Source organism: Stegostoma tigrinum, chromosome 31 (genome assembly GCF_030684315.1).
Source record: "Stegostoma tigrinum isolate sSteTig4 chromosome 31, sSteTig4.hap1, whole genome shotgun sequence".
In the NCBI taxonomy this organism is placed as follows: Eukaryota; Metazoa; Chordata; class Chondrichthyes; order Orectolobiformes; family Stegostomatidae; genus Stegostoma; species Stegostoma tigrinum.
In genome coordinates, this window is record NC_081384.1 from 34,146,026 (window position 1) to 34,218,114 (window position 72,089).

A 72,089-nucleotide genomic window follows, 5' to 3' on the forward strand; every position below is an offset into this window, starting at 1 on the left:
ACTGACACTCCAAACAGCATCTAATGCTGTCGTCCTGCATTTCCCATGGCTAATCCACTTAACCTGCACATCTTTGGACAATGGGAGGAAACCAAAGGAAAGCTACAAAGACATGGGGGAACATGCAAACTCCACAAAGACAGTTGCCTGAGAATGGAATCGAACCTGGGTCCCTGATGCTGTGAGACCGACAGTGCTGAACACTGAGATACCATGCCACTCTGATGCCAACTGTGAATTTGACCATATATCTGTGAAACAGGACATTTCATGCCTTTACACATTTCACTACAATACTGAAGCTGTATAAAATGATATATGCATTTCAAGATATGGTTTTTTTTTTCTGTAGCATATTCAAATGAGGAGAGTTTGTTTAAATAAAATGAAGTCACTACCAATAACTTGTAATTTATTCTGATTTCCAGTATATCTCAAACAATGTCACAGATAACGCTACAGGCCTGGTGAGTAGATAGATTTTTGCCAGAGGATGCAGCGCAAAAATTGATTAGTCAATATACTATTGCATATGAGTAAGTAGTTGTCTGCTGTCTACAGTGGTGCTGGTCAAGAGAACAAGACACTAACTAGTTAAGGTTATGAACTGATTACACCAAAAAAAATCACGAATGCTGTAAATTAGAAATAATTAAAAAAACATGCTGGCAACTCTCAGTAGGCCAAACAGCATCAGCAAAAAGAGAAATCATTGAAGCTTCAGGTCATAACTAGAAAACATTTGAGATGTAATAACTTTTAATCAAACACCAAGATAGGCAAAGTGGTAGGAACAGAACAAAATGAAAGTAGTTTAATGGCAAAAGGGATGATGATGCAAGGCAATTGGAATGATAATGGGTCCAGTAAAGATGGATCTATCAGTGTTGTAAATGTCAATAGCAGAATCATTAACAACACTCGCTGCTGAAAAAAAAAGCAGCAGTTGTTAAGGTCTGAATTTGTTAAAATCTGTGCTGAGTCCAATGGTTGTCAGGTGTATGGTTAAAAGAGATGTTTTATTCCTCAAGCTTCTATCAACAGTGTAGGTTCGGAAGGACACGTAGATCTGATTGTGGGTGGGATGAAAGATTAAAATGACATTTGACTAGAAACTTAGTGTCACAATTTGTAAACTGAATTGAGTTATTAAGTCAATCAATCCCCTAAACTGCATTGGTCTCCCTATTTTACAGAAGGCCGCACTTTAAACAGCAAAGTAATTTAACTTTAAAGCAGAATGTTTCAATTACTGTTTCATCTGAAATGCTTGCTGGGATTCTAAAGCATGGGTCATATGATCAAAAAGCAATGAATCTTTAACCCATCAAGACTACTCTGCCATTCGATAAGATCACAGCTAATCTGATTGTGGCCTTAATTCATTGCCCAACCTTATCTGCAAAACCGTTACTCTCTTGTCAATCAAAAAACAAATCAACTGAGCTTTGAGTGTGCTCAATGACCCAAGTGCCATAGCTCTCCATGAAAGAGAATTCAAAAGACTAGTGGCTCTCTGCAAGAAATTCCTCATCTTTGTCTTGAATGGGGTGAGCCTACTTCTGGATTCCCCTAAGTGAGGAAACATCCTCCAGCACTTACCCTGTTCAGCCCTTTCTATCTTTTCATACACCAATGAGTATATGCCCAATCTACACAACCTTTACCTCAAAATGATTCCTAATTCTGGGAATTAGCCTAATAAACCTTCACTGGACTGCTTCCAAATACAACCATCCTTAAGTCAGAAGATGAGAACAGCACATATTACTGCAGGCGCAATCTCATCAATGCCCAACGCATTCGTAACAAAATTTCCTTTACATTCTATTTACAATAAAAATAAGCATGCCATTTGCCTTCCTAATTATTTGCTGTACCTGCATGCTAATCTTTTGTGACTTGTGTTGAAGGGAACTTAAGTCTCATAGCATTCTGCAAAATCTCTCCACTCAACTATTGTTCTGTTTACTATATTTCCTGCCAAAGGATTGGTCTCAGATTTTACCGCTTTGTACTCCATTTCCAATTGCAGCACTGTGCCCTGCAGCACTACACTCATTACAATTTGCCAATCTGAAAACTACCATTTATTCCAACTCTCTCCTTTCTATTAGTTACCCAATTGACTATTCATCCTAAAAATCACCCACTTTACTGTGAGCTCTTTCCTTGCACAGTAAATATTTATATGGCATTGCATCAATGCCTTTTTGGTATCCAATTGTGCTACAGCTACAGGTTACACTTATACACTCTGCTAGTAACGTTGTCATCCGGGGACTTATTGATATTTAGGGACATTAGTTTTTTTCTGTAGTTTTCCTTGAGTGAGCTTAATTTCAATTTCAAACTCCCCCCTCTCCTTTGTCACTTGATTTGTTTGCTAAAGTGAAGATAAATACAAAATACTTGTTCAAAGGCTCTACAATTTCCGAAGTTACCAACTGCTGCTTTCCTAGTCTCTTCTTGTCAGCAATTAATGCTTAATTTTGCTACTCTCCTACTGTAATATTCGTACAAAATCTTACTGTTGTACTTACATTTTTGTTAGTTTTGTCTCATGCTCTAATTTTTGTTTATAGTTGTGTAGATAACACTGTCTTTGTATGGTTTCAATTGCCTTTATTTAAGTTTAAGGACATTAGTTTCAAAGCCAAATTCCTCACCATCCAACTGAATGAAAAATTCTATCACGTTATGTTAATTCTAACCTTGAAGATTCTTTGTTATGAGGTCATTATTAATCTTGTCTCATTTTACATTGCAGGATAAGAAATAAACTGTTCTGTATATGGTTCTAGAACGTATTGTACTAAGAAACTAAACGAGTACGCTTTTTTACCTCATCTTTTGGAATAGTTTAAGCAATTTCATTTGTCCAGTCTATTTAATGACTAAAACCTCCTTGATTGTTGTAATAGTTTCCTTACAAAGTCCCAATACTTTTTGATTTATGTGGTGTCCTGCAGCGTACCTACTGTCAGGTGGCCAATAACCTATTCTCACTAGTGATTTCTTTGCTTTGCTAACTCTTTGCCTCACCCAAACTGATTCTGCAGTTTCAGAGATAGTAGGAACTGCAGATGCTGGAGAATCTGAGATAACAATGTGTAGAGCTGGATGAAATCAGCAGGCCAAGCAGCTTCATAGGAGCAGGAAAGCTGACGTTTCGAGCCTAGACCCTTCTTCAGAAATGCTTGTGAGTTCAGGTTGTGGATCCTACAAAGAATAAAAAACAGGCGAGGTCTTTTGCAGGCCTGGGACTGGGAGGCTCTGAGCTGGGGTTGGCTTGATTGCGGTGCCTGGAGATGCTGGAGCATTGCTGTGAGTCTGTGTTTCAGGAGTTACAGGGAGAAATGATTCTGAAGGGTCTCAATGTTCTGAATGTAGATTCTGCAGTTTGATTCTTTGACCCCAAGACCATATCTCACTACTTTACAGACCTCATCAATTAAGAACAACCATCTTTTTCCTTTTCCTCATGTCCTCCTGGAAGGACAAATCAGCCTGATGCATTGACACTCCATCCATGACCACTGACTTTCACTCTCTCCACCAATAACACACAGTGGCACCAATGTTTATCATTTACAAGTTGTACTGCAATAATTTGCTGAGGCTCTTTCAACAGTACCTTCCTAACTTGCGATTTCTACCACTTTAAAGAACAGGGCAGCAGATGCATTGAAAGATTCCCACTTGCAAATTCCCTGTCAAGGTCCAAACAATCTGGCCTTGGAACTATATGGTTGTCCTTTCTCTGTTGTGGGTCAAAATCCTGGAATTCTCTTCCTAACAGCAATGCTTGTGAATCTACATGACTTGGCCTGCAATGATTCAGCAAGGTGGCCCCTTAACCTTCTTGAGGTCAATTAGGGCAGGGCATCGAATGTGGCTGACCTAGCCACATTCTGTGACAGAATTTTAAACAGTCATTTTAGAATGTGCAATGGGAAAGGAATAAAGGGAGCTCTATGTTTGGTGATAATTTGCTGCATGCACGGTTGCAAATGGCTGAGGACGTTTATCAAATGTGGAGGTTGCTGGGATGGAAGATGAGAGATTATGATTCTGGGATGGAGGAGAAGGGGTACAGCAGAAGATTGGGAAATGGGGCAGATATAATTAGGGGCCAATCAACTGCAGTGGAAGTGAGTCCTCAGTGAGGGAACAGATGATAAATCCACAAAAATGCAAACTCTAAATTTAATGGACCAGGTTTAACCAAAATTATAGTGATAGGAATGTGAAACACAATTATTTGACTATAACTATCAGCTGTCTCTTCTGAAATAACAATGGTTACTTGCAATATGCACATTGAGTAGGCTTTGATAAATACATATAGTATTACATTTTTTGGATTTGGATTTAAAATAGAGGCAGATGGATTTAGGTCAGTTCTGTGAAGGCTTTTGTTTTAAAAAATAAAGTCAGGAAATCACTCAGACTGTGATCTAAATGTATCAGTTTTAAGAAGTCAGTCAAGTGGTTGGAGAACCGTATGCTGTTGAGTTTATGGAAGATGGAGTAAATATATTAAGGCAATTACCTTGGTTTTAGTTTCAGAACTGAAAATTCAACATCCTGGTACAGGTACAGCTCAGAATGAGATCATTTTTCTCCCAGCAGGAGTGTGAAGTTTTTTAGATTACTCTGGGCAACCAGTCACTGTGACAGTGGTAGGTTTTAGTCTGTGAAATTTCCAAGATGGGAAGGTTTTGTAGAAGTCTTCCAATTCATAGCATCCTTACAGTGCGGAAACCGGCCATTTGGCCCACTAAGTCCACAATGAACTGTCGGAAGATCATTACAACTAGACCCAACCCTCACTCTATCCCTGTAACCCTGCATTTCCAATGACTAATCCACCTAGCCTTCACATTCCTGGACACCATGGGCAATTTAGCATGGCCAGTCCAACTAACCCGCGCACTTTTGGACTGTGGGAAGAAAAGTGGGCACCTGGAGGAAGACCGGACAGACACAGGGAAATGTATAAAATCCACACAGACAAACAGTGCCAGAGGATGGAATTGAACCCAAGTCCCTGGTGCTGTGAGGCAGCAGCGTTAACCATGAGTCACCATGCTGTCATCCTGCTTGTTACAACTGAACCAGATTGAGGCCATTTGAATTGTGAAAGTTTCATCCCAGCAAACTTGGAAAGGAATTGTAAATTGCTTTCCAGAGGAAAGAAGCTGGGAGAAGCCAGTTAAGTGAAAATTTTGAAAAGCTGAGAGAGGTGTAATATTTCTTAGATTGAATCCTTGTAATGGACAGTGTTGGGAAACAGGGTGAAACTTTGTTTTGATGTTTGGATTAAGATCTAACTGCCATAAAGATTTGTTTGTTTTTTCTGTTATTCTTTTGTGCAGTAAACCTATGTTCTGCTGTTAATGAACTTTTACAACCACATATGAACATGTTTCAGTGAATAACGACCATAGAAACGAACAAAAAAAATTAACTATATTACCTACCTAACCAGATTTCATCTGTAATCTATTTACCATCATCTGGGATCATAACAGTGATATCAGTGTGAGATAGGGTTCACAGATTGCATTGTAAAGAAAACAAAGAACTGTGGACACTGGAAATCAGAAACAAAAATAGAAATTGTTGGAAAAACTTAGTAGATCTGGCACATCTGTGGAGAGAAAGCAAAGTTAATGTGGAGTCCAGTGACCCTTCTTTAGAACATCCACTAACTCCAGAGATAGGGTCAACTGAAAGGTGCAGATGGAGCAGTGCAGAGCTTTCAATTTACCCCAGGAGGGTAAGAAGGGGAAAAAAATGCAAAAAGAGGTTGTGTTTCAACAGCTACGGTCATTTTCTGGTTTACAAGTCTTATTTGTTTTTATTTGCACGAGCCGCAACGGCCAACTTTACTTCAGCAAGTAACACAACTTAGTGCCAGTCCACTTCCCACTGTAAGCTGCCTTGCTGTGCACCTTTCACAGTGCCCTGCCCGCACCATACCTCAGTCCCTCCCGGCAGCAATAATCTTTCTGGTCCCTACACTAAAACATTGTGAAGTCAGCTCTGAGTACAACTTATCTTCGGAATAGGACGGGAGAGTTGAAAACTAGTCAAGACTCTCCCTTTATGTTTGTAAAGCAACTCGGGAGCTCTACGTACGTGCTACACATTTTTTGGAAACTGTTAGCAGTCAGACTTTTGCTTTGAGGTGATGTCGTTGCTATTTTTTGCGGGACTTCGCCTTGTGAATTAAATTTCCATAAATAGTATAAAATAGAAATGCTTGGCAGACGAAGTTAGCCCCAAATCGGGCGCAGTTTTAATAATGTTTATTAATGTTAATAATAATGTTAATAATGTTTATCGTCTCATTAAACGCTCGATCTCCCTGACTCATTGAGAAACGGAATAAAACAGTTTAAGGGTCTGCGGATCTGTGCTTTCCCAGCTGTACAGCAGGGAAACCCGGTAGCTCCAGCCAATTTATCCGCGTTCCAAAATCCCAAATGCTGCCTTTTTTTCCTGAGTAGTATTTAGGAGACCAAGGAGCCTCTCGGCGCACTGTATTAGAGTTACCCAACTGTCTCGCACACACTGAACGCTGAATGAATACACAAACGAGATGTAAAACAATTACTTCAGTCTTCACTGACACCCCGAATAACTCTACTGAGTTATTGTAACTATTTACAAGATTTCCAATCAAATCTGCCCAAACCAGGCGGTCGCAAATGACAACATTAACTCTATAATGTGGACTGGGAGATTAAATTATTACAACCCGGCTAGGAAGAGACGTGTTCCCACTCTCATTTCTGTTCGCGGAGTTGGAGGATAATTCCTCACTTTGAGTCAAACCGGTTACAAATGTTCAGATCTAAATGCACTCAAAATGTAAAAGATTTACCGGAAGCAACCCAGTACAATCTGCGCGGTTAGAGGTACATTCTCAACTCCCCGGTCAGGCGCCTGTGGACCAAATGCAGCCGCAAATTCCAGCGCTGTGTCTACCCCAAGGAAACAGAACCTCTCCCCGTGTAACTGGGAGGGCAAGTGGTCCGTCTGGCTTTCAATTCTAGAGGAGATATCCGCGATTAGTTTTATCTACATGCCCTGCCTCGCGTTAGATAGGATTTAATTTGGTCCCCGGGTTCAGCCTCTGTTTCGGACCGTGCTCTCTCTGAGTTTAATTAATACCCTCTCCCTTTAATTTACGATATTCGTGAAAGATTAACGGCTCTCAGTGACTTCCACCCGAGTTCATTTTTGTACAGCCCTCTCGCTGAGTTAGAATTTAAATTTGAACATAAATCTACTCTTGTCAATTCGATATCGATTAGTAGTCTTCAGTTAGCATCACAATCATCGATCATTTCACGTTGAATATATCTTATTCCCGGGGCGCTGATTACAACATATTCAGAAGATAAATTAATGTGTTGAGTTTTTTATTTGATTTTGGTAGTTACATTCCTGAGTTGAATGGGTGATTTGAATTTCTAACGAACGCTACTAAAACAGCGGCGCTTCGGAAATGTGCGCGAAATAACCTGGGTTATTTCGTTACCAACCCCACGCTGGCTTTCAACAAGATGAAAACAAAACAAAGAACTGCGGGTGCGAGAGATCGGAAATTCGACGTTTCCAAAAGATTCTCAGGGATGCGAAAGACGGCGGATTCCGCTCAGACCGGGAGAGGCAGGGTAAACCATTATCTTAAGATAGAACTTTGTACAAGATCCTTGAAAAAAAATCTTGCTTCTCCCCTAAAGAAAAGTCGAATTTGGAGTCATTTACATTTCACGTACTGTTTGAAAACGATCGGTTAAAATTCTCACTTCGGCTCATTCTTTATTTGCTTGTGTAAAGTCTGGGTTGAATGATCGAATTAATTGTGGAAATATGTTTCTAAGGTTCAATTGTTTTGAATTGTTGGAAAGTGCCGCTGTGTGTACAACAGACTGAAGATTATTTTCAAATCCCAGAGGACACTCTGAGAAATGGCATTTTAATTTAATTCTGACACAATTCTATAATCATGTTGTAGGTTTCCGTTAACGTTCCGATCTTTTGTCACAGTACCCAATCGGATGTTGTTTAACCCATTTCGTTAAATAAGTAGATGAGAGAGAGAAAAAAAACAAAAGAAATTGCGCGAAAAGCTCAGCAGGTCTGGCAGCACCTGTGCAGAGAAATCAGAGTTAAAGTTTCAGGTCCCGCGATCCTCCCGCAGAACAGTTCTGATTCTGCTCTGGATTTTTCCCAAGAATTTCTGTTTTTTGTTTCTGATTTCCAGCATCCGCAGTTCTTTCCGCAGTGATTTTTTTACAGAAGACAGTAGCCGTTCTGAACAAGAGTAACTGGACTCGAAAGGTGTCTCCCTCTCTACAGATACTGCCACACGGAGTTTCTGCACCAATTTCTGTTTCAGTTTCAAATCTCCAGCATTTCCAGTTCTCTGTTTCGTTTTAAGGAGAGAGATAGCGATGTATGTGTAACTCGCTGTATTAGTCCAATTTCACTGCGTTGCTCATTTCCCTGTAATGTTGCAATCTATTGTAAAGATTTGTAACCAGGGTCCCTTTATCCTAGGATCTGGGAGTCCAAAATTAGGGGGCTTAGGCGAGAGGGGAGAGATTGAAAAGGAATGTGAGGGACAACTTTTTCATGCAGAGGGTGGTGAGTGTCTGGAATGAGCTGCCAGAGGAAGTGGTGGAGGCTGATACAATTACAACATTTAAAAAGTATCTGTATGGGTATATGAATAGGAAGTGTTTAGAGGGATATGGGCCAAGTGGGACGAGATGAATCTAGGATACCTGGTCGGCATTGACGAGTTGGATTGAAGGGTCTGTTTCCGTGCTCTATATCGGTATAACTCTATTCCAGTTAGTGCCCATGGGATCCATTGGATTTATCGAATCCTCCCAACCTCTGACTGACAGGTTGGTAGATTCATGGCCCACTGGAAGCTATTCGGGCTGAAACTTGAGCGTCTTCCTGGGGCTGATTGGGAGTGAGGGGGTGATGTTATGGGTGGGGGTGAGGGGCTGATGCTAGGTGGGGGTGAGGGGATGGTGTTAGGATGGGGTGATGGGGGTGATGTTTGGGTAGAGGTGAGGGAGTGACGTTAGGGTGGGGCTGACTGGGTGATGTTAGGGTGAGGGGTTGATTCTAGGGTGGGAGTGAGGGGTGATGCTAGGGTGAGGGTGAGGGGTTGGTGTTAGAATGGGGTGAAGGGGTAATGTTCGAGTAGCTGGTGAGAGGGTGACATTAGGGTGGGGATGAGGCGATGATATTAGGGTGTGGTGAGGGGGTGTTGTGGTAGGGTGACAGGGCGATGTTGGGGTGGGGGTGAGGAATTGATGTTTGAGTGGGGGTGAAGGGATGATATTAGGGTGGTGGTGAGGCGGTGATGTTAGGGTGGGGTGTGGGTGTGATGTTTGGGTGAGGGTGAGGGGAAGATATTAGGGTGGGGATCAGGGGGTGATGTTTGGGTGGGGTGAGGGGGTGATGTTAGGGTGGAGCTGAGTGTGTGGTGTTTGGGCGAAAGTGAGGGGCTGACATTAGAGCCGGAGTATTTTGAAGGTAGGTGGCAAGGGATGATGTTTGGGTGGGGTGATGTTAGGGTGTGGGGGGAGTTGGGGTATGGGGTAAGGGGATGATGTTAGGGTGGGGCGATGTTAGGGTCAGAGTAAGGGGGTGATGTTTAGGTGGGGTGATGTTAGGGTGTCGGGTGAGGGGATGATATTAGTGTGGAGTGACGTTAGGGTTGGAGTAAGGGAGTGATGTTAGGGTGTGGAATGAGGGGATGATGTTAGGGTGTGGGGAGATGTTAGGGTAGGGGTGAGGAGTGATGTTATATCCGGCTATCCTACCCTGGGATAAACCTTTAAACCGAGATCCGCGGAGGAGAGTGGACTGTTGTCCTCTTGATATCCGGGTCAACATTCAAACCACAACAAAACCCTGGGATCGTTCCATGCTTTTTGTCAACAGTCCTGTCCACACTCACCCCAAACACAGCGTGGGGAAGTGACAGCGCCGCCGTGAAGCGCCTTTCGACGTTATATTTTTACTTTAAACATTTTTAAAATATTTAGACAGTTATGACTTGGGAAGGGAGTCGAAACGGAAGAGGTGCTCAGGTAGGCAAGAGATTAGAATCGCCCTCGCAGCTCAGTGATACACCTACAGGATCCACCAGTCCCCGTGGTCTAACTAAAAGCTTGTTGCAGTAATGGGACATACAATCAATAAATGTTGAGATTCCTGTTTACAACCGGCCAATTTTTTTTTGCATTTACCTAACAACTTATCGTCAATTCCAAGCGCCTAGGAAACTATTCCTCAGAAGGCGTTGGGTTAAACTCTTTTTTTATGACAATGTGGCTGGGTGCTTGCTTGGTTGAGGAATCAAGAGTTATCGGGGATTAAATGGAAATATAAAGTTCCAAACGCAGAAAAAAATGGTCCTACTAAATGGCATAGCAGTCAGGGGAGAATGGATTGGCTAAGTTACTGGGTGGTACGCTTGGTTTCTCGCTGGGTTACTTTCGGAGTGGGTGGCTATGTTGTAAACACAGGCCTGACATTTATTGGGTCCCAAAGACCTGAGGCAGCAGAGTCAGGTCCAGAGGTTTGTTCTGATATTCCTGGGGGAAAGGTGAGCTCTGAACCTGGATCATCTGACCCAGATACGCGGACATTACCTCTGCATCACAACAGCCCCTGAAAAATAGTCGGAATCTCCAGAACTGCGCTATCATGCAACTCCAGGATAGATGAGATTTGAATCCCGAACTCCTGTTCCAGAGACAGGGATACGACCAATGCAACATAAGATCCTGGTGGAGTTCCAAATTAACCAAGAACTGGCTTTGTGAATGAGTGAGGGCAGGGAGACCGGTCCGACCTGGGTCCGGGCAGCTGGTCAGCTCTGGGGCCAGACACTTGGCAGCTGTATACCCGGGTACCTGACTGCTCTATACCCGGGTATCTGACTGCCCTATACCCGGGTTTCTGACAACCGTGGGACCAGGTATCTGATTGCTCTATACCCGGGTATCTAACTGCTCTATACCCGGGTATCTGACAGCGTTGGGACCAGTTATCTGACTGCTCTATACCCGGGTATCTAACTGCTCCATACCCGGGTATCTGACAGTGCTGGGACCAGGTATCTGACTGCTCTGTACCCGGGTATCTGACTGCTCTGTACCCGGGGATCTGACTGCTCTGTACCCGGGGATCTGACAGTGCTGGGACCAGGTATCTGGCTGCTCGCTACCCGGGTATCTGACTGCTCTATACCCGGGTATCTGACTGCTCTATACCTGGGTATCTGACAGCGCTGGAACCAGGTATCTGGCTGCTCTGTACCCGGGTATCTGACTGCTCTATACCCGGGTATTTGACAGCGCTGGGACCAGCTACACTTTCAGGTGCTCCAGAACCACAGGCACCTGGGCCAGAAATCCCGCCTCCCGACTTCCCTTTGGAGCCAATCAGACGGTTGGGTGGGCAGTAGGCGAGCCAATAGGCTGAGGGCTGGGTACGGTGGCTGGGCTGTACCCGGGGGAGGTGGGGGAACTTTAGCGGAGAGCTCAGGCGAGCGGCTGATCAGAGACAGCTCCGGCAGCGCCGGACGAGATGAGGAGCGGCCGAGAGCGGACAAGATGCGCTGCCGGCTCCCGAGCCCCGGCTGTCTGATCACCCTGCTGACGGCGGCGAGCATCCTACCCCCGGGAGAGCCTTACTTCGGGTCGGTTCCTGACTCTCCTCAATGTAGCATCGACCTTCCCAAAAATTCTTAGCGGGATGAAGCCTACTGTTTAAACCTGGACCAAGTTTTCTCCGGAATAGAAGCTAGGGATAGAAATATTGAAATATTTTACTTTTTCTATAAAAGCTAGTGAACTCAAAGAGAAAACCACAGTTGTTTGTGTAAAGTTGCATGTTATTTCTCTGTGCCCCACTCTATTTGCCCCAGTTTGTCTGGCAGCTAATTCTCCTCACTTCTCCCATCCTCCTTTCCACCCCCGTCTCACTCTTTCCCTTTTTCTTGGAGCAGATTGACCGGGAAGGAGCCGCTCTCCGTGCTTTCGAATCCGGTGCCAGAAGATTCGGGCTCTGGGAAGGTTCACCTGAAACAGTGTGACAGCTTGAAGCTGTTCCGTCGCCAGAAGCGGCTGTGCCGGAGGGAGCCCGGTTTGGCTGAGGGGCTGCGGGACGCGATCCGCCTCAGCGCGCTCGAGTGCCGCTACCAGTTCAGGACGGAGCGCTGGAACTGCAGCCTGGAGGGCAGGGCGAGTCTCCTCAAACGGGGTGAGTGACAGTGGGGCGCAGGGCTGGGGTTTGCGGGGTGGTATCGGTTCTGCAGAGCAACCTCTAAACAGCATCGCTGATAATGAATGATGTTACATGGGGACATCTCTAGTCAGGCGAACAGTCTGCTTCAGCTTCGGGAACTCTCCACTTTCACATGAGCAACAACGTGTAGGAGATGGAGATTTCTACATGAATCTGTGTCTGTGTTTGACTCAATTTGAATCTTTCTCTCTCTGTATATATATATATCTGTGAGTATCTCTGCCTGTTTCTGTGTACGTCTGTGTTTGACTAGACCTCTAGGTCTGTGTCCTGTGTTTGAAAATACCTGGTTGTGTGTCCAGGTGGTTAACTGTATCCTTCTCGCTTTACGCGTCTCTGCCCGCCTCTGTTTATGTTTCTGTGCGTATTTGATTTTTAGTATGTCTGTATGTGCGTCTCACGGTGTGCCTTTCTGTCTTTGACTATATCTGTGTCACCCTGCCTTTGTCTGTTACTATATCTGTGTGTCTCTCTGTCTTTGACCAAATCTGTGTGTGTCTGTATCTCCGCCTGTGTGTGATTTGTGTTTATCTCTGCGCATTTATATCTCCTTAGGTGTCTGTTTTATTTTCCAGTCTAAGGACTGTGCACTTGAATTTCCATCATTATAGATATATTCGAAGTGTCTTTCATTTCAACTTGAGACCGCTGTGACCAAACTCAGTGACTCGCCATCTCCCTCCACAAGAGATGGACGAGTTGAATGCACTTCCCAATTGGTCTAATTCATAAATACTTCTTAAATGAGCCGGGCTGGGATTCTGAAGGGGGTGGGGTCGATACTCGAGCTTAGTGTTTTCAAATCTCGTTCAACAAAACAAATTATTTCCTGGAAATGCACTTACAGGAACAGGGTTTTAAATTAAGATACAAAGTGCTGGAGAATCTCAGTAGGAAATTTGGAGAGAGATAAAAAGTTTAACGTTTCGAGTCCAGTGATTCTTCAGCCTCCGCAATGATTTGAGTTTGAAGAGACAGGCTGTGAGGTGCTGAGGGCAGAGTATGAGTAGGGAAGGCCAGGGAAGGAAGTTAAAAGGAACCCCCGATATCAGTGTGCAGTTTCTGGGACCTTTCTGAGACTGTTTCACTTGGGGGTGGGGAGCTAGATTTTCACTTTCTATCGAGTATCAGGAAAGTGTTCCACGCATGATCTTGCTGTTCAGTGTAGAATACCCAGAAAATATTGCACTGTATCATTGTCTATGTGATATTACCACGTTTTGAAGAATCCCGGTGAATTGCAGGGGACCAATTCACATTACCGCGAGTTACAGAGAACACTGCGTCATATTAAGCGATACAAAATGTCATTCGTTACAGCGTGTGCTCCACGGAACCAACATATCGGAATATATTGAATTTGGGAGAGCATTATTGTATTCGGTACTATTACAGCGGGTGACAGAATATTATAGGTTAGAGTAATATCACAGGGAGGTGAAAGAGGATATCTCACAGTTAGAATATTACAAATAAAATGTGACCTGGAATGCCATTGCAACGCATGAGGTGTTATTTGGAAGTGGGTACAGTGAACAGTTTCGTTACATTCTGCAGCCAGGATATCATTGGGTTGTATGGGGTGTTATTGTAAACAGGATTGAAGAGGGTTGGAACATTGCGGGATCCACCGGTATGTTTTACATGGCTCGAGGCGGATGCACGGTGTTTTGCACCAACGTGGAAACAGCATGTGAAATAATATCGGGTGCAGATTAATGACAGCGAAGCCGGGCTAAAGCAATGTTTCCTGGTCTGACTGCAAGGCGTGGTCCTCCGGCTGAATTCGAGAGTCATACACCTTCCAGGGACTTTCTTTTTGCTGTAGTGAAGGTTCTGCCAAGCAGCCCATCCCGCTTTAAAATAGCACCCCCACCCCAACACAGCAAGCTCCACCTCCCTAAAAACTCGCAGTTGAGTCCCGAAGGGAAATTGCAGGTTTTGTTTCGGACTGAGCTTCGCATTTGTGGCTGGGCGGTCTTTCCGAACCTCGCTCTCTCTACATTAAGCATCACTGCCCAAGAGCCCTTTAACTTGCTCCTTCGAACAGTTTCCTCACCGGGGCTAGAACTCAACCGCTCCCACCTGGCTTGCCCCCTCTCCGGCCTTTCCCAGCCTGTGGGGAGCAATCTGTCTCCACCCCTCCCCCATCACACCCCCTATGTGGCTCTTCAGAGGAGAATCGTGTCCCGTGTCATTCCGAGGCCATTCACCGAGTGAGGCATGGTGCTTACTGTTTCTAGAATTTGCTGAACAAAACTGCTGCTGGTTTTAGAAAGAAATCTGCATGTGAGAGAGAACATTACTTTTCCCTAACCTGGGTGTGGGCAGGTTTAAACTATGGTGTAATGGAGTGTTGTTGGGAGTTTTTTTTCCACAAGCGCCCGTTATTATGTCGTTGTGTATTTCCAAGCACGGCGTTTGAATGCAGTTGTGTACCAGGCAACGCTCGTCCGGAGAGTGCTACAGAACAGCGTGTGAGCACACTGCGCTTGGGAGAACAACTGTATACTTACACGCACATTCACACTGACAGACTCACACTTCCCCCGTCACACCTATTCACACTGACAGACTCACACTTCCCCTTTCACACACATGCACACTGACAGACTCACACTTCCCCCGTCACACCTATTCACACTGACAGACTCACACTTCCCCCGTCACACACATGCACACTGACAGACTCACACTTCCCCCGTCACACCTATTCACACTGACAGACTCACACACTCCCCTTTCACACACATTCACACTGACAGACTCACACTTCCCCCGTCACACCTATTCACACTGACAGACTCACACTCTCCCCTTTCACACACATGCACACTGACAGACTCACACTTCCCCCGTCACACCTATTCACACTGACAGACTCACACTCTCCCCTTTCACACACATGCACACTGACAGACACATTCACACTCATTTGCTCACACACATTCACGAACTCGCAATCTCTCTCTCACATTCTCACTCAGGCCCACAACACTCCTTCTCACACACACATTTTCTCTCACCCACTTAATTACTCATACACACTCTCTGACACTTTCACACTCAGACCTACACACACTCTCCCACACCTCAGGAAGGACATACTAGCCCTGGAGCGTGTCCAGCGGAGATTCACAAGGATGATCCCTGGAATGGTAGGTTTAACGTATGATGAACGGCTAAGGATCCTGGAGTTGTACTCATTAGAGTTTAGAAGGTTGAGGGGAGATCTAATAGAAACTTACAAGATAATGTAAGGTTTGGAAGGGGTGGACGCTAGGAAGTTGCTTCCGTGAGGCGGGAAGACTAGGACCCGTGGGCACAGCCTTAAAATTAGAGGGGGTAAATTTAAAACGGAAATGAGACGACATTTCTTCAGCCAGAGAGTGGTGGGCTTGTGGAATTCATTGCCACAGAGTGCAGTGGAGGCCGGGACGTTGGATGCCTTCAAGGCAGAGATCGACAAATTCTTGATCTCAAAAGGAATCAAGGGCTACGGGGAGAGTGCAGGGAAGTGGTGTTGAAATGCCCATCAGCCATGATTTAAATGGCGGAGTGGACTTGATGGGCCGAATGGCCTTACTTCCACTCCTATGTCTTATGGTCTTTCACAAACAGACTCCCTCACACACATCCATTTACTCCCTCTGCCACGCAGATATTCGCATGCTGTCGCTCACGCATAATTTACTCACACGTACACACACATTTTCTCTCACACAGCAGCTACTGTGACACACGCGCTGAGGCTCGCTGTACTATCAGCAAAGTCACTCCTTCAACATCCAATTGTTAACGATTAACGATTAATCATTAATAAAAAGTCAGCAGGCCAAATCATTCTCGGCAGCATTAGCGACTACACTTCGGCAATGAATGTGTACAAACCAGGCGCTTCCAGTTCAAGGGTTCAGGGGTAAGGGAGTTGCTGAATTGGGTGTGAAGCTCTCGGAGTTATCCAGAGAACCCACTTTCAGTACAAAGTGCTGGCGGCTCCTCCTTTACTTGCTGAGGAGGAAGGGCTGGGGGCGATAAGAGAGAGAGAGAGAGGGCGCCGTTGCTGTGACCGTGAAGGGGCGGGGATGGGAGTTCCTGGTTGTGAGCAAATTTCACATTCAACAACCTGCGGCGAGATTAGCAGTTTCTGACCAGACTGAAATTTCACATTTTACCCCGTGACCCCTAAGGGGCAGATACACGTCGGGGTGACCGAGGGCTGCGTCATTCGTCTTTGGGGGCCTTCAGGTACAGATCAAACTGCTTCATTTGTGCATTCCCGTGATACGCTGTCTTCCATGTCCCTGTCACGGGTTAGTGAGAAGCTGCACGGGATAAACCCGTCTCTCTCTCTCTCTCTCTCCCTCACTACATCGCTCGCTCATCCGCTGGCCATCTCGCTAATTGCTGCGATATTTTTAGATCGGAAAGGCGTTCGTTCGTTCCCAGAGGAAAAGGGCGTTCGGGTGGATGTCAGCTCCGGAACGCAACGAGCGCCTTTCATCTGGGCAACATTTCAGTCAAAATAACACGAACGGGCTGTGGGGCGGGGGCTTGATATCGTTTCAATAACACCATTTCATCACGGGCTTTCACTGAGCCTGGCCTCGGGGACAGCGAGTAAAACCGTTCTTCCGCATAACCAGCACAGTGCTCAGGACCGGTTGCCTGAGCATTTAACTCGTCTCTCAGTGAGACAAGCAGAGAGAGACAGACATACAGACAACAGTGTGTTCGAGAGAGATGGATAGAGACACAGAGAGCCAGACGCGGAGAAAGAGAGAGAGACAGACAGTGATAGAAAGAGACAGAGCAAGACAGATAGACAGACAAATAGAGAGACAGACAGGAATCAACATAGTGACAGACGGAGAGAGGGAGACAGACAGAGGGGGAGACAGACAGAGAGAGAAAGAAACAGATCAAGACAGAATGACAGAGATAGATGGACAGAGAGATCGACAAAGAGGCAGAGAGACACAAATAGAGACAGAGAGAAGGAAAGAAATACACACAAAGAGAGAGATAGAGAGAGCCAGACAGACAGAGAGAGAGGGAGACAGAGAGAAAGAAAGAGAGAGAAAGAGATAGACAGACAGAGAGAGGCTGAGAGACAAACACAGAGAGAGGGAAACTGACAGAGATAGATCAAGAGAAAGACAGAGAGAGATGGACAGAGAGAGACAGATAGAAAGAGAGAGAGAGAGAGAGAGAGAGAGAAACAGAAAAAGAGACAGACAAAGAAAGAGAGCAACAGCCAGAAACAGGGAGAGTGTGACACAGAGAGAGACAGAAATAGTGAGATGGACAGAGAGACAGTGAGACAGATAGAGAAAGACAAATAGAGAGGCAGGCAGTGAAACATATAGAAACGCAGGCAGACAGACAGACAGAGAGAGAGAGAGACATAAAGAGAGACAGACACAGAGACAGAGAGATAGAGAAAACAATAGACAAACAGAGATAATGGGAACTGCAGATGCTGGAGAATCCAAGATAACAAAGTGTGAAGCTGGATGAACACAGCAGGCCAAGCAGCATCTCAGGAGCACAAAAGCTGACGTTTCAGGCCTAGACCCTTCATCAGAGAGGGGGATGGGGAGAGGGTTCTGGAATTAATAGGGAGAGAGGGGGAGGCGGACCGAAGATGGAGAGAAAAGAAGATAGGTGGAGAGGAGAGTATAGGTGGGGAGGTAGGGAGGGGATAGGTCAGCCCAGGGAAGATGGACAGGTCAAGGAGGTGGGATGAGGTTAGTAGGTGGGAAATGGAGGAGCGGCTTGAGGTGGGAGGAAGGGATAGGTGAGAGGAAGAACAGGTTAGGGAAGCAGGGACAGGCTGGGCTGGTTTTGGGATGCAGTGGGGGGAGGGGACGAGCTGGGCTGGTTTTGTGATGCAGTGGGGGAAGAACTGGGCTGGTTTTGGGATGCAGTGGGGGAAGGCGAGATTTTGAAGCTTGTGAAGACAACATTGACACCATTGGGCTGCAGGGTTCCCAAGCGGAATATGAGTTGCATATGAGTTCCCCCTCTCTGATGAAGGGTCTAGGCCCAAAAGTCAGCTTTTGTGCTCCTGAGATGCTGCTTGGCCTGCTGTGTTTATCCAGCTCCTCACTTATTAGACAGACAGAGACAGACATATATAGCGAGAGAGACAGGGGGTTGTGAATGCTGTCCTGTGATAGTCAGACAGTTCTATAAAATGCAGTTAATAAATCAACAAGATTCTGGTTTTATTTTGGTCTCTTGGTTTGATTATTGTATTTATTACTAACACACCCTACAACAATAATAGGAACATTGAATGGCTATAGCAAGGGAAGCTATTCAGTACCATCTCCTTGCCTGCCCTCTGCAAATGGAATGCTGCTAACCCCAGGTTCCTCACCCTCCCTTCATTATCATGCCAGTTTCTCTTCCTTTAGGTCCTAATCCAATTCTCTATTGACATCCCTGATTGACTTTGCCTCAACTGTCCTGTTGGGGGGGGAGGGGGAGGTGGGTGGGTAGCACACTTGGTTCTTTTGCCAGTCACGTTAGATCTGGCTCCTCTGCTTCTTGCACATTAACCAATGGGAACTGTTTCTCTCTGATTGCTCCGTCCATACCCCCCAGGATTCTGAAAGCTTCTTTCAAATTTCCCGTCGATTTCCTCCAACTGGAATAGCCCCAGTTTCAGCAATGTGCTCATCTAACTTACTTTTTTCTGTTCAATAGATGTGGGGATTGCTGGAAAGGCCAGCAGTTATTATCCATCTCTAGTTGCTTTGAAGGTGGTGGTGAATCACTTTGCTGAATTGCTGCAGCCTGGGGAGTTGTGTGTGTGGGGTTGGGGAGGGTGGGGGAACACCCACAGTAGGTTTAGGGAAGGAATTCCAGGATTCTGCCGCAGCACCGTTGAAAGAATGATGATACAGTTCGAGGTCAGGATGGTGTGTGACTTGGAGGGCAAATTGTAGGTTCCCATACATCTTTGTCCCTTTAGATAATAATGATTTGGATTTTAGAAGGTGCTGCTGAAATCAGCAAATTTCTGCAATTGCATCTTGTAGATAGTACACACTGCTACCACTATACATCAATGGTTTGGGAAATGAATGTTTGTGGATGTTGTGCCAACCAAGTAGATTCATTTGTCCTGGATGCTGTTGAACGAGTGTTGTTGGAGCTGCTGTCTGACAGATGGACAATATTCCATCACATTCATACTTTGTAGCTGGTGGACAGGCATTGAAAAATCAGGAGGTGAATTACTCTTTGTCAAATTCTGAGTCTCTCACCTGGTATTGCTGCCACAGTATTTATTTGGCTGGTGTAATTCAATTTCTGGCCAATGGTAACACTGAGAATGTTGAGAATGGAGGATCCAGTGATGGTAATGTCATTGATTGTCAAGGGATGATGGTTAGATTCTCTCTCCTATTGGAGATAATGATTTCCTGATCATTGCATTGTCCCTTATCCCTATAACAATTTGCATAATCCTCTCTGCATCGTTTCCAAAATCCTTGCCCCCTTTTAAAGTCAGGTGCCTAGAACAGAACAACGATATTCAAGTGGTGGATGGTCCAGAGTTTTATATATGGTTCAGTTTAAGCTTCCTTGTTTTTGTACTGATTACCGCTATTTATTAAGCCCAAGATTCTGTCAGCATTTTAAACCGATTTCTCAATCTGCCCTGTCACCATCAATGATTCGTACACAAATGCCCCTGGTGTCCCTGCTTCTGTACCTTCTTTCAAGTTGTGCCCATTTGTTTTATTTTGTGTGGCCACATTCTTGCTGCATAGAATCACTTCACACTACTCTGCATTAAATTTCATCTGCCACCTGCCTCCCCTATCCAACAGTCTGTCTGCATCTTTTCAAGCCTGACCAAACCTTCTCTCCATTCACCATACTTCCAAAGTTTGTGTCACCTGCAAATTTGTTTTACCCTACACACCCAAATTCAAGCCATTAATCCAAATTAAAATGTGCAGTTAAAACAGAAACTGAAAGAATTGTAGATGCTGTAAATCAGAAACAAAAACAAGAGCTTCTGGAAAAACTCAGCAGGTCTGGCAGCATCTGTGGAAGGAAATCACTTCTGAAGAAGGATTACCGGACCCAAAACATTAACTTTGATTTCTTTGCAGAGGTACAGCCAGGCCTTCTGAGTTTTCCCAGCAATTTTGGTTTTTGTGTGGTTAAAGAGCTTGAAACTGTTGGTAATTAAAATAAAACAAACAGAACAGTTGTTTAAACTCAGCAGGTCAGGCAGTGTCAGTGCAGAGACAAATAGAGTGAAGTGAAATTCTGATGAAAGGTGATTGCCCAGAAATGCTCAGTTTGTTTCTATCTGCAGGTAATGGTCAGACCTGCTGAGAATTTCCAGATTTTCAGATTTTTTCCATATTTCAGATTTCTTGCATCTGCAGTATTTTGCTTTTGTGCTGGAACTGTTTATGTGGTGTGTCAGTTAAATCACCATTAGCATCAGATCTTAGATGGAATTATCTAGTTATGTATAGAAACAGTACATTGCGCCCACCTTTCTGTGTTGGTGTTTATTTTCTACATGAACCTCCTCCATTCTATCAACCTCGTTTCAATCTGTCATTGCTAATGTACATTAACGTTGTGCCTTTCTGGCCTAAAGAGGGTCATCAAACAAAGCACGAAACCAAGACCCAGACAGGATAAGTGAACAAAAAGGTGAACAAAGACGTTAGTTTTAAAGAGACTCTTAAAGGTGGTGAGTTAGCTAAACATACCATGACCAGTTCTGGTTGCCCAGTTATAGGAATAACATTATTAAGCTGGAGAGGGTTCAGAAGAGATTTACCAGAATGTTAGACAACAAAATGTGAGGCTGGATGAACACAGCAGGCCAAGCAGCATCTCAGGAGCACAAAAGCTGACGTTTCGGGCCTAGACCCTTCATCAGAGAGTACCAGAATTTTGTTGGGTATGGAAGATTTAAGTTATAAAGAAAGACTGAGTAGACTGGGGCTTTTTCCACTGGTGCATAGGAGGTTGAGAGATGACCTGATAGAAGTTTATAAAATAATGAGAGGTATAGATTGAGTTGATGGCAGTTGTCTTTTCTCTAGGTTGGGAGATTTCAAGACTAGGGGATATTTTTAAAGGTGAGAGGAGAGAGATTTAAAAAAGACACAAGAGGAAAATTTTTTAAAACAGAGGGTGGTTTGTGTGTGGAATGGACTTCCAGAGGAAGTGGTGGATGTGGGTACAGGTACAATGTTTAAAAGACATTTGGGAAGATACATTAAATAGGAAAGGTTTGGAGAGATATAGGACAGGATCAGGCAGGTGGGATCAGTTTAGTTTGCAATTATGTTTAGAATGGGCAGGTTGGACCGAAGGGTCTGTTTCATGCTGTATGACTCTATGTCTTTAAGTTCAGGGAGAAAGTTCCAGAACTTAAGGCCAATGTAGTTTATATTATCCCGACGCTTACCCACTCTCCTTCCTGTTACCTTTTTTGTGCGTGGTGTGAGAGCAGACAATCTGAGTTCACATCTCACCTCCAGATATGATGGCCATAAAGAGATGTCCCTACATTTCCACGTGTGTTCATTCATCTTTTTCCTACAGTTCCTTGAAATAAAGCCAGGAAATATTCAAAATACATATTCCCACAGGCAGGCAGAGAGAGAGAGAGAGGAAGGGAGGTGAGCTCTGGTCAAATTGCAATTTTAAGTAAATCATTTCAGTGAATATCAAAATGTTACCCTTTCCTCAGCTGTGGAAAGCACTAGGCCAGTGACAGCTTCCAAAAATCCAACTTGTGCAGTCCAGCAGGGTAACTCATTTCCTGACTTCCCAAAGCCTGTCCACCATCAACAACGCACAAGTCAGGAGTGTGATGGAATACCGTCCATGTCCCTGGATGAGTGCAGCCATAACAACAGTCAAGAAGCTTGACAACATCCAGGACAAAACAGTCTCATTGTACCACATCCACAATCATCTACTCCCTCCACCACCCACGCTCAGTAGCAGCAGTGTGTACTATCTGCAAGATGCACTGCAGAAATTTACTAAAGATCCTCAAGGAAGCACCATCCAACCCATGACCACTTCCATTTAGAAGGACAAGGGCAGCAGATATATGGGAACACCACCACCTCCAAGTTCCCCTCCAAGTCACTCACCATTCTGGCCAGGAAATATATTGCTGGCACTTCTCTGTCGCCTGTCAAAATCCTGGAATTCCCTCCCTAATGGCATCGTGGGTCAACCCACAGCAGGTGGACTGCAGCGGTTCAAGAAGGCAGGTCACCACCTTCTCAAGGGGCAATTAGAACGGGCAATAAGTGCTGGCCCGGCCAGCGATGCCCTTATTCCCATGAATGAATTTAAAAAGTCACGCAGTATTTGCAAAGAGTTCACATTTGGAGGATCACTGGACTCGAAATGTTAATTTTGTTTCTCTCTGCACAGATCTGCTGAGTTTCTCCAGCAATTTCTATTTTTATTTCTGATTCAAACATCTGCAGTTCTTTGGATTTTATTTTTGTAGAAAGAGCCGAATGTCAGAACTAACATCCGTAGTTAGGTCGGTTTTGTTGCTGTTTCCTTGTCACTGATCAAGAATTCTTTTTCATCTATTATTATCATCTGGGCAGGTAGATGATCACGGCGCTTCCACTGGGAGGGATTTTGGGAATTGTCACACCTGGGCGGGGATGTGATTTGGATAATAGCTGAAGTGATTTACTCCAAATGACAATTTAGATCTCCTTCCTGTTCTCCCTATATTTTAAAGGGTTTTACTGCAACTAAGTAGCTGGGACTGCAAAGCTCTGAACCAAGAAACTATAGGTGGGAGGCTGGAATAGCACAGCAGGTCAGACAGCATCCGAGGAGCAGGGAACTCAACATCTCAGGCCGAAACCCTTCGTCAGTCCTGACGAAATATTTCGTCCCGAACCGTTGACTTACCTGCTCCTTGGATGCTGTCTGACCTGCTGTGCTATTCCAGCCTCACGCCTCTGGACTCTGGCTTCCAGCATCTGCAGTCCTCATTGTCTCCAAAGCTCTGAAACCAACCAGCTATAACTGAGTCCTGGCATTTTTCATTGACATTTTCGATGTTATGACATTTTACAAACGGTTGTTCACAATTCTCATGCTTTTCTTCCTTTCCCAAAGTGTTATGGAAGATAAAATGAAGTAGAACTATGGTTCAGAGTGGAATCTTCAAAGTGTATCTAGCTGATCCCAGAAATATTCATAGGATTTGAGCAGGATTCCTCCCTCCTATCATTCAGTTCCCTCTCCATTCGCCGATTCCTGCAACAATTGCAATCCCCAGCTTCCTTTTTCCGATCCTGGTTTAGAGCTACAATCCAGTGATGAGTTTGGACACAATCTTACACAGTGATTGCTAATTCTGGACCTTGCACCATTCTGCTCCCTGTGCCGCTTTGAGGGAGAAACACCACAGTGTGGAGCTGGAGGAACACAGCAGGCCAGGCAGCATCAAGAGGAGCAGGAAAGTTGGCGCTTCATTTTCTGAAGAAGGGTCACGACCCGAAATGTCAAACTCTCCTGGTCCTCTGAGGCTGTTTGGCCTACTGTGTTCATCCAGTTTCACACCGTGTTACCTTATATCCTAAACCTGCTTGTTACTCCTTCCTTGCTACAAAAATATAGTGTTGACAATTAGTAGAAATTTGGCAGGGTTTGGTCAAGATTTCTTTTGACTTCAGACTTGATTTCTTGTGATCACTTAATTTGAGCGATTTGATCTCCATGGTGCATTGCAGACGACTAAATTGGTGGTTGTGTATTGGATGTGCTGCTGTATGAGGCCCACTTTAAGTCTGAGTTATTATTATATTTAATGGTAACAGGTACAACTGACATATGAATAGGACAAGAAACCTATAAAGAAAGCTTGAGAATGTTGACACACAAATTAAATTCAGAAATATGATGAAAAAGCACGAGGCACAGAGTTAAACTGCAACATTCAGCAAAAAAAGGAACATTCATAACTTTAGCATAGAAAAAGGCAGTGCTGTTATCCCATAGTTAACAGCATAGCAACATTTATGTCCAAACTAATACAGCCCAATCAAAAAACAAGGCAGGTTAGATGCTGCTTGGCCTGCTGTGTGCATCCAGCTCCATACTTTGTTATCGCAGGTTAAAGGAAGTCAGCAGGTCCTGTTGCCGCAACTGACGAGCACATCACAGAACAGCAAATGGCCCAGTTTCTGGGTGTTTGGAGATTAGATTTACTGTGGAAGATGAGTGGCAGGAGCTCTTGGTGATCCCATCGCAATGGTTATGCAGTTATTGACTGGGCAGATGAAACTTCTGATGGACAATTACCTAATGTTTAGAATCCTCCAAAACAGTCATCAGTTTGAATTAGAGTCATAGCCTTATTACCTGAATAATTAAGAAGGAAACATATGAGGGATTAAAATCTACTCTAATTCCTGGTTAAGTGTAAAATTGAACCCCAATCACTTACACTAACCCCTCCAATCAATTGCGCTGGCCCCTAATCACCTCACATTGATGTCCTCATGACTATGGAAAACAAATGCCCAATCAGTCCCCTGGGTCAGATGGCCTGTGTTCTAGCATGCTAAGAAAAGTGGGTGTAGAAGTGCATTAACTGTATTACTACAAATTTCCCTCGATTCTGAAAGGATCCCAATAGATTGAAAAACTATAAATGTAATGGTACTATTCAAGAAAAAGAGAGACAGAAAGCAGAAAACGCAGTCTGTCATTGACAACACTGCAAAATTCATTATTAAGGAAGTTGTGCAGATTGTTTAGAACCCCATAATGCAGTCAGGAAGAATCAACATGGCTTTGTGAAAGAGAAATCATGTTTGACAAATTCATTAGTGTTCTAAATTTGTAACGGTTGCTTGGAACCATGTTGTTTGCAAATAAAGACAGTTCCATCAAGACAACAGATGGAATATAGTGCTGGGAAGTATAAAATTATGCACTTTACCCATTATTGGATAACAGGATATCTTTAAAAGTGAGAAAATTGTAAATTTTGATGTTCAGAGGGAGTTGGCTGTGCTCATAGAAGGAACATAGATAGCACCACAGCCAAGTAACTTAAATGGAAACTAGCACATTGGTATTTATTGAACATTATACTATAGGAATGAAGAAGATTTGCTGAATTGTACAAGGCTTTAGTGCAACCATAACTGGCAAACTGTGTAGTTTTTGTCTCTATGTTAAGGAATGGTATATCCCAGGAACAGAATTAGTGACCTCCAGTGCAGAAACTGAATACATTGGCTCCATAGTCAATAGTCTCTGTTGGGCATGTAGACTCTGGAGTCCAGAAGACTGGGAGGTGATCTTATTCAAAAAAAACAACATTCTGAAGCAACTTAATATATTAAATATTAAGAGATTGTTTCCAATGGTTGGGGAAACCTGAAACAAAGGACCTCAGTTTCAGGATAAAGGGCCAACCATTCAGCACTGAGGTGAGGAAAGATTACTTCACTCAAAGGGCTATGAATCTTTGGAACAATCTATCCAAGAAGATTGTGGATGCTCCATTGTTAAATACATTTAGAGCTTGGATGGGCAGATATTTCATCTTTCAGGGAATTACAATATAGCAGGTGGAAAAGTAGATTGAAGACCATGATTATTCATGATCATATGATTGATGGAGCACATGCAAATGACTATTTGCTCTATTCCTGCTCCCATTCCTTGTGCTCTTCAGTTCCAAGTTTCTAATTTGGAGCAATTTCAAAATGCAAATGATTTTGGATGAAAATTATTTGTGGCAAAGTACATTTTGTGAACTTTTTTGTTTTATTAACATCAAGAAAATGAAAAGTGTACCATTTTTCATCGAAAGCATTCTCCGTCTTTCTCCCTGGAATTATTCATTGACCGTGGCTGAATTGATGGTTGACCAATCTTTTCTGAGACCTTGAACCAGACTGTTATGAACCTGACTGAAGTTGGTTGGTAGCCTGGAAGGGCTGGTATCTCCAGATATCTTCCTTTTGGGTGAGATCGCACCTCCCCAGTCAAATGAGGTCAACATATGATTCTATGACAACTCCTCCACCTCTCCTCAGCTTTGTCTTAACAGAGACTCATCACTTTTATCTTGATGAGCTTCCAAGTGTTCACATAGTTTTACCTGAACTTGAGTAAAGTGATCCCATGTTCCTGGTTCTTTACGACAAGCAAGAAAGCAGGATTAAAATACCACAGTGACATTGTCAACGGGATGTGCCGTGATTATGTTAAAGGTGAATTGGTATTTAACGCCCCCAGCTCTGTTAGCTTGAAACAGCTTATGAATGTCTCCAGTGCTGAGGGAAATCTGTACACAGTACACCTGCTGTGTTGGAGTTAATTCTCTGTTATTAATCATTTCCCACTCTTCTCAGAAAGGTAATGATTCATGTAGGGTTACAACCCTATTGCAGCTGACAGCCTGATGACCCCAAAAGGTCAGAATAATATTCCTCTGACATGATTCTGGTCAGAAAGCCTCCGCAATTTGTTGAGGTGGAGAGGACTGGCCCCCTTCATTCCTCGGACTTTGAGGGCAGGTGGGTGTATCAACGCTGATAAGTGATTCCACTGAATCTAAGTTGAATTTTGACCTTTCAAGAGAATGGATTATGCTTTCCAGTTTGGATTGGCTCCTGCGAGATCTCAAAAGTAAAAAGAAAAATTGCTTCAGTCCTTTTTGGCCTCGGGGCACTCTGTTCCACCTTAAAAAGGCATGTAGCTTTTGAACAAGAATGACCACTTGCTGGCATTGGCAGATGGTTAACTATGGAAACTTACCATTCTGGGATTTGGGATGGGGTGCCTGGCCTTGGTCAAAAGGGGGATGGGGATTTCACTTGTGATAGTAATTCCTGGGGATGAATGTTGGCAGGCTATTTGGACCTGAGAGCATCACCGATTTAGCAAATCCTTGCACAGGTGTGCTTCCCACCAGGGGCAGGGGTCACTGGATAGCGATCAGGTTCAGGAGCCCTGCAGGGTTTACTGCTCACTGCATGGCCTGGGAACATTGAGGTCAACTCTTCCATTCCCACACACCTGGCTGATATCATCCATCTCCTCTGCACTGAAGGTTGCAATTCAGACCTTCAGAGCTGCAATGCATTTACAGGAATGCAAAACAAGATCCCCAAACTCAAAAAGCCTCTAGTAAAGACAATTCATTACAGTGAAATGATCAGTGCTCTGTTACATTGCCACGCTAGGAGGAGGAGCACTTTGTTACTTCTCTGTAGACACCATTGTTTGGACACTGAGAGTGAAAGCTCCTTAAAGGGAATTTGCTTTCCTGAACAAAAGAACAGTTTGCCTTCTTTCTCATGGTGATGCCAGGTACAAGTGATTCATTAAAGCGATTTGATATGGCAATAAGCAAATTGGAAAAATATGTGTTGAATAACTTTGGATGAACATGATGCCCTTTAAAGAGACGAAAAGGTGATAGTGAACAGTAACTTCCAGGTTTACCGTTATGTAAATGATAACACAAGCCCAACATGAGGGCAGCACGGTGGCTCAGTGGTTAGCACTGCTGCATCACAGCGCCAGAGAGTCAGGTTTCATTCCACCCTCGGGTGACTGCCTGTGCAAAGTTTGCATGTTCTCCCCGTGTCTACATGGGTTTCCTCCCATAGGTCCAAAGATGTGCAGATTAGATGGATTGGCCATACTAAGTTGCCCGTAGTGTCCAGGGACATGTAGCTTAGGTAGGTTAGCCACGGGAAATGCAAGGTTACAGAGATGAGGTGGGTCAAGTTGGGATGCTCTTGGGAGGGTTGGTGTGAACTTGATGGGCCAAATGGCCTACTTCCACACTGTAGAGATTCTATTTTTTTTAGAAAATGTGTATTAATTGTGCCTCAGTTGGCAGCACCGGTGCATTTAAGTCAGAAGACTCTTGGTTAAAGTAAAAACACACAAGGTGACCAGTTCAAGACAGCACTGAGGAAATGCTCTGCTGATGGAGATGTTACCTTTTGAATGAAAATGAGGGACTCCATCTATCCATTCAATTGGATGTAAACTACTCCATTGCACAAGTGCAGGGGAATCATCCTGGCTAATAGGTGTGCTATATTAGATGTTTTCAGTCCTGAAGAAGGGTCTTGAGATGTAAATATTTCTCTCTCCACAGATGCTACCAGATCTGCAGAGTTTTGCCAGCAATTTTTGTTTTTGTTTCAGATCTCCTGTGTCCTCGCTTCTTTGTTTTATTTTGGCTATTAATTATACATTAATTAACATCACAAAAACAGACTATTTGGCCATTATCACATTATTGTTTGTCCAAATGCTTCAAGCAAGTTGGCTGCTATCAGTGACTGAACTTCAATTGCACAGATATTTTGTTGGTTGTAAATTACTTTGAAACATTTAGTGCTAATGAAAGGTGCTAGATAAATGCAAATCTAGGTGCATTGTGATGCAACAAGGACAGCCAAGTCCACCTCAGCGTATGAGTTCCTTGACGGGGGCTGTTAATCTGGTCCAAGCAGGGAGCCCTGGCCGACAAATAAGAATGGGAGTGTCAGATATCCTGTTCACTGTGAGAGCTGGCTCTTAGGGAGCTGGATCAGTGCCAAGGACGCTCCACGTGTAAGTAAAGGGTGACTTGGTCACAGGAATTGGCCTCTGTGGAGTTATATCAGTGGCGACAAGAGAAAAGCGTGCTCCTGAAGAAATTTGCTCATAGCAGTTATCTTTAAGCTGGGGTAAGTATTTCTGATGTCATGCTGTTATTTGGGAAGCTTGACTCAATCAGTCCTGCTGTCACAAATTGGGCCCCGTATGTGGAAAGAATGTGCTATTGTTTCCAGGCAAATGACATTGGGTCAGGTGAAAAGTTACAAGAATTCCTGACAGCTTCTGGACCCTTTATTGGTTATTTACAATTATACAAAAGGTAACACAAGCCCAAAATGAGGGCAGCATGTTTACAGCATTATTGGTTATTAGGACCCTAACTTTCCCTCATTCACCAGATATTAAAATCTTTCAGAAGTTGGCATATTTAGTTCAGGAATATTATGCCGTAAACCCCCTCTGATTCTGAGACACTATCGGCTTTACTCAGCAATTTGAGAACCAGGGGAAACCATATAGGGATTTTTGACGAGATTAAATGTCTGGCAGAGGCATGTGACTTTGTCTTAACTCCTAATGAGATGCTGAGGGACCATTTGGTATGTGGGATTAATGATATAACCATGCAAAAGTGCCTACTAGCTGAAGCCCAGCTGGATTTCAGATACTACAACTGGCTGTATCATTGGAAAATACTGCAAATGGGGCATATGAGTTACAGGGTATGCTGGTGGAACTGGGCACTGTTGCTGGTCGAACTGAGCTTGGGGAATACTACCTGCATGAAGGCAATTGCATAGTGTCACTCAGGACTTATCCTGAACAGAGGGGGTCTAAGTCAGCCCACAGCAAAACTCCAAAATAAAGGCAAGCCTTAGCCAAATGGTTAAAATTTTCATCAGGATCAGGGCCAGAAGTTGTAGTTACTTGTAGTTACTATTAGTAAGGGGACTGAAGACAGCAAAGGGGTCCCACTAGACTGAAATTGAGTAAGAGAACTCATAGGCTGGTATCCAGGAGAGTGCACACCCTGGAATGTCCACCTACATCAGTTCTGGAACAGTTAAATTGCTTAGCAACATCCAAATCAGAATCAATCAAAATAAACTTCTGGTTAAATGTTCATTTAGTTCTATTGGGGCATAACAGCAGTGTGGCTGCTCAGGACTCCAACCCTTAAGTTAGCATAAGACCTTGGCTAGACTGAGAATCTATGCTGGGGAACTTCTATAGATTAATGGCACAGCTTCAGTTCTCGTCTCTTGTGTTAAGCAGCTGATTCAATTTCCACTGAATGTGGCAAAATGTTCGTGCCCAAGTTTAATGAGGTGAAATTGGTTGAGAAAGACTCATCTAGATTGGCTCAACATTTTTCCTTTAGAAAATAGCTGCCTGAGTGAAGTGCTAATTAAATATCCAGAAGATTTTCAGAGAGTCTAGGAGACTATCAAAGGAGGCAAGGCCACCTTGCATGTTGACCAAGAGGCAATCTCATGATTCTGCAAGGCCCACCCAGTGCCATTTGCCTTATGGGCAAAAGTAGACACAGAAATCAGGAGGCTGGAAAGCAAAGGAATCATCACAGCAGTGCAGTTTGCAGAATGGGCAGCACCATTTGTACTGATTGTGAAGCCTGACAGGTCGGTTTGCTTTTGTGGGAATTTTGAACAAATGGTAAACCTCTTTTCGCAGCTGCTTACAGACTCAATTCCTCACATAGGGAACTCATATGCAAAGCTGGAAGGTTGTCCCTCACAAAGCTGGACATGAGCCATGCGTACTTGCAGTCATGGTTAGTTGAGGATTCCCAGAAAGGTGCTACGATTAGTACTCATCTGGGGCATCATCAGTCTGTGCAATTATTCAGCAGATGATGGAGAACATTTTGCAAGATCTGCCCTGGGTTACTATTTATCTAGATGTTGTGCTATTAAAAGGGAAGACCAATAAGGAACACTTCAAGAACTTGACATAGTCTTTAGACATTTCTCCTGGATGGGTGTTAGCTTTAGAAGGGAAACTGTGTGTTCCGGGCACCCCAAGTGACCCACTTGGTCTATCGTGGGTACACCCATTGGAAGGTAGAGTGAGGGTAACCCATGTCTGTACCAGAGCTTAATGTTTCCTTGGGCTTGATGAACTATTATGGAAAGTTCATACATACCCTGGCCTCCATCCTGGCACCTTGGCATCAACTCCTAAAAAAGGTTCAACCTTGGAAATGGTGGTGTAGCCAAACCATAACTTTCAGGGAAGCTATCATCCTATGATCCCTAGTGCGATATGGTATTGACGTGTGTTGCCTCCTCATATGGCATTGGAGTCATATTGGCTCATAGATGGCCCAATGGAGAGGAACGCCCAATAGCATATGCACCCAGAACTTTGGTTAATGCAGAGCAGAAATACACCCAGGCAGAGAAGGAAGGTTTAGTGATCACATTTGGAATCAGGAACTTCGAACAATTCCTTTATGATGTAAATTTCTAGTAATAATGTGCTATAAATGCCTGCTGGATCTAGTTAAGAGAACAAAGCAATGTCGCCCATAGCTTCAGACTGTATTCAGTGATAGGCTTTAATACTAAGTGCATACAATTACAGACTGGAATACCATCTGAGAAGCCAAGTAGCGAATGTGGATACATTGAGCTGCCTCCCACAAGTACATAGATACAAGTACGTAGATACAACACCGGAGGTACAGCCACTGGAGGAGTTGGTAATGGTTTCAAATTTTCTGGACACACTTTCAGTCACAGCAGACAATGTCAGACTTTGGACGCAGAAAGATCTGGTCCTGGCAAAACTGAAAGAGCTGGTGTTGATGGGGGAAACCAAAGGGCCATCACAACCAGAACTGAAATGTTTTTGGTCCCAGAGAGACCTGATCACAGTCGACGATGGCACACGATCATGGGGATCAAGAGTGATTGTTCCGAGCAAAGGTCGCTGCCATATGCTGGCTCAATCCCATGGGGGTCATCTATGGGTTTCCAAAATGAAGACGCGAGTGAGGACTTATGTCTGGTGGCCAGGATTGGATGAAGACACAGCTGCATTGGTGGGGCAGTTCCCAGAGTGCCATCAAGGACAAACATAACTGCTAGTATCTCCCCCACCATTCGCAGGAATGGCTGGTTAAACCCTTCACTTTGTTACATGTCGACTGTGCAGGTCCTTGCATGGGCTCACTGTTTTTAGTTATTGTGGAAGCTTGTTTAAAGTGGTTGGACATGCATGGGAGACAACGATAGAAAAACTGCACTCATCTTTTGCAGTATATGGACCCCTGGGAGTGTTGATCTCATATAACGGGCCATCATCTCCCAGCAGGAAATTTTGAGTTTTGCCTAAAGCTGAATGGTATTCAACATTTAAGAACAGTTCCATACTGTCCATCATCCAACGGCCTGGCAGAAAGAGCAGTCCAAACTTTGCAGGCAGCCTTAAAGAAACAGCCTACAGCTTCACAAGATGCTACACTATCCTGGTTCCTGTTTGATTACTGGAGACCAAATGAGGAGAAGACTCCGTACCAGGTTAGATCCGATCTTCCCGGAACTATGTGAAATGGTACCAGGAGCACCAATGCTGCACTCCAGACTCCACTAAGCAAGAGGGACAGTTTATTTTAAGGAATTAATTTTGATATAGGAACCACAAGAGACATCCTGCATGAGTGAGAGGCCTGGTCAGTGCGAGGTCAGATCCAGTGAAGTGCAAAGTTCGGGTAGGTGTGACAGTCCTGAACAAGCATGTGTACCTATGAAAGCTGCAATTTCGCAAACCGTGTGGGAGCAAAGCTTGCCTGGCTCTTCCAACAGCCTGCCCAATTGTTCATGAACCCGTCGGTTCTCCTTCTCCACCTACCTCGGAATCTGAGATGTCACAACCCAGCATTGCCATCTCGACACCTTTGCTGCCTGAAGAGGAGAAAGAAATTCTTCCCAGATGCGTCAGACAAGAGATGATCTACTGTAAGTTACATGCCACCCTAATGAGAGGCAGAGTTGGAGGAACCTGAACTGGTGCTAAACTACCCCAGGAGGAGCTATGAAGAAAGAACCAACCTATGTCCTCAGACTCAGAGGGGGCAGAATGTAGTGATTGTAACGAGGTCAGCCAGGTGGACCTCATAGAATATGAGTCCTCTGATTGGAGCTGTTAATCTGGTCCAATGACAGAGCCCTAGCTGACAGATATAAACAGGAGTGTCAGATATTCTGAGTTAATGGGCACTGCAGATGCTGGAGAATCCGAGATAACAAAGTGTGGAGCTGGATGAACACATCCTCTCCCCATTCCCCTTTTCTGATGAAGGGTCTAGGCCTGAAACGTCAGCTTTTGTGCTCCTAAGATGCTGCTTGGCCTGCTGTGTTCATCCAGCCCCACACGTTGTTACCTTGTGTCAGATATTCTGTTCACTCTGACAGCTGGCTCTGAGGGAGCTGGATTAGAGTCAGGAACTCTCCACATGTAAATAAAAGGTGGCGTGGTGATGCAATACCGGCCTCTGTGGAGTTATTTCAGTAACTGTTGTACTATATGCATAAATTTGATTAGTCGATATAAATCAGATTATTATTTCAGAATGTAGTTATAAGTTATTTTGCATTTTAATTACAAATCTCCTTCAGGCTATGTAAGCAGTATTGCAGAAAAGATTTAAGTGTATGTGTATGTGTATATATATATATATATAAAAATATATTTATAATATATATTAATACAAATGCAGTACAAAACCTGCCACGCTTCCACTCTCTCTCAGTTTGAATCAGAGTCATTTTCGACTTGAAACATTAACTATTTCTCTCACCACAAATGCTGGCAGACATGCTGAGTTTCTGTAGCAACTTTGTTGTTTTAAGCATAAATTTATAATTCAAAGCTGGATAAGTAAATAAGGAGAAGGTAACAGATAGGTATGGAGATACGATGAGTTCAACTAAGGTGGAAAGAGATTCATGTAGAATACAAACATCTGCAAAGAAATGCTGGAGTGAAAGGCATTTTCAATGGTATAAATTCAATGCCATTTTAAGTATTCAGCAGCTTTTGGATTGTTGCATCTGAGCATCTTCTTGTATTAATGGAAACCTTAGTCTGTTTTGAGGGCTGGGTATCAATACCATTTGACTACTGAATCATCTGCAGAATGAAATATCCTAACATAGCAAAAAAAACAAAACATGCACATAGACAACTAAGGCAGCAACTTTGGGATAATCTTTCACGTTGTTGACCTTTTGTCAAAAATAGATGAAAATCTTTGGAAAAAAGCAAGGATGCAAGCGTTATCTTTATTTTAGGATGTTACACCTCAAGGATATGACTGAGATTAAGTGAACTGTGATTGCATATGTTTTCTATGAGCTTGCACTTTTAAGTTTTGAAATATTGAGTTTATTGTGTGTTACTTGATAGTTTATGACTTGAAAGTAAAAACATTAGATGTTTTTTAACATATTAACGACAGTAGGCAAAAAACCCCAATAATTCAAATACCATCAAGGCAAACTATGAAACTGAATTTGATGTATTTGGTAATTTGCCTCAGAAATGACAACAAAAGCCGGTTTGTTAGTAAAAACAATCCAATTTAGTCATTATTGTCTTTCAGGGAAGAGGACCTGCCACCAGTTTGATTTAGCCTAGGTTTGATTCTGATCTCACATTACGTGGTTGATTTTTAATATCCTAAAGGAAAGCAGTGAAGGTGAATAGTGACATTGGAATAGCAACTGATTAATTGAAGCCTTATGTGTAATTAAATTATGACTATGGAACAAAGATGCATAGGTACAAAGTTGTAAAAGGTAAGCTTGTGATTAATTCTACATAGAACATTACAGCACAGTACAGGCCCTTCGGCCCTCGATGTTGTGCCGACCCGTCATACTGATCTCAAGCCCATCTAACCTACACTATTCCATGTACGTCTATATGCTTGTCCAATGACGACTTAAATGTACCTAAAGTTGGCGAATCTACTACCATTGCAGGCAAAGCGTTCCATTCCCTTACTACTCTCTGAGTAAAGAAACTACCTCTGACATCTGTCCTATATCTTTCACCCCTCAATTTAAAGCTATGCCCCCTCGTGCTCGCCATCACCATCCTAGGAAAAAGGCTCTCCCTATCCACCCTATCTAACCCTCTGATTATTTTATATGTTTCAATTAAGTCTCCCCTCAACCTTCTTCTCTCTAATGAAAACAGCCTCAAGTCGCTCAGCCTTTCCTCGTAAGACCTTCCCTCCATACCAGGCAACATCCTAGTAAATCTCCTCTGCACCCTTTCCAAAGCTTCCACATCCTTCTTATAATGCAGTGACCAGAACTGTACACAATACTCCAAGTGTGGCCGCACCAGAGTTTTGTACAGCTTCACCATAACCTCTTGGTTCTGGAACTCGATCCATCTATTAATAACAGCTAAAATACTGTATGCCTTCTTAACAGCCCTGTCAACCTGGGTGGCAACTTTCAAGGATCTGTGTACATGGACACCGAGATCTCTCTGCTCATCTACACTACCAAGAATCTTACCATTAGCCCTGTACTTTGCCTTCTGGTTACTCCTCCCAAAGTGCATCACCTCACACTTGTCTGCAATAAACTCCATTTGCCACCTCACAGCCCAGCTCTGCAGCTTATCTATGTCTCTCTGCAACCTACAGCATCCTTCGTCACTATCCACAACTCCACCGACCTTAGTGTTGTCTGCAAATTTACTAACCCATCCTTCTACGCCCTCAGCCACGTCATTTATAAAAATGACAAACAGCAGTGGACCCAACACTGACCCTTGCGGTACACCACTAATAACTGGTCTCCAGGATGAACATTTCCCATCAACTACCACCCTCTGTCTTCTTTCAACAAGCCAGTTTCCGATCCAAACTGCTATATCTCCCACAATTCCATTCCTCCACATTTTGTACAATAGCCTACTGTGGGGAACCTTATCGAACACCTTGCTGAAATCCATATACACCACATCAACTGGTTTACTCTCATCTACCTGTTTGGTCACCTTCTCAAAGAACTCAATAAGGTTTGTGAGGCACAACCTTCCCTTCACAAAACCGTGCTGACTATCCCTAATCAATTTATTCTTTTCTAGATGATTATAAATCCTATCCCTTATAACCTCTTCCAACACTTTACCAACAACTGAGGTAAGGCTCACTGGTCTATAATTACCAGAGTTGTCTCTACTCCCCTTCTTGAACAGGGGAACCACATTTGCTATCCTCCAGTCATCTGGCACTATTCCTGTAGACAATGACGAGTTAAAGATCAATGCCAAAGGCTCGGCAATCTCCTCCCTGGCTTCCCAAAGGATCCGAGGATAAATCCCATCCGGCCCAGGGGACTAATCTATCTTCACCCTCTGTAGGATTTCTGATACCTCTTCCTTGTGAACCTCAATCCCACCTAGTCTAGTAGCCTGTATCTCCGTATTCTCCTCGACAACACTGTCGTTTTCTAGAGTGAATAGTGTTGAAAAATTCTAGGTACTGTTTCTTTCTGTTAAATTTATTGTAGGTTGAACAGTTTTTTAAGGAAGGGTTTTGAGATAAAACTTAGTTAGCAATGAAGGAAGGTCGATTTTGAAATAGGGAACTTCTATGTTTCTGTGCCCAGATGATAGATGGTCTCTTTGCTGTACACTTAGCTGTGCAATCTCTGTTAACTGAATTTTGAATGTGTGTAAATTTTCTTCTCAGTTTAAACCAAATAGTCGTTACCTTTTTAACTTTTCCAAATATCTTCCTAATCTTAGTTTAACTACTGTCACTAACTGTCTCTTTCCAAACATTAGTGTTTTTTTTAACTTTATGTTTATTTACCAAGAGCAGCTTGGCAATAAAGGTTTGTTTCAATTACACCACAAAGCCTCACTTTAAAATTTTGAATGATAAACTATCCACAACCTATTATTGATGTGAGTATGGAATGGAGCTTCTGAGAGCTGCTTTGGAACTCAATAACAACAACTCAAATGTCATGCTTTTAAAATAGTAAGATGTCCCAAGGGATTGCACAGGAGTATTTTAACTAAAACCTGACGCTGAGCCATGTATGGGGATAGGTAACTGGAAAACTTTTTCAAAGTGATTAAACATCTTCAGAGTGAGCAGAGAGATTAAGGCAAAAAGCTTTAGGACGGGAATTTCCAAGCTGAGGGACTCATTGGTTGGAGGCAAGATTGCCAATGATGACACAAAGGCAGTCAGGGATAAACAAAGCAGAACTGAAGAAACAGAGATTCCTCAGAGAATTGAAGGCCAGGAGAAGATTATTTCACCAGGGAATGATGGAAGGATTGGAACACAGGATGAGAATTTTTAAGTTGAGGCAGGGCTAGATCAGGAGTCAGTGCATGTTAGCACAGGGGCTGATGGGCTCTTCAAAAAAAATTGCTTTTAAATTTCTTTGACCAGCTGTTTTACTGACCTGTGCAGTAACTATTCTCAGTCATCCAACGAGCTGAAATAGGACTCCATTCATGTGCAACCAGTTCTCTCGTTGGAAGTTGGCACCGCTGGCTGGCTGGACATTTCTTGCCCGTCCCTAACTGCCCTTGAGAAGGTGGTGGGGAGCTGCCTTCTCAAATCACTGCAGTTCACCTGCTGTGGGTTGACCCATAATGCCATTAGGGAGGGAATTCAAGGATTTTGACCCAGCGACAGTGAAGGAATAGTGACATATTTCCAAGTTAGGATGGTGAGTGGCTTGGAGGGGAACTTGCTGGTGCTGATATTCCCAGGTATCTGCTGCCCTTGTTCTTCTAGATGCAAGTGGTCATGGGTTTGGAAGATGGTGTCTGAGGAAGTTTGTGTGAATTTCTGCAGAGCATCTTATAGATGCTGCTACTGAGTGTCAATGGTAGAGGGAGTGAATGCTTGTGGATGTGGTGCCAAACAAGTGGGCTGCTTTGTCATGGATGATATCAAGCTTCTTGAGTGTTGTGAAACTGTAGCCATCCGAACAAGTGGGGAGTATTCCATCCCACTCCTGATTTGTGCCTTGTAGGTGGACAGGCTTTGGGGAGTCAGGAGATGAGGTACTTGCTGCAGTATTCCTCGTCTCTGACCTGCTGTTATAGCCACTCTGTTTACGTGGTGATTCCAGTCAGTTTCATCAATGGTAAAGCCCATGATGTTGGTGTGGGAGATTGAGAGATGATAACACCACTGAATGTCAAAGGGAAGTGGTTAGATTATCTCTTATTGGAGATGGTCATTTCCTAGCATTTGTGCGGGGTGAATGTTACTTATTATTTGTGTGAATCATTCTGTTCCTTCACTTTCAGGTTTTAAGGAGACAGCCTTCCTGTTCGCTATCTCTTCAGCTGGACTTACACATTCCTTGGCCAAGGCTTGTAGCTCAGGCCGCATGGAGCGCTGTACCTGTGATGAGTCCCCGGACCTGGAGAACCGAGAAGCATGGCAGTGGGGTGGCTGTGGGGACAATCTCAAGTACAGCATTAAATTTATCAAGCACTTCCTGGGACAGAGGAAAGCCAGCAAGGACCTGAGGGCCAGGGTTGATATGCACAATACCAATGTGGGCATCAAGGTGAGGCATTCCTCCTGTCTGTGGGAGTCTGTTTGAGACCGTTGTCCCCTTATTAGCAATGATGCTAGAAGGGCATTACTTCCTGGTCAGGAAAAATTGCCGGTCTTTATAATCGTATACATTGACAGAGTCTTACCCCCTTTCTGGAGAGTTGGGTCCAATGTTAAATTTAATAATTTGTTAAAATGTGAATGGTAAAATGTATACTTTATATTTTAGTGGACGTTATTTGTGGAGCATCTGCAAAAAGTGTAAAACTTGCTGTGCATCTACTGTTATTTTGCCTCCTTGTGTGATATCACTATTTTTGTACCACTTGCCTCACTCCAATGTGAGCCTATTTACAATGGCATTACTTATGCACTTACACTTATCAGGTGATCCTTCAAGAGACTATGTAACAGGTGATGCATTTTGGAAGATCTAATTCAAGAGCGAACTATACAGTAAATGGAAAAGTCCTGGGGAAAATTGATGAACTGAGAGATTTGGGTGTTCAGGTCCATTTGTTCCCTAAAGGTGGCAATGCAGGTCAATAGGGTGGTCAAGAAGGCATATGGCATGCTTTCCTTCATCAGACGGCGTATTGAGTACAAGAGTTGGCAGGCCATGTTGCAGTTACATAAGATTTTGGTTCAGCCACATTTAGAGTACTGCGTACAGTTCTGGTCGCCACATTACCAAAAGGATGTGGATGCTTTGGAGACTGTGCAGAGGAGGTTCACCAGGATGTTGTCTGGTATGAAAGGTGCTAACTATGAAGAAAGGTTGAGTAGATTAGGATTATTTTCATTACAAAGACGGGGATTGAGGGGGGACCTGATTGAGGTCCACAAAATCATGAGGGGTATAGACAAGTGGATAGCAAGAAGCTTTTTCCCAGAGTGGGGGACTCAATTACTAGGGGCCATGAGTTCAAAGTGAGAGGAGGAAAGTTTATGGGAGATATGCGTGGAAAGTTCTTTACGCAGAGGGTGGTGGGCGCCTGGAATGCGTTGCCAGCGGAGGTGGTAGATGCAGACACGTTAGCTTCTTTTAAGATGTATCTAGACAGGTACATGGATGGGCAGGGAGCAAATGGACACAGATCATTAGAAAATAGATGACAGGTTTAGACAGAGGATCTCGATCGGCGCAGGCTTGGAGGGCCGAAGGGCCTGCTCCTGTGCTGTAATTTTCTTTGTTCTTTGGCGTAGGAATGTACAACACAGGAAATAGTCTAGCTTAATCCCTTATCATTTTCCTCCTTCGCTACAGTTTTTCTTTCTTTATTTGCACAGGGGGGGGTGGGCATTACTGACAAGGCCAGCATTTATTTCCCATCCTTAATTGCCAATCAGTGTCTTTTGATTGGATTAAATACTCCACCGCTATAAAATTTCTGCCCCATTTCCTCTATCTATTGCCGTCAATGTAAAGACTGTCAACTCCCTTCTTCTGAATTTGCTCTTTTCCTAATTTTCCATACTTACTTACATTCAGAACACAATGCTAATTTCTGGTATTTGTGATAGTGTGAAGCCCATCAGCCTAAGCACTGATTTGAGGCACAGTGCTTATTCACCACCCACCCTCTGTTTTCAAAATTTATTCTTTCACAGGACAACATCCGTGGCTAGACCATGATTTATTTCCCCTATTTAATTGCCCTTGAGAAAGCTGCTTTCTTGATCCACTACAATCCGTGTGGTTTAGGTACACCTACAGTACTGTTAGAAAATGAGTTCCACGATTTTGACTCTGCGATACTGAAGAAGTACAATATACTTCCAAGTCAGGAAGGTGTGTGGCTTGAAGGGGAACTTAGAGGTGTTGGGGGCTGCTCCTGTGTATCTGTACCCTTGTCCTTCTAGATGGAAGTGTTTGCGAGTTTGGAAGGTGCTATTGAAGGAATGCCTCTTGTGGATGATGCATACTGTTGTCACTGTGTGTCAGCGGTGGTGCATGTTCAAGGTGGTGGATGGGGTTGTCAATGAAACAGGCTGATTTAACAGTGCTTGTTAAAGGCAGATTCTACAAATTTACTGCTGTACAGCTTTGGAAGTGAATGGATTGCATTGAGGAGATGGCCATTTGTGTAAACGAACATTATGTTGTTCTGTTGAAATGAATGAATGGAACAATGTTGTGATCCTGCTGACCTCTGTGATTGAATTTCTGATCAGTGTTCCTGGGATCCTAAGTGCCGTTCCACACGTATCTATTCAGAAGATGTTCATTTCTATCTTGAGACAGGCTACACTTTAAGGATGAAACAAAGTATAACTTACAAACAAAATATCTGATCAACTTCTTGAACCTGAGGAATTGCAGCGGTATGAGAGACAATGCTTTGGGAAATTATGTTCCTGCCCTTCTTTAAAGCTGTCTATGCTCTCAAAATTCCTGGGCTCAGCTTGTTTTTCCCTCCAAGCTGAGATAAGGAATTCATTTGGAGGGGAATTACAAGTGTGAGCTTGCACAATCCTCCTTAATGCTGTGGGTCTTAACTTTACTTGACACGCCATATTAAAAAGCAAAAGTATTGAAAAAAAAGTCCGTAAATCACACTGAATTCCTAGGATCCTGGCTTGATATTTTTTGCAGGTTGAATTATTTGTGATTGACAAGCACAGCATTCCAAGAAAGCTATTGTTTCATCAGTCATTATAACATCATAGTCAATATAAACCTCGACAATTTACAACCAGTCTTGTTTTACAAAATAAAATGACAAACACCCAGTTGTTCTAACAGTTGAAGGTTATCAATACCAGCTAGAAAATCTCTTACTAGACAAAGTAATAGTGTGCTATGTTAGTCCTTCAAATTAATGCGATTATCAAATTTCCAGCCATAGAACTTTTATATTTGAAAATTTTAAATGTTTGTATGCTAATAGTATCTTCTAGTTTAAGCTCTTTGTACTTTAATTGCAGTTACCAGGTACCCAAGTACTAATATAGTGGGAGGCTGAAAGCAGAGGTTAGCGGGTTACCTGTCAGTCAGATAAGGAACATTGCCTGAAGAGTATTTACTGAATGATTGCAAAGGACTGCAAATAAGGAATTAGTCAGGATAAAGCATGTTTATGCAAAGAGAGTAAAGCATTGCAATGCTTTTAGGAAACTAGAGATGGTCACTTAGGGATTTGAAGCACTTCTAATCCACCATTGACAGGGATAAGCTTTGCATACTGACTAATCAAAGCTATACCTGTTCAAAATCGGTTAAGCTAAAACTAAGAGTAAAACTTCTGGAATCTCTTGTAAATTACAACTTTCAGTCTGGACTGTATCACCTTGTTGCCTTCCATTTAAAGAGTTACAATCACTCTCTGGCTAAGTAACGCAGAAAGGTATTATGAGATACTTACATGTAAACATTCAAAGAGCTTAATTTCCAGATGTGCGGCATTTTTAAAGTTGCATTATTAAATTATTCATAGGTATTAATTTCGTGCTTAGCAGACTGAAGTGTATTAATTTTGAAATGGAAGATTTTTGACTCCTACTGTCAGCACCATGATCTTTGGGATCAGGTAAAACACAGTATGTGTAGGGTAGATCATTACGTACACTGCTCTAAGCGTACATCATATACAAAAAGATTCTACTACTTCACTGCTGCCTGCCCTGGTCGACCCATCGTCTCAGCCTGCTCCTGCCCCACCGAACTCATCTCCACCTATCTGGACTCCATTTTCTCCCCTTTGGTCCAGGAACTCCCCACCTATGTCCGTGACACCACCCACGCCCTCCACCTCCTCCAGGACTTCCAATTCCCTGGCCCCCAACACCTCATATTCACCATGGACGTCCAGTCCCTGTACACCTGCATTCCGCATGGAGATGGCCTCAAGGCCCTCCGCTTCTTCCTGTCCCGCAGGCCCGACCAGGCCCCCTCCACCGACACTCTCATCCGCCTAGCGGAACTCGTCCTCACACTCAACAACTTCTCTTTTGACTCCTCCCACTTCCTACAGACTAAGGGGGTGGCCATGGGCACCCGCATGGGCCCCAGCTATGCCTGCCTCTTTGTAGGTTACGTGGAACAGTCCATCTTCCGCACCTACACAGGCCCCAAACCCCACCTCTTCCTCCGGTACATTGATGACTGTATCGGCGCCGCCTCTTGCTCCCCAGAGGAGCTCGAACAGTTCATCCACTTCACCAACACCTTCCACCCCAACCTTCAGTTCACCTGGGCCATCTCCAGCACATCCCTCACCTTCCTGGACCTCTCAGTCTCCATCTCAGGCAACCAGCTTGTAACTGATGTCCATTTCAAGCCCACCGACTCCCACAGCTACCTAGAATACACCTCCTCCCACCCACCCTCCTGCAAAAATTCCATCCCCTATTCCCAATTCCTCCGCCTCCGCCGCATCTGCTCCCACGAAAAGACATTCCACTCCCGCACATCCCAGATGTCCAAGTTCTTTAAGGACCGCAACTTCCCCCCCACGGTGATTGAGAACGCCCTTGACCGCGTCTCCCGCATTTCCCGCGACACATCCCTCACACCCCGCCCCCGCCACAACCGCCCCAAGAGGATCCCCCTCGTTCTCACACACCACCCTACCAACCTCCAGATACAACGCATTATCCTCCGACACTTCCGCCATTTACAATCCGACCCCACCACCCAAGACATTTTTCCATCCCCACCCCTGTCTGCTTTCCGGAGAGACCACTCTCTCCGTGACTCCCTTGTTCGCTCCACACTGCCCTCCAACCCCACCACACCCGGCACCTTCCCCTGCAACCGCAGGAAATGCTACACTTGTCCCCACACCTCCTCCCTCACCCCCATCCCAGGCCCCAAGATGACATTCCACATTAAGCAGAGGTTCACCTGCACATCTGCCAATGTGGTATACTGCATCCACTGTACCCGGTGCGGCTTTCTCTACATTGGGGAAACCAAGCGGAGGCTTGGGGACCGCTTTGCAGAACACCTCCGCTCAGTTCGCAACAAACAACTGCACCTCCCAGTCGCAAACCATTTCCACTCCCCCTCCCATTCTCTTGATGACATGTCCATCATGGGCCTCCTGCACTGCCACAATGATGCCACCCGAAGGTTGCAGGAACAGCAACTCATATTCCGCCTGGGAACCCTGCAGCCATATGGTATCAATGTGGACTTCACCAGTTTCAAAATCTCCCCTTCCCCCACTGCATCCCTAAACCAGCCCAGTTCATCCCCTCCCCCCACTGCACCACACAACCAGCCCAGCTCTTCCCCCCCACCCACTGCATCCCAAAACCAGTCCAACCTGTCTCTGCCTCCCTCACCGGTTCTTCCTCTCACCCATCCCTTCCTCCCACCCCAAGCCGCACCCCCATCTACCTACTAACCTCATCCCACCTCCTTGACCTGTCCGTCTTCCCTGGACTGACCTATCCCCTCCCTACCTCCCCACCTACACCCTCTCCACCTATCTTCTTTACTCTCCATCTTCGGTCCACCTCCCCCTCTCTCCCTATTTATTCCAGCTCCCTCTCCCCATCCCCCTCTCTGATGAAGGGTCTAGGCCCGAAACGTCAGCTTTTGTGCTCCTGAGATGCTGCTTGGCCTGCTGTGTTCATCCAGCCTCACATTTTATTATCTACTACTTCACTGTATATTTTTAAGAATAATTATGGGAGGACATGTATTAATCTGATTCCAAATTTAATATGTTAGTTCAAATTATGAGTAGTTTTGCAGTATTTTGGCTTGAACTGGGTTGGCAGTGCCCTGGATTGATTAGGTTGATGATTGCTACAGACAGGAGTGAGAGTAATTTCAGATCTCCATGTGGCTTGTCTCAAGCAAGGGCCCCGAGGTTAAAGCACAAGAAAGTGGCTGCATCAACTGAGGCAAACAACTACAGGGTTTAGCCCTATTGAATTTGCAATCTCTGCAGAATCAACGTTTGGTGTTGTAATTAACCACGTTAAAAAGAGAAAGTTGCCTGAAAAATAAAAGGAGGTCACACTTGCTTTCTTTCAGCTCAACCTGTCCATTGTGTGTTCAGGTTATAACATCGTGCTTAGTTTCATTGATCAACCCATATTTGCACTTAATCATGGGAAAAGATTGAGAGCACAAATGATCAGTTAGATGAGAGACATTCCCTGATTTTCATCTTGAAAGCAAAATCTAATTAAATGGAAATGTTCCAATCAATGTTTTATTAAAATTCAAACAAAATTAAACCTGAGGTTATTTGTCTTACTGATTAATGATCTGCGTGATCTGGAAAGACAGTACAAGGGACAAGGAGTTCATTTCAAATTCACACAATGATGTGGAATGAACAATTGTGAAACAACCCACTTTACACCTTCGTTGATGTTTATCTCCATTAATAGGGAAAATTGTAAAACTGGCTGCCAATTTGCTATCATGTCTTCAACATCATTACATAAAACATGACCTCCATGATGTGTACAGTTCTGAGTTGCTGTTTTGCAAGAAGACAACTTGTTGTGTTGTCATGATGTTGTATTGCATTCTCAAGTGAACAGAGATTGGAATTAAGGAAAAGCGTGTGACCAAGTGAGCTTACTCCTTCAAACAGCCTGCGTACAGTCTGTACTGCCGTGCACTCACCTAATTTAATATGAGGGCGGAGAAAAATTTCAATTAGCAATTCCAAGGATAGGAATTTGGTCCTTGGGGGAGTGATGGGGTTGGAGAAGTTATGAGGTTTGAGGGAGTGATGGGTTTGGAGGAGTTATGGGGTTTGCGGGAGTGATGGGGTAGGAAGAGTTTTGGGGATTGGGGGAGTGATGGGGTATTCCAATGATATTCCATACTACAAATCTGACAGAATTCAAGCCGACTCTGTCTGAATTCACATGCAGCATGTGAAATATGGAAATAAATTTCCACTTGCAAAGGTGGCTACGGTTTTTGATTTTATATAGTTAATCAGTCAGATGTGGCTATTTTCAGAAGAATCATGATTCATTTACTCCAATGCAGTGTCAGTAGAATATTTTTCACTTCATTCACAGGGACGGCACTGTGTTTGAGAGGCCAGTATTGTTGCCCAACTCTTACTGAACTGCTTGTTAAAATAGTACAGAGGACAGCTAACAGTGAGCCACATTGCTATGCGTTTGGAGACACATAAAGGTCAGACTGGGCAAGGACAATATATTTTCCGCACCTAAGGGCCATTAGTGAACCAGATGGTTTCGCTTTAAAGCAACAGTGGTTAATTGATCTCTATTACAGATCTTAACCTTTTGTTCTGCATTTATATATTAATATAATTTGATGTGGAGATGCCAGTGTTGGACTGGTGTGGACAACGTCAGAAGTTGCATGACACCAAGTTATAGTCCAACAGGTTATTTGAAATCACAAGCTTTCTGAGCGTCGTCCCTTCGTCAGGTGGTATAAATATTAATATGATTAGAGATCTCGGGCTACTGTTATGGTACTTGACCTCTTGATCATTCATTGAGGTTTCTGGATTATGAGTTTAATAGCACAACCATGATGCTATTGATCCTTTAATTCTAAAGCTGCGTAGACTAAGTTACATGCTCTGAAGATCTTCACACAAATAAGCACAGAGCACGGAACAGAATAGGGTTCTCTTGGCTGGTATGTACATCAATGTTATATATTTGTCTACTCACTGCATTTCTCCATCTTTCAGGCTGTGAAAAGTGGTTTGAAGACCACATGTAAATGCCACGGTGTCTCGGGGTCCTGTGCAGTTAGAACGTGCTGGAAGCAACTCGCATCCTTTCATGAAACAGGAAAGCTTCTCAAGCTCAAATATGAAACTGCAGTTAGAGTTCACAGCATCACTAATGATGCCACAGGAGAAACTGAGCTCATCAGTCCCAAAAAGCACAGTTACACCATAAAGAACCACATCCCAAGGACTACAGATCTCGTTTACATCGAGGAGTCCCCGAGTTTCTGTCGACCGAGTAAATACTCTCCAGGGACTGCGGGCAGGGTCTGCTCGAAGGAGACAAACTGTGAAAGTATGTGCTGTGGCCAGGGTTATAACACCCAGAGTCTCCTGGTGCATAGGCCCTGCCACTGTCAGGTGCAGTGGTGCTGCTATGTGGAATGCCAGCAATGTTCTCAAAGAGAAGAGATTTACACTTGCAAACACTAACAATAAGAAATTAACGCAACGCCACAAAGACAGCAGAGGACAAGAAGATACAATCATGACGCCTGCCTTGTCGTCTCTTGTAATGATGAGACAAACTTATGTAAACCCAGGAAAGAGACATGTGAGAGGCTAGAGCTAAGTTTCATTGACCCCATTACTGAAAATACAAGCATTTAGAATTTAAAAAAACCTTATTTCAGAAGATTTTTACACAGGTCTCTTTATTCAGGAAATTCGGATCTATCCAACTGTTAGAACAGTCCAAAGTGTGTGCTGAGATTTCACATCGACTGTTACAGTTGGCCAAATTGATGGAAGCCACATGAGATGGTTTTAGAATGCTCTCATTCATTTCATTTCAGTTAAAGAGTGACCAGTAAATAAATAATGACCCACAAAGGTATTTTGACTGATTAAACATGTTCCCTTTGAAATTGTGGGTGCAGTACTGGGGAACAGGTGAAACTACTTTTTATCCTTGGGCCAATCCTATAAGGAGTGCAAACAAAACCTCCTATGATACAGGGTGGGAGAGGGACTGCAACTTCCTCTGCCCATCATTGTTCAAAGGAGCCTTCACCTCGCAGTCAGATTGATGTTGTTGTTTAACCTGTGCTCAAGTTTTGAACCAACATACCCCCAGGACAGCATTAACCTTTATCTGGGTTTGGCCCTGTGTTCCTTCTGCTGTTCTGCCACTCAGTCATCTGCATAGCGTGCTGTTATTGAAATACAGGCACAATGAGTAATGTTCGCTGAAGCTACAAATTCCTGGCTAGTGATCACAATGTCCTGAGGGTGAAATGACTGCGTATTGACAGACTCTCACAAGCCTTTCAAAAATAATCAATAGTTAACAAAATGTAGAACAAGGCAATATAACTTTTAGCAAAAGAAAATGCAAATCTTAAAAATCAAACCTGTCTATAAATCTTGCTTAATCTAAATCCTGTTCTCATGCTGCCGTGTGTGAATAGCTAGACCCATTCCCAGAAGAGGGACATCAAGCCCAAATTTTGTAGTGAGTTGGGAAATGCCTGCTTTTACTTTTGACATTAAGGAAATCTGCCCACAAGAACCTAGTGATTTCTGTGATGTGGATTTCACATTTCCAGGCATGCATTTTTTTGATTCTGGCATCAACTCTAGAAGATCATTTGCATTTAGTAATAGTGAGTATCATCAAGCAGGCTAAGTGGCCTATAATACTAAACTTCTCTCACAGACAGCAAAACAGGAAGTAAAATGCACTGAGTGTTCAATGCTTCTCAACCATTTTACAGAGAATGAAATAAAAATTGATACATACACATGGGATTAAGCTAAAAAGTGAAATAAACTTTAAAACAAAAATTACTTTTAGTTACCATTAAAACTTGTGGAACTTTTATCATAATGGAGAAATTTTACATGCTACAAATGAGATTTGTTTTTCAGGATCAGAGATGCTGCTTATAAATAATTATGATCTAGGATGGAGATGAGGAGACATTTCTTCACCCAAAGAGTGGTGAGCCTGTGGAATTCATTACCACAGGAAATAATTGATGCCAAAACATTGAAAAGATATAGCACTTGTGGTGAATGGGATCAAGGTTTGTGGGGAGAAAGTAGAATTAGGCTATTGAGTTGGATGATCAGCCACGCTTGTGAAGAAAGGTGATACAGGCTTGAAAGTCTGAATGGCCTCCTCCTGCTCCTATCTTCTATGTTTGTATGAGTTTTCATGTTGTTAAAAAAGTACAATTACGTCTCATTCAACAAAGCATAGTATATTTGAACGGTGTTTAAAGTGAGATTAACTTGTAAAAGCTGGAAGTTAATGTAAATTCAAATAACTTCCAAAGATTTCCTTCCTCAGGATTTCAATAGTGCGTCCTGAGATGGAAAAGGGAATATCTGCAGCAATGTCTGGACTTCTGCATTGAACTCTGCATATCTAGATCCTGGAACCTGCTGTCATTCTTACAGTTTCAATGACAGTAAATGATGGCAGTTTCATTATCATCACCAAAACTACCACATTTGGGAAATTGTCTCAAACATAGAAGATTAGGAACGACCTAGCAAACACAACAAAACTAGCCTTTTCTTGATCACAACTATTCTCACGTTATTTCCCAATCCCACTGTCTTAAAATGACCTCTATTATGTCCTTCACCCGACATGTGACAGCACGGTGGCTCAGCGGTTAGCACTGCTGCCACAATGCCACAACTGAGGGTTTGATTCCAGCTTCAGGCGACTGTTGTGTGGAGTTTGCACATTCTCCCTGTGTCTGCATGGGCTTCCTCTGGGTGCTGTGGTTTTCCCCACAGTCCAAAGATGTGCAGGTTAAGTGGATTGGCCATGCTAAATTGCCCATAGTGTCTATGGATGTGCAGGTTAGGTGGATTAGTCATGAGAAATGCAGGGTTACAGAATAGAATAAGATGGCAGTTCTGAGTGTGGTGCTTGATGGAGGTTTGGTGTGGACTTGATGGGCTGAATGGCCTGCTTCCACACTATAGGGATTCTATGTGTGTTGACGATTGGGGGAAAATATTCTGCTTGAATTTCCTATCAACCTACTCACTTTTACACTTGTATTCAAGAAAATCAGTACATTGGGCAAAGCATATGTAGCTACTTTACAAATTCTTTCCTTACTTTCAAAAATGTTTTCTTTTTGTCGAAGAAACCAAGATCAACATTGTGAATATTTCTTTTTTACTTAATCGTACTCAAACTGAAAATGGAAAGCGTATTCATGTGCAGCTTACTTCAGACTCAGGTGCTGCCAGGAGTCCTCCTGTATCATGACCATCAAAGATATAACCACAAGCTGACAAAAGTAGTGATGAGAGCCTGGAAAGGAGAGATACTAGCCTTTTTAAAAATTAAGATATATTATTTAAAATATGGCAATTGGTGCATGTCTATAATGTAAATATTGATGTTTATTTTACAAGTTTTTACAGACTACTGTAAGAAGCTTAAAGTTTATTTTTTAATCTAAACTGGAATAGATGTGTTTCTACTAACAGACCTAGCTTAGGAAATAACCTTGCCCCTGAATACTAATGGTGATGTTGAAAAAAAACTGCATCAAAGTATGTTTTTACAGAAGTGTGTATTTGGTATGCAGTGGAGATACAAAACTTGAAGAATAATTCACAAGGACTTCTTCATGCATTGGTCTAGTGACAAGTGCAGTATTAGTGTATTCTGCACATTCATATTGCTGTTTGATTCTGTTGCCAAGCATTTTAAGATGCATTTTTATCTGCTGCAGGAAGAAAACTGTAGATATTTCCTTTGTCAGGTTCGAAGTGGGGTCCCGACCCAAAACGTCAGCTTCCTGCTCCCCTGATGCTGCCTGGCCTGCTGTGTTCCTCCAGCTCCATGTCGAGTTATCTCTGGCTCCAGCATCTGCAATTCTTACGATTTCAAAGTGGGTCTGTTGGATTGTATACGTCCTTCAGTTATTCTTAAGTGTATAACAGGCACTGAGAAATGTTACTGCAGGGGCAGCGAGGTGACTCAGTGGCTAGTACTGCTGCCTCACAGCACTAGGGACCCAGTTTCAATTCCACTCTCAGACAACTGTCCATGTGAAGTTTGCATATCCTCCCCATGTCTGCACGAGCTTTCCTCCAGTTGCCTCACGCAGTATAAAACTGTGTAGATTAGGTGGCTTGGCCACACTAAATTGCCTCATAATATCCAGAATTGTGTAGGCTAGGTGGATTAGCCATGGGAAACACGGGGTTACAGGGATGTAGTGGGTCTGGGTGGGTTTCTGTTCAGAGGGCCAGTGTGGATTCAATGAGCCAAATAGCCTGCACCCACACTGTAGGGATTCCATGATTTCTTTCAAAGTGCCTGTGATCTACTGAAGAATAACTGAGGGATGTATATCACCCAACAGACCCACTTTGAACCTAGCAAAGGAGATATCTGCACTTCTCTCAGCAAAGCGAGATAGCAATGCTTTGTGTTGAATTTTCGCTGAGTGCTGTTTTTTATTTTTAGCTTCATGGCTAATAAATTTGTGTAAAATCCTTTCACCATGAACCCACAGTGACAGTTGTGAATACCATCTTCCAAACCTGTGGCCTCTAACACCAAGAAGGATAAGGGCAGCAGATGTGTAGGAACTGCCACTTGCAATGTCCCTCCAAGCCATAGACAACCCTAACTTGGTAGTATATCACCATGCCTTCACTGTCATGGGTTCAAGCCATGGAACTCCCTCCCTAACAGCACCAAGGGTGACCCTTCACCCCGAAGACTGTAGCTGCCCAAGAAGGCATTCACCAACACCCTCAGAAGCTTTCAGAATGTTGCTGCTTCATCTGAAAAATGAGCAGCACTCCAAAAGCTAGTGAATTCAAATAAACCTGTTGGATTATAATCTGGTGTTAACTTCTGACCCTGTCCACTCCAGTCCAACACCAGTACCTCCACATCCTCTACAGGGCAATCAATGATGGACAATTAATGATGGCTTAGTGCTCACATCCTAAAAATTCATTAAAAAAAGCTGTTGTAATAAATTATATTTTTGAAATAAATTGGGTATAGCCACGACAGTAACAAGTGCACTTGTATAGTGCCCTGACACTGTTACAATGTTCTTGGACTATGTCGCAATGATACAATTGGGAGTCAGTTGCAAACACGTCAACAGTGTACTTTAAGCAGTGTTGATTGGAAAATAAGCCCCAATGCTTTAAAAAAAGGTTGATTTATCCCCCATTGAAATAAACAGTAAATGGAATATGGAAGGTCACGATGCCTCCCTGGCAGTGTGTCATGCCAAGCATGCTATCATAAGATGAGAAATTCCATGCAGTTAAATAAGAAGCACCAAGCCAGGCAGTGTGATATCGCAGTTAACTTGTTGTTGGACCTCCATGACCGAAGGTTTATGAAATAGAAAACACTTCATGACGAAGCTTGTTTATGTATCCCAATGCAATTGCAAATTTGTGAAAAGAAGTCTCATAGAATATTGTGGCCTGTTTGACATACTTCATTGATGCAAAAAAAAGTTCCATTAAAGATTCTGGGGCCGAACTCATTGCTTTATTAATTTATCTGTTGATGCTCTAAGGGAAAATAAAATTATTTTTCTACCTCATGTGTACAGCTTGTAGGTAAATAAAATCTTAAAATGTATTTAAGTTATTTATCATCTTTATATAACAGAAAGAGAAAATCCTTTTGGATCATTTTGGGCAGTGGCAGCACATTTTTCATATTTGTGTTCAATGTGTGTTTCTTCTGCTTTTTCTATTTTATTATTTATACCTTATTTCCTGATGGTTGAAAAGCAGGTTTCATATAATTATAGAACAAGTTGCACTAATGTTTCTCAGCTTTCTGGTGGTATTGATATCAATAAAATGGTGTTTGATGACGAATTTGAAAGATGTTTGTTTCATTGTCTCTTAATTCTCAGCATACATTTAATCCTGAAACTGAATTAAGGGAGTGATGGGCAGTTTCTTGAAATATTAAGATAAATTGTGGGATCAATACTTTTTATATGATTTACATGATAAAATAAATAGATTTCATTTATATGGTATCTTTCATGACCTCAGGACATCCAAATTACTTTGTAGCAATGAAATATTTTAGAGAGTGAGTCTAGTTGCTGGTGTATTTTAGGAAACGTGACAGTCCATTTGTGCACGACAAACAATGAAAAAATTGAATTGAATTAGCTTCATTGTCACATGTACTCACATGAGTACAGTGAAAAGTTTACAAGTCACCACTTATGATGCCATCTTAGATACGAATGTACCGAGGTACAGATACTTGAATCCAAATTCTTAGGAAATGTGAATGCAAAAATAGAGAAATGAAAAGTCCAGTATTACAGGAATTAAGCCAAAAGTACAAAATCATCGTAATAAATCGGAAAAACAGAGAAATATGAAGTTCAGAATAACAATCCTTCCATGATAATATAACAGTAAAAGCAAAACATTTTAAAAGGAGAGAATTTAAGACAATCTAAGTCCACTTAGTCATTTATCTAAATAGTGTATAAAAACCAAAAGAACTGAGAATGCCATAAATCAGGAACAAAAACAAAGTTGCTAGAATAGTTCAGTAGGTCTGGCAGCATCTGTGAAGGAGAAATCAGAGTTAACATTTCGGGCCCGGTGACCCTTCTTCAGAACTGATGGTGCCTGGGAAAACGTCAGTTTATATGCAGAAAATAAGGAGGTGGCTGGGTTAGGGAGTAAAGGATAGGATAGAGCTCAAAGAGAGAAAAAGACTCCATTTTATTCTCTCAGTGCCTCCGTCTCCCTCACATATGTTCAGATGAGGTCATCTTTGACAAGGAAGCCTCTGAAATGCCAACCTTCTTCCTCAACCAAAGATTTCCCAGCTCCATTGTCGACAGGACCCTCAACCAGGTCCGACCCCCCTCCTGCACTTCTGACCTCACCCCTACCCCTCCCGCAACAGTGATAGGTCTCCCCTTATCCTCACTACCATCCCACCAGCATCCACATCCAGAAGATCATCAGACGCCATTTCCGCCACCTCCAGCAAGATGCCACCACCAGACACATATTCCCCCCTCCTCACTTGTCCACCTCCTGCAGGGACCGTTCCCTCCAGGACACCCTGGTCCACACTTTTATCATGCCCAACACCTCCCCACAGCCCCACGGCACCTTCACCTGTAACCGACGAAGGTGCAACGCCTGCCCATTTACCTCCTCCCTCCCCAGTATCCAAGGGCCCAAACATACCTTCCAGGTGAAGCCACACTTCACCTGCACTTCCCAGAATCTAGTCTATTGCATCTGCTGCTCACAATGTGGTCTCCTTTACGCTGGGGAAACGAAGTGTAGACTTGGTGACCGCTTCGCAGAACATCTAGATTCTGCTTGCAAAAAAGACCCTGATCTACCTATTGCCTGCCACTTCAATGTGTCACCTTGCTCCCTGGCCAATATCTCTGTCTCCGGCTCGCTATAGTGCTCCAGTGAAGCCAAACGCAAGCTGGAGGAACAACATGTCATTTTCCCACTTGGGGACCCTACAGTCCTCTGGACTCAATATTGAGTTCAATAATTTTAGGGCATAAACTCTCCTATGTCCCAGCCCCCACCCCGCACAGCAGGCCTTGTTACCACCTAGCCTGCCACCACGCACTCCCTGTTGATAGTCACTAACAGTCTCCATTAACAACTATTCACCCTCCCAGCCTGAACGTTAGCAACGCCTTTGTCTGTCCAACTGTCTTTCTCTCTCTTTGGGCTCTATCCTATCGTTTACTCCCTACATCATCCACCTCCATGTTTTCTGCTTAAAACTGACATTTTCCCAGCCACTATCTGAGGAAGGGTCACCGGACCCAAAACACTAACTCTGTTTTCTCCTTCAAAAATGCTGCCAGACCTGCTGTGCTTTTCCAGCAACTTTGTTTTTGTATCTAAATAGTGTGATTTGGTGACATTGGCTGAAGGAACCATATTGACCAGGACACTAGGGAGATGTCCCTCGTTTTGGCTTAAAATGGGATCTTTTACATACAGCTGACAGGGCAGGTAAGGACCAGCTCAATGTTATATTTCATTGTACTATCTCAGTATGGCATCAAAGTGTAGATTATGTTCTCAAATTTCTGGATCGGTCTTAAAGGCAAGTCTAATTACTAATCTAGTTACTAATGGAACTCTGGCTGTGACCTCTGTACCAGCTCTGGTAGCAAGACAAACGCAGTTAAGGAGACCCATCATTAATTCATGACTGCTCCTTTCAGCTCAGTGAAGTTGCAGATTTCTAATTTGCTCGTTTAACAAAGTCACAGCTTTTTTTAATTCGTGATCTGGAGGGAAGATAATGACAAATTGAATTGAATGATGATCAAAAAGCATCCAACAGTGCTGATATATAGAACATGTCTGACACTCGTATTGACATGCCCGGTTCCAACTCGGGTCCCAGTCTACTGCTCATTATATTAACTTGAAATGCAAATACCCATGCCATAAATGATCAAAAAGATTGAGTGCAGTGCCAATGACACAAAGACTGGAGCAGGACATTAGCTTCAATGTAGATACAACACCATAAACCCAACATCAATACAAGTCCTGTCTCTTTCTCAGTGAAACTGAGCCACACAGTCATGAATATGAAACAAAAACAGACATTTCTAGAGAAACTCAGCAGGTCTGGCAGGTTTGTTGACAGAAAGTGACCCTTCTTCACTGCATCTGAAGAGTTAACTAATTTCTCTTTCCACAGATGACGTCAAACCTGTTGAGTTACTCCAGCAATTTCTTTTTCGTTTCAGATTTACAGCATCCATAGTTCTTTGTTTTATTTATTTATCATGAATGTGTCCTTTTCCTTTCTGTAATCAATTTTTAGTTTTATGGGCATCCCCAGTAATATATTTTTATAAATCCAAGTAGCTTTGCAATAAATTTTCATCTGACATTCCTTTATCCTCAAAAACATTCTAGCCTAGAACCCTTTATGTTTGATCACTACTGAGAAATTTGCCACGATCAATTTTCATGACCTCAGAAAATTCATTCAAGTCGACCACTTTGAAGACTAGTAACTACAGGTACAGGGTTAGTCTCTGGATACTAGCACCAACATGAATCTAATCCCCACGCCTCTGATATCAGTGATATTCCACGCCTGTTAATCATGATTCCACGCATCAAATCAGTCAATATAAATCCATGGTTGTTATTTGTGAGATTGAGAACCAATTAAGGTGATTATAACTCGAACTTCACTGTTATGTTCTGTGCTACAAAAGATCAGTGCAGGATGATTGCAGAGCTAATGATATTATCTATGATGCCAATCACTAGCATTGGTCCATGCAGATTCAGTACACGTCCAATGACATTGATAGAAACTTTATTCTGATAGGACTAAACCTACCTGTGATACAGCAAATCAATACAGTTTCAGCACTGACATTTATGATATTAGTAGTATTGTTAGTCTAATAGCAATGCAGTGATAGCAGTACAGTTCGAATGCTAGCACCTATTAGACCTGAACCATGTGGATATAACAAGAGCTACTGTGGTATACATAGAAATTGCAGAACAGTGCAAGTCACTCAACTACACAACCATTTTTAACCATTCTATTAGATCATAGCTGATTGTACCTTAACTGCATTTATCTATTTTAGCTCAATATTCCTTTATATTCCTAGCTAAGAAAAATAGTCTTTCCAACTTGCAGGTCTTGAATATTTACATTGAACAATAATCTGAAACCTTTGGACCGTTACATATAGGAACATAGGAATATAGGAACAGAAGTAGGCCATTCAGCCCCTTTAGCTTTTACTGCCATTTAATAAGATCATGGCTGAATTGTGGCCTAACTCTATATGGGCCTTTGTCTCTTAACACCTTTACTTAACAAAAATGATCTATCCCAGATTTAAGACTGACAACTGATCTATTGGGTCTAATCCTAATATCCAATACAGGTAGTTATAATCACCGAATCCCTACGGTGTGGAAGAAGGCCATTTGGCCTATCAAGTCAACACCAACTCTTTGAAGATCTTGCTGCCCAGTCCTGTTCCTCTCACAGTCCAAAGATGTGCAGGTTAGGTGGATTGGCATTTCCCACCAAAGATGTGCCAACCTACCTAACCTGCACATCTTAGGACTCTGGGAGGAAATCGGAGCACCCAAAGGAAACCCATGTAGATATGGGGAGAGTTGCCCACGCAGACAGTTTCCCAAGGCTGGAATCGAACCTGGGTCTCTGATGCTATGAGGCAGCAGTGCTAATCACTGTGCGACTGTGCCACCTTGCTGCCCTCCTGCTCCCCCACACTGTGCCTCTGCCCCCTGTGCCACTGTGCTGCCCCATAACACTAGTTCCAATGAGTTTGGCATCAATGAGATTGATACCGGTGTCGGTCTGATGTTTGAATGATTAGATAACCTGTTATGATATTCAACCAAAATGAATGACCCTGAATGAAACCTATCATTAGAAAACATTTTAAGATTCTTCAGTCTCAACTTTGGCTCAATGTTAGCCCCCTTATCACTGTGTCAGAAAGGTCCATATATCCTATGTTCCAGAGGTGTGTATACAGTCTACAGTAGGAGTCAAACATGCAATTTTTTCAGGGTCTTGTTTTGATTTTCTCAAGGTTAAATTTTTGGGTTTTCAGGGGTTCCTTTCTCATTTTCATTAATTCCTTCATTGGGTGATATACTTACATAGTAACGTTACCTTCTGGGTTTGTATTAATTTATGGGGCATTTGGACGCACACAGAAACAGAATTAGAAGAACTCAATGATATCCTCAAAAACCATTACTGTTTCATTAAAATTGAAACTACAGCACAGAAGGAAAACTGTAAATTCAAGGATCCACAGTAAACAGATTGGTACAAGATAACAGGTATACGTTAACAACAAATGCTTTATTTAAAATAAAGTTACACACACCATCACATTAAAAGCATTCTGCGGACTGCCAAAGTCACAATTAAATGACAGCATGTTTGACTCTGACACAGTTTTGTTTTTCAAATAATTTACTGCATATGACACACAGTGAGATGTAAAAACACATAAATGTAAATCCTTGATAATAAAGTGTAGAGCTGGATGAACACAGCAGGCCAAGCAGCATCTTAGGAGCACAAAAGCTGATGTTTCGGGATTTTTCAGCTTCTGCAGTTTCCATTATCTCCAAATGTAACTCCTTATTCATTAATAAATTATCAAATTCAGTGTTCATTACAATAGTAATGTTCATACAATGTAATCTTTTGAAAAGTTTAAAACTACAATGAGCCTTTTGCAGCTCCTATTTCCTGCCTTGCAGCCCCTTTCCCCGCTTTGCCAGCTCTCTGTCCCCACATTGCTGCTTCGATCCCCAATAGCAGACTCACTTTGTTCCCCCACCTCCTGGATCCACTCACTGGGCTTCAGTCTCACATCCCACCTTCACCTACTGCTCAGTGGCTGTGCTACCTCCTGGCCTGGGTGATACCCAGCTTTTATTCAGTCACTTCCTCTGGTCTCAGGGCTTGGGTGACCTGCTCTCTGCTGCTACTCATGTTTGTGCTGTTTCTCCTACCACACATTGCTTCTCTCTCAGGTTCACTGCTGATGGGTTCATGATGACCAGGCCAGGTAGCATCTGTAAAGAGAGAAACAGGGTTGATGTCTCAGGTGTTGGGCTAGATGAAAGTATGAAATAGTTACAGCTGAGCATGAGAGCAAACAGCCCTCTGTCTCTGTTCTAGCTCTGTGCAAGAGTGGCACAGCTAATTTCACTCACTAGCTGGTCATCATAGGCCTGTAGTTTTTATTGATCTTCAGATAACATTCAAATTCCCTTTGGAAGGGCATGATTAGAATGACCTCTGTCACACTCTCAGCCTCCAGTATCACACTCTCAGTATTCCAGATCTTGCTTTGAAAGGATGATTTTCCCTGATGTTATCTCGGGTTCTTTTGACAATCAACTTTAACTGGCAAGCTCTGTATTTTGATCCAGTGAAAACGATTTCTATAAATTCCCTTATCATCTTGAGCACCTCTATCAAATCTGCTCTCTAACTTCTCTGCTCCAAGGAGAACAGCCTCAGCTTCCCCAATCAAATTTCCTCATCCCCAGAATCATTCTTGTAAAAACTTTTTTAACTGTCTCTCAGCTTTTTAAAGTGTGGTTGCCAGAACTGGACGCCTTTCTCTAGTTGAGGGTCAACTTGTCGTTTATAAATGTTCACTGCGACTTCCTCATTTTTGTTATCTATGCCTTCGTTCACAAAGCACAATCACCTTTCTTCCTTTATTACTCACTTTCTCAACCTTCCCAGCCAACTTTAATGTGTCCGCATATATCCAAGGTCCCCGTGTTCTGGCATCCATCTGAGAATTGTATATTGCTCTCCCTGCAAAAATCTTTCACATCACACCTCCCTGTACTAATCTTCTTTTAGGTTGCATCCATCCATGCTACCAGCCTGTTGATGTTTGAAATCTATCACACTTTGCAATTCATAACGCTTCCAAGTTTTGCTTCATCAGCGAATCCCACACACCTAGTCTAGGTCATTTATACAGATGAGTAATATCAGAGGTCCTAGTAATTACCTCTGTGTATTCCAATTTAAACCTTCCACCAAACTAACTCTTCTTCAGTAAAACACTAAACTACAAAGCATTTTATTATTGGCTACTTACACCTTATAAGAATATGAACTCCATCCTAGCTTTCATCGTTGCTTTCATATTTATTTGTCTCTGTACATAACTGATATGATGAAAATTCCATTAAAACGGAGGAGAGGTGGAAGAGTAAATCCACATGAAGCTATTGAAAAGGAACATAGTTGTACCCCTGGATACTTGAAGACCACGAATGAGAGTGAAACAAAACATTTCAGTTTGCATCATTGTTACTGCTCACAACTGCAAAAGAATTACATTTCATTAAATGTGTAATGAAAATTAAAAATAATTTTAATTATCAGCAGTAGTTCCATCTAGTATGTAAGAAGTAGTGAATGCTGTGCCTGTTGCAATTAGACTGTCTTTCTGATATACATTATAGTGAATGATCCTTTGACCAGTCATTGACCTCCTTCCCTCTTTCTGGTGATTAACTAATGATGAAGACAGCATACTGCAGTTAATTGTGTTTGCAATGTGGTTGCTATGGCAAGTAACAGAAGTGTACATTTAAAGAGAAGTCAACCATCTCTAGCTGTCGCTGACCAATTTACTTCAAACACCAGGCAGACAGCTGATGCTGAAAAGCAGAGACTGAATAACTAACTGTACTACACATCAAAAGGTCCTGTTAATGCCTCCAGGTCACTATATATTAAATAAATCAATTAAGATGAGAACTGTTTGAAACTTAAGGGGAGTACAATAATCCACAGTATGAGGTATGCAAGAGGTTATAGCAGCTTGGATGTGTATTTTCATTGATTTTAGTGAATATAAAATTGCGAGAGCAGCTGATCCAATAATGCCCATGGTACATGAAATCAAAAGGACTGCCTTAGATTGTAGCACAAAGCTCCAGGGATTCTCTCCTGTTTCCGTTTTAGTGCACGTATCAGTTAAGCACGTGGTGATAGATCTTCAGTGCTTACATGTGGTAGCCACTTCTAACAGCCAATACAGAGTGGGGATGGTGGTGCTGTAAAATTTTGCACGTTATTGGTTGTTGGAATGTGCCAGTTCTCTGACATCTGCTCATTGGTCTGTTCTGAAGTCTGAGGTTCTTTTGCATTGAATTGTTGAGCTGCAAGTATTCTACATGAGAGACAGCTCACCTCTCAATTTCACCAATGACAAGTTTTATTCAGGCTGTCTCTCATGTTGGACAATTTGGACCATTTTTCACTACACAGTCACAGAGATGCACAGCGTGGAAACAGACTTTTCAACCTGACTTGCCCATGCTGACCAGGTGTCCTAAATTAATGCTAGCATTTGGCCCATATCCCTCTAAACCCTTCCTATTCATGTACCCATCCAGGTGCCTTTTAAATGTTGTAATTGGGCCAGCCTCCACCACTTCCTCTGGCAGCTCATTCCATATACACACCACCCTCTGTGTGAAAAAGTTGCCCCAGATTGATATGATCAGATTAATCAACAAGACTGATGGTTAAAAGGACAAATTTGGGCAAATTCCCTTGATTATATTATACTAAGGGGTGAACAAACTATGTTTTAAATGGTTAGATAATGAATAGATACAGACTATACTCTTTGAATCGGGAGCGCAGAACGAATGAGAAAACTCTGAAAATTAGTTATGTTGTTCAGCCTTGATGTCAAGAAGCATTTTTTTAATCAATGGGCATAAGTGGGAGCTCCCTACCCACAAAAAGATGTTAAAGCAAGGTCAATTAAAATTCATCATCAGTAGGGGTTGTTGGTTGGCTCACTGAGCTGACTGGTTTTCATGCTCTCTTCTAGGTGACATTGCCAGTGCTGTGTAGCCTCTGTTGAAGCGCTGTTGTTCTGTCCCACTCTGAAGTTAGAACATAGAACATAGAACATAGAACAGTGCAGCACAGAACAGGCCCTTCAGCCCACAATGTTGTGCCGACCATTGATCCTCATGTATGCACCCTCAAATTTCTGTGACCATATAAATGTCCAGCAGTCTCTTAAATGATCCCAATGACCTTGCTTCCACAACTGCTGCTGGCAACGCATTCCATGCTCTCACAACTCTCTGCGTAAAGAACCTGCCTCTGACATCCCCTCTATACTTTCCACCAACCAGCTTAAAACTATGACCCCTCGTGCTAGCCATTTCCGCCCTGGGAAATAGTCTCTGGCTATCAACTCTATCTATGCCTCTCATTATTTTGTATACCTCAATTAGGTCCCCTCTCCTCCTCCTTTTCTCCAATGAAAAGAGACCGAGCTCAGTCAACCTCTCTTCATAAGATAAGCCCTCCAGTCCAGGCAGCATCCTGGTAAACCTCCTCTGAATCCTCTCCAAAGCATCCACATCTTTCCTATAATAGGGCGCCCAGAACTGGACGCAAGTTATATAGGTCCGGTCTGTCAAGGTGAGCAATTTTGTTTCCAGTTTTGTACCATATGTAGATGGGGTCTGTTTCAACACGTTTGTTAATTGCATCGGCTTGTCTTTGTCTTGCTTGTCCTAGTACTGTAACTGTGTCCCAGTTAAACCGATGTCCTTCTATGCCGGAGTGTATTGGACCAATTCTCCCTTGTTTCCTTACCAACCTTACCTTACTGGCCTTAAGCATATTCAATGAATGAGCATCCTCCATTCTCTGCAGTAAGGAGTTTCTAGCAATCTACCAGTCTTTCAGTGAAAGACATCATTTAGACAGCAATAGTTTTGAACTCATGCCCCAGAAAGACTAATCTCCTAAATCAGTATCTTAAACCATTCAATCACATTCCACCCACACCAAACCAAAATGGTTAAATTAAGGTGAAATGCAAATCAACAATGATCTAATTTAATAGTAGAAAAGACTGGAATGGTAGAATTAACCTACTGCTATAGAAATATGTAAATGCCCAGTTGGGTTAATAATGGCAGACCAACATCTCCCACTCATTCACAAAAATTTTCCCTGTGTTCTTCCCACCTCATTCTTTTTCACTTAATTATGGGACGTGGGCAACACTGGCTGGAGCTTCACTTATTGCCTGTCCCTAACTGCATTGACAATGGTGGTGGTAAGCTGCCTTCTTGAATCTTGAAGTCCTTGGGATACAACTATTTCAACTGTATTGTTAGGAAGGAAATTTCAGGGTCTTGATCCAGTGGAAGTCATAGAGTAATAGAGGCCTACAGCATGGAAGCAGGCCCTTTGGCCCAACTGTCTATGTCACCCAGTTTTCAAAATTAATCTGGCTCCTTTTGCCTGCATTTGGTCCATTTCCCTCCATACGTGTCCCATCCGTGCACCCGTCTAAATGTATCTTAAATGACAACATTGTACTCACTTCTACTACTCCTTCTAGCAATCCATTCCAGACACTCACTGCCCTCTGTGTGAAAAATTCACCCTTCTGAACCCTTTTATAGCTCTCCCTTCTCACTTTAAACCTATGGCTTATTGTTTTAGACTCCCTACCATTGGGAAAAGCTGTTCGCTATCTACCTTATCTATGCGTCTCATGGTTTTATAGACTTCTACACGGTTACCCATCAGTCTCCTACGCTTCAGGGAAAGAAGTCTCAGCCTATCCAACTTCTACTTATAACTCAAAATTTCCAGCCCAGGCTTCTTTTCTGCACTCTTTCTAGTTTAATAATATCATTTCTATTGCAGGGTAACCAGACCTGCATGCATCGTTTTAACACTGAACAAAGTCAACAATATTGAAATGAGGGATGGGTTGCTAAAGTAGTTTGGGGAAACTAGACGAAATAATATGATGGCGGGTAAAGGCTGGTAACAATCTATTGTAATTTGCAACGAATATGGGTCTGTCAAGGAATAAAGTCCCTGCAGGAAAAATTGGTTCAATCATGACTTTAAGAGATATTAAAGATTGTGTAAGATTAAAAGAAAAGTCTTCAATGTTGCCAAAAGGAGTTGTAAACCTGAGGATAGAGAGAATTTTCAGGACTCAGCAAATGATGATAAGATTTAAGAGAAAGTAGAACATAGAGGTAAAGAAATGAGACCAGGCAGATTGTACATGTTATTATTGGTATGTAAAGGGAAGAGATTAGTTCAGTAGGTGCACGGCCACATACAAGCAGACACTGGAGACATTAGAACTAGGAATAGAGAACTTCCCATATAGGTCAACATTCCCTGAAACTTAGGAGAATAAGGGCTGACCCTATTGAAATATCTGAAGGGGTTTGATAGGGAAGATCCTGGGAAGATGGGCAGCTGGCTGAGGAATCCAGAATAGTGGCTAATAGTCTCAGTCTAAGAGATTGATTGTTTAGGGCTGAAGTGAGATGAAAAACATTTTCACCTGAAGATCTTTGATACTGTGGATACTGGAAGATACTGTGGGTCTTTGGAATTCTCTGTCTCTGAGACCTTTGGAAACTCATCCAATCAGTACACAGGGTGCATCCAATTTATGAATGTCCCAAGTTGCAACCACTCATGCATACAAATGCAATCCCGAACAGGGCTGTTATTTTTAAAACCCCAAAATCTGAATGTTTCCTGTGTTTACAAATGGCTGCTTTCCATTCTCCTGCATTTTGTTTGCCTTGTGAATGGACTCCAGAATGGAACCTGATTGCAACACAGGACCTGCCTCATTTAAACCAGAGATTGTTAGATTTTTCAATGCCAAGGAACAGCAATGTATTTTCAAGTTTATGATTATGCTTTAGAGGGGAGCTTGCAATGGCTGCTGTTCCCACATCTCTGCAGTCCTTATCCTTTGAGAAGATCGATGTTGTGGGTTTGGGTGGTGCTGTTGAATGCACGTAAGTGAGTTCATAGAATCCCTACAGCATGGAAACAGGTTCTTCAGGCCACCAAGTCCACACCAACCCTCCAAAGAGCACCCCATTTAGACCTATCCCCATCCCATCACCCGCTCCCTGTAACCCTGCATCTTCCATGGCTAACACATCTCATCTACACATCCCTGAGCACTATGGGCAACTTAGCATGGATAATCCAGATAGCCTGCACACCTTTGGACTGTGGGAGGAAACCAGAGCACCCAGTGGAAATGCACACAGACACATGGAGAAAGTACAAACAGACAGTCAGACACGGGTGGAATTGAATCCAGGTCCTGGGAGGCAACAATGTTAACCACTAAGCCACTATGCTACCCCTTTTCTTTCTGAGCATCCCACCCAGACCAATTCCCCTATCCTATCCCTGCAACGCTGCAATTCACGTGGCTAATGCACCTAACCTACATATCCCTGAACACTATGGGGAAATTCAGCATGGCCAATCCACCTAACTTGGACATTTTTGGGCTGTGGGAAGGAACCAGCAGAAACCCATGCAAACACAGGGAGAATGTGCAAAGATAGTCGCCCAAGGTTGGAATTGACCCCCTGTCCCTGGCACTGTGAGGCAGCAATATTAACCACTGAGCTACCGTGAGTTACCAGAGTGCATCCTGTTGCTGCTGCTGTGTATCACTGATGAAGGATGTGAAATTGATGGAATGCAAATTGAGTAGGCTGTTTTGCTCTGGCTGGTTTAGAGCACCTTGAGTGTTGTTGGAGCTGCCCACATTGAGGCAAATAGAGAACATTTCATTACAATCTTGGGTTGTGCCTTATAGATGTTGACAAGCATTGGATAGTCAGTAGGTGAGTCACATCACAAAATTCTTAACCTTTGACTGCTCTTGTAGTCATTGCTTTTAGGTGGCTCGTCCAGTTCAGTTTGTAGTCAATAGGATGCCTCAAGATGTTGACAGTGGGCGTTTTAACAATGGTACTTCCATTGAACATCAAGGAAAGATGGTTAGCATTAATCAATAAGTAACACTTCAATGATACAAAAGTTACTTGTGAGTTAATAAGACCATACCTGTTTTAGTCCCATATTAGTGCCACATTTACTGCAGGACTGCACTGGTTCAAGAACTCCACAAATACTTCAGTCTGGGTTTTGTGATTGACACTGAATCTTCAGTGTGTGAGCATGTGTTTGTGAATGGGAATTGTGAATGACTCTGTGAGTATGCCCATAAGGGAGCATGAGTGACATATGGTCATTTTGTTTACAGTGTTATTGAAATTGGCACCCATGATACACCTCCTTCATGTGATTTGAATGCATGACCTCTTATCTTATTAACTCAGTGATGTGGCTCAATGGTAGCAATCTCACTCATGAATTAGTAAGTTCCAACCAAACACATGAGCACAATATCTAGGCTAACTCCAGTAAAATACAGAGGGAATGCTCCATTGTTGGAGATGTTATCTCCAGATTGGGAAGTAATAGGGAGATGTTGGAGCACATGGCTAGAAAAGATCCTAAGGTGCTCTTCATGGAAGAGCAGAGGTAGTTTCAAGGGCAATACTTATCACTCAAAAAACATAAAAAGAAAGATTATCTGTTTGGCATTTCATTGCTGTATAAATTGGCCACCATGTTTCTGGTATAACAACTGAGACTGCATAGTGCCTGACATTAACTCTATGTGACCTAACGTGGTTTATTTAAGTTAAATTTAAGTCCTTGTTTCCAAGAGTATGTAATTGACCATAAAATGTTTTGGAACATCTTGAAATCTCAGAGGTTGGTTTATAAATTCAGATCGGGGCAGCTCCCAAAGGGGTGACACAATGTGGCTCAGTGGTTAGTACTGTTACCTCCCAGCAACAGGGACCTAGGCTCAATTCTCACTTCAGGTAACTGTCTGTGTGGCATTTGCACATTCTTCCTGTGTCTGTATGGGTTTTCCACCACAGTCCAAAGGTACATTGGCCACGCTAAATTGCCCATAGTGTCCAGGGCAGTGCAGGCTAGGTGGGTTAGCCATGGGAAATGGAGGGTGTTTGGGTGGGGTACTCTTCAGGGGTCAGTGTGGACTTGATGCGCTGAATGGCCTGCTTCCACGCTGTAGGGATTCTATGATTGCTTTCTTTCTACTTTTCACTAGCTTATCAAATTTATATGTGGAGGCCCACATTATAAAATTACATCCTGGGATACTGTACTACAAATGCAAAGTTACTCTGGGTGACAAGATGAGGGGTAGAGAGATGGTGTACTGAGTTTCTTCTGAGCTTTGGCTGTAAATACATTATTAGAATGAAACAGAGTGAGTTTTACTCACCAAACAACTAGTACAAACTGGGAATTTGAATTGGTGTTAGAACTCTCACACAAAAGGGGTACAAGATTTGTGAGTTAAAGAGAAACTGTTTATACAGAATGAGAAAATGTGTTTGAGCCCTGTTACAAGCTGCCTTTATAACCTAACAGATCAAAACCTCTTGGAACTCTCCATCCGCTTTAGTCTTCTCTTAGTCGATGTGGTATCATTACTTAATCTCACGAATGTTCAAAATACAAGGAAAGGTTCATCCTTCAGATTTGACAGAGAAAAGGAAGATATCAGTTTGTCCTGTGCTGGTTAATTAAGCATGTGTTTTATGTGTCTGTGAAACTCAAACATAAACATAACTGTAGGTCTGTCATTACCATGGTGTGCACAGATAGAAATGTTGTCTCCAACATTCACCACACTTCCCAGGATTGATCTGTGGGAACAAAGGTAACTTGCTGCTAGTTTATCCAATAATTCCACATGGATCTCCCCAGAGAATCCATACTGTTCCAACACTTACAGCCTAAGTTGACGCTTCGTACAGGTTCTGAATTCAAATAAATAACTATTAAATTCAACCTGGGTAGTATTGAGATACATGCTTTGATTAATGCTGCTGTATAGAGAAGCTTGTAACATTCATGTTAAGTGGGAAATCTGTTCCAAGCAAGACTTTGTAATGCACCACAATATTTTATATCAAAATATTTCTTTTCCTTTCATATACTATGCACCTACTTTAAAAAAATAATTTTATAATGAATGCACGGGATGAAATTGATAGATTGATTCTTGATTTGTAGAGAAATCGAGTTCTGTGGGGAAAACACAGGAAAGTGGATGTGAGAAATTTCAGATCAGCCATGATTCCTATTGAGTAGGCTCAAGGGACCGAATGGCTTATTCCTGTTCCTATTTCTCATGGTCTTAAAGTATCATGGCTGATCCCAGCTGTAAAGTGAATGTGCTATAGAAGTGATTTCAGTCAATCAACTACATGGTTGAGATAAAAAAGAATAAAGCCTGAAAGAAACTTGAAGAGCAAAGGAAAGTACATTTATAAAGCTCTGATTCATGCCTTCATTCGATTAACTTTACATACTTAACTACCAAAAGTTGGTGAATGAAGAATCCAGGACCAGTTTTTGCTCAGAACAGTTTTATGCTCAAAGTGAATCATTAAAGGTGTATATCTCAGGGTATATTTGATGTATATGTATCTCAGTGGTTATTTCTTTTCCTATTCATTTTGTGGGATGTGGGCATCACTGACTGGCCAGCATTTCTTGCCCATCCCTAGTCGTTCTTGAGAAGGTGGTGGTGAGCTGCCTTCTTGAACTACTGCAGTCCTCCTGCTGTGGGCTGGCCCACAATGCTATTAGGGAGGGAATTCCAGGATTTTGACCCAGCAACAGTGAAGGAACAGCGATATATTTCCAAGACAGAAGGGTGAATGACTTGGAGATGGTGGTGCTCCTGCACATCTGCTGCCCTAGTCTTTCCAGATGGAAGTGATCGTGGGTTTGGAACGTGCTGTCTGAGGATCTTTGGTGAATTTCTGCAGTGCGTCTTGTAGATTGTACACTCTACTGCTACTGAGCATCAGTGGTGGAGGGAATGAATGCTTGTGGGTGTGGTGCTAATCAAACGGGCTGCTTTGCCCTGGATGGTGTCAAGCTTATTGAGTCTTGTTGGGGCTGCACTCATCCAGACAAGGGGGGAGTATTCTATCGCACTCCTGACTTGTGCCTTGTAGATGGTGGACAGGCTTTGATGAGTCAGGAGATGAGGTACTCACCGCAGTATTCCCAGCTTCTGGCCTGTTCTTGTAGCCACTCTGTTAAAGTAGTGAGTCCAGTTGAGTTTGAGGCCAATGGTAACCCCCGTATGTTAATAGTGAAGGATTCAGTGATGGTAACACCATTGAATGTCAATGGGCAGTGGTTAGATTGTCTCTTATTGGTGATGGTCATAGCCTGGCATTTGTGTGGCACGAATATCACTTGCCACTTGTCAACTCAAGCCTGGATGTTGTCCAGATCATGTTACATGTGAATACGGATTGCTTCAGTATTTGAGAAGTTGCAAATGTTGCTGAACATTGTGCAATCATCGGCAAACATCCTCAAGTCTGACTTTATGATGGAAGGAAGCAGCTGAAGATGGTTGGGCCAAGGACACTACCCTGAGGGACTCCTGCAGAGATGTCCTGGAGCTGAGACGATTGACCTCTTACAACCACAACCATCTTCCTCTGTGTCAGGTATGACTCCAACCACTGGAGCATTTGCACCCTGAGACCTATTGATTCCAGTTCTGCGAGGACTCCTTGATGCCACCCTCAGTCAAATGCAGCCTTCATGTCAAGGGCTGTCACTCCCACCTTACCTCTGGAATTCAGCTCTTTTGTCCAATGGAACATAGAACATAGAAAAGTACAGCACAGTACTGGCCCTTCGGCCCACAATGTTGTGCTGTGGATTAAACCTAATCCAAAAATAAAATAACCTAACCTACATTCCCCTCAATTCACTGCTGTCCATGTGCATGTCCAGCAGTTGCTTAAATGTCATGAATGACTCTGCTTCCACAACTACCACTGGTAAACTATTCCATGCGCTCACAACTCTCTGGGTGAAGAACATCCCTCTGATGTCTCCTCTATACCTTCCTCCTAACACCTTAAAACTATGACCCGTCGTGGCAGTCAATCCTGCCCTGGGGAAAAGTCTCTGGCTATCTACTCTATCCATTCCTCTCATTACCTTGTACACCTCGATCAGGTCACCTCTCTTCCTCCTTCTCTCCAGTGAGAAAAGTCGGAGCTCAGTCAACCTCTTCTCATAAGACAAGACCTCCAGTCCAGGCAGCATCCTGGTAAACCTCCTTTGCACCTCTCCAAAGCCTCCACATCTTTCCTATAATAGAGCGACCAGAACTGGACACAATATTCCAAGTGTGGTCTCACCAGGGTTTTGTAGAGCTGCAGCAAAACTTCACAGCTCTTAAACTTGATTCCCCTGTTAATGAAAGCCAAAACACCATATGCTTTCTTAACAACCTTATCCACCTGGGTGGCAACTTTGAGGGAGCTACGCACTTGAACACCAAGATCCCGCTGTTCCTCCACACTGCCGAGAATCCTATATTCAGCATTTAAGTTCGGCCTTCCAAAATGCATCACTTCGCATTTATCCAGGTTGAACTCCATCTGCCATTTCTCAGCCCAGCTCTGCATGCTGTTAATGTCTCGCTGAAGCCTGCAATAGCCCTTGATACTATCAACGATACCTCCGACCTTTGTGTCATCAGCAAACATACTAACCCACCCCTCAACCTCCTCATCCAAGTCATTTATAAAATCTACAAAGAGCAAAGGCCCAAGAACAGAGCCCTGCGGGACACCACTCAGCACTGACCTCCAGGCAGAATACTTACCATCTACAATCACTCTCTGCCTCCTGTCAGCCAACCAATTCTGAATCCAGACAGCCAAATCACCCTGTATCCCATACCTCCTGACTTTATGGATGAGCCTACCATGGGGAACCTCATCAAATGCCTTGCTGAAGTCCATGTACACCACATCCACTGCTCGACCCTTGTCAACCTATCTCGTGACCTCCTCAAAGAACTCAATAAGATTTGTGAGGCATGACCTGCCCCTCACAAAGCCATTCTGACTCCCTTTAATCACGCTATGCTTTTCCAAATAGTCATAAATCCTATCCCTCAGAATTCTTTTCAAAACCTTGCTGACCACAGATGTTAGACTGACTGGTCTGTAATTTCCAGGCATTTCCCTATTCCCTTTCTTGAAAAGAGGAACAACATTTGCCTCCCTCCAATCTTCCGGTACGACTCCCGTGGAGAGTGAGGAAGCAAAGATCTTCGCCAGCGGCTTTGCAACCTCCTTTCTTGCTTCCCAGAGCAACCTAGGATAAATCTGGTCTGGACTGGGGACTAATCAATCTTAATGTTTTCAAAAATTTCCAGCACATCAACTTCCTCAATCTCGATCTGTTCAAGCCTGTTTCCCTGATTCTCAAAGTTCTCATTCACAACAAGGTCCCTTTCCTTGGTGAAAACTGAAGCAAAAAACTCATTCAGGTCTTCCCCTATCTGCTCAGACTCCACGCACAAGATCCCTATGCTATCCCTGATCGGCCCCACCTTCTCCCTGATCATTCTCTTATTCCTCACGAATGAGTAAAATGCCTTCGGGTTCTCCCTAATCCTTCCTGCCAAACCTTTATTGTGCCCCCTCCTTGCCCTCCTCAGTCCACTTTTGAGCTCCTTCCGAGCAAGCCTGTCATCCTTTAAAGCAGTGCTAGACCCTTGCTTCCTCCACCTTACGTAAGTTGCCTTTCTCTTTTTGACGAGAAGCACCTCTGTTCCCATCATCCAAGGCTCCTTAATCTTACCCCTTCTTACCTGTCTCAGAGGAACAAATTTATACATCACTCGCAACAACTGTTCCTTAAACAGCCTCCACACGTCTGCTGTGCCCTTTCTGTGGAACAATTGCTCCCAATCTGTACTTCCCAACTCCTGTCTGATAGCGGCATAGCTTCCTTTTAACTAGTTAAATACCTTCCCCTGGTAACTGCTCCTTTCCCTTTCCATGGCTATGGTAAATGTGAGGCTGTTGTGGTCACTGTCGCCAAATTGTTCTCCCACCACGAGATCTGACACCTGTCCTGGCTCATTGCCAAGCACCAAATCCAAACTGGCCTCCCCCCTCGTCGGCCTGCCCACATACTGAGTAAGGACATCCTCCTGAACACACCTGACAAAAACGGCTCCATCCAAACCATCAGCACAAAGGAAGTTCCAATCAATATTGGGAAAGTTGAAGTCGCCCATAACAACAACCCTGCTACATTTGCACTTTTCAACAATCTGCCAGCCTATAAGTTCTTCGATCTCCCTACTGCTATTTGGGGGTCTATAGAAAACCCCCAGTGAGGTGACTGCTCCCTTGCTGTTCCTAACGTCCACCCATACTGACTCAGTCGACAAACTTTCCTCGGCAGCCATCATTTCTCTTGCTGTGATACACTCTCTGATTAGCAACGCTACACCCCCTCCTCTTTTACCCCCTCCCTGTTCTTTTTAAATGTTCTAAACCCTGGAACATCTAGCAACCATTCCTGCCCCTGTGAAACCCACGTCTCCATTATGGCCACAACATCATAGTCCCAAGTACTGATCCATGCTCGAAGTTCGTCACTCTTATTTCTGACACTCCTTGCGTTAAAGCAGACACATTTTAACTGATCCCTTCATTCCATCACTTGACAAACCTTCCCGGTAGATTCACTGCACCCTGCTACCGCCTCATCTACTACTACGCCCCCTCCCCCCTCAGATGTGTAGTTCTGGTTCCCACCCCCCTGCCAAACTAGTTTAAACCGTCCCAAACCAATGTTTGAACCAAGGCTGTAATGAGGTCAGGAGCTAAGTGGCCCTGATGGAACACAAACTGGGCGTCACTGAGCAGGTTATTTCTGAGCAGGTGCTGCTTGATAGCACTGTTACTGACACCTTCCATCACCTTACTGATGATCGAGAGTAGACTGATGGGGGGGTAATTGGCCGGGTTGGATTTGTCCTGCTTTTTATGTACAGGACATACCTGGGCAATTTTCCACATTATTGGGTAGATACCAGTGTTGTAACTGTACTGGAACAGCTTGGCTAGGGGAGCGGCAAGTCCTGGAGTACAAGCCTTCAGTACTATAGCTGGGACATTGTCAGGACCTGTAGCCTTTGCAGTATCCAGTGTCTCCAACTGTTTCTTGGTATTATGTGGAGTGATTCAAATTGGCTGATGATTGATATCTGTAATGCTGGGGACCACTGGAAGAGGCTGAGAAGGACTATCCACTTGGCACTTGTGGCTGAAGATTACTGCGAATGCTTCAGCCTTACCTTAGATCTTAGGAGCTTAGATCTGATCTATTGGTTGTGGGATTGCACTGCTTCTCACAGCCCCAGGAACTCAGGCTCAATCCCACCCTTGGGTGACTGTCTGTGCGGAGTTTGCATGTAGTCACCTTGTCTGTGTGGATTTCCTCCCACAGTCACAAAGATGTACAGACTAGGTGG

General features: G+C 43.2%; 1 protein-coding gene across 1 annotated transcript; it reads left to right on the top strand.

Annotated features, from left to right (window-relative positions):
* Positions 1-11,625: 11,625 nt before the first annotated feature.
* LOC125466360 (protein Wnt-9b-like) lies at positions 11,626-52,063 on the top strand. Its single transcript, XM_048560761.2, has 4 exons — positions 11,626-11,752; positions 12,062-12,315; positions 38,314-38,579; positions 46,222-52,063. Exons 1-4 carry the CDS (start codon positions 11,667-11,669, stop codon positions 46,693-46,695), a joined length of 1,080 nt encoding a protein of 359 aa, XP_048416718.1. The 5' UTR covers positions 11,626-11,666; the 3' UTR covers positions 46,696-52,063.
* The last annotated feature ends 20,026 nt before the right edge of the window (positions 52,064-72,089 follow it).

Excerpts from the sequence above, each read along its gene's own strand:
- LOC125466360 (XM_048560761.2), top strand. The coding sequence starts at position 11,667 with ATGCGCTGCCGGCTCCCGAGCCCCGGCTGTCTGATCACCCTGCTGACG. Across the intron at positions 11,753-12,061 it reads CCGGGAGAGCCTTACTTCGG|ATTGACCGGGAAGGAGCCGC; the intron begins GTCGGTTCCTGA and ends TTCTTGGAGCAG. Across the intron at positions 12,316-38,313 it reads GGCGAGTCTCCTCAAACGGG|GTTTTAAGGAGACAGCCTTC; the intron begins GTGAGTGACAGT and ends CTTCACTTTCAG.